The following is a 72,089-nucleotide window of genomic DNA, read 5'->3' as shown; positions in this document are numbered from 1 at the left end:
TGCCACATCTGAATATCACCTATATTACTATTGTTTAACATTTTTCTTTGTATCAACGCATGTAATATTGCACACTCCTTTAGACTTGTCCTGAGAAATAGTATCCAGGTTAGGTATTTTTTTTTTTTTTGCAAATACACATTACAAAAAATATATAATTGTTGACATTTTTTAAACTGCCTGTGTGCTTCTAAAGTCTTTACAGAACTACCAGAGATCACAGCATCATCCTTAGGAAAACAGCCTTTTACTCTTTGAGCTTCTAGAGAGCAGAGATCACATTCATTCCCTTGGCAATTCCTTGTGATGCCCACTCTTCCTCCAGGAGAAAGAAAGTTTTCAACGTAACCTCTGTATTCCAGAGTCAAGATTAACCTCTTGTCCACCTTCTAAACCAGGGCATAGTTCATTGGCAGGTGAGGGCTCTGAACAGTGTGAGCTCCATGTCATGTAGATATATGATTGTCACTATAAAATGCAAATACACTGCAAATTAAAAGTTAATGCAACCTCTCCAGAAGGTATCAGAATTACTATTATTTCTTTACTATTATTACTCTTTATTTCTTTACTTTAAAAGTTCAACCTTTTAGGAAGGGCTTTAGAGTTAACAAAACATATATAATATTCCTAAGTGTATAAATTCAAAATGCTTACTTTTCTTGAAATGGGAAAAAAAGCACAAATGTAACTTTTTACAGGTTTAAGTTCTATTAAACACATGCAAAGGAATATGTTCAGATGAATTTCAAATATGTGTTTATCAATGGCTATGTCTCCTTCTCCAACATTCCTTAATAAAGAGGTTTTAAGGCAGCTGCCTGCATATGCAAGAGTAAATTCATATCCTGATCTTCCAGGAACATAATGCAATCATAGTTTGCAAACGCAAATTTAGGGGAGACACTAGATGCAGTAAATAGAGATTTACGAGGTTGTCTCATTAATATTTCTTGGTAGCAGGTATTACACAAAAGGAGTGAAATGAAATCTTCTATAGCATTTGAGCACCCTACTCATAATGAGATATGTAAATGTTGCAGATCAGGAAGAATATAATAATGTTTTACATACCAATAGGGTAAGTTCAGTCCCGTTTATTATACATTTGGTTATGTTTCTTCATGAGTGCTGCATTCGTGCCAATCACCATTTTTCAGGACTTAAAATGGAAGCATACTTTGATGTTTCCTTTCCTGGCTTAATGTTTTCACAGTGCCAGTTGAGTAAACACCTGCAGGAAAGACACATATGCTTTAGGCAGAGCAGGAATCGTGTATTTTTATCAAAGCTCTAGACCCCTTTTGTTTGCATAGCCAAAAGAAAACAAGTATCTCTATGTACTAAAAACACACTGGGGTGTAAAACCCGGAAGAGTTTGCTTTCTTTTCTTTTAAAGGATCTTATTATGTTTTGCAATATGTATGTGTGTGTGATGAGCCTGGTTTCAAAAAGCAAAACATCCCACCAGGACCAAACTAGACCATTTGCTTAGAGAATAACACAAATGCACATAAGATTCAACTTTCTATACTTTTCTTGGTAGAACAATCATTACGATCCCAAGGACATTGGTGATTTCTTTAAAATGCGCTTACCCTAGGCTTTCAACAATAGCCAAATTGTGGAGAAAGCCTAACTGTCCATCGTCTGATGAATGGTTAAAGAAGATGTGGTTTATATATACAACGGAATGCTACCTGGCTATGAGAAAGAATGAAATCCTGCCATTTGCAGCAATGTGGATGGAACTGGAAGGGATTATGCTGAGTGAAACAAGTCAGTCAGAGAAGGACAGATATCATATGTTTCACTCATATGTGGATCTTGAGAAACTTAACAGAGGACCATGGGGGAAGGAAGGGGGGACAAATAGATACAAACAGAGAAGGAGGGAGGCAAACCACAAGAGGCTCTTAAGTGCTGAGAACAAACTGAAAGTGGATGGGGGGGTGGGGGAGAGGGAAAATGGGTGATGGGCATGGAGGAGGGCACTTGTTGGGATGAGTACTGGGTGTTGTATATAAGCCAATTTGACAATAAATTATATTAAAAATAAAATAAAGTAAAATATGCTTACCCTGGATACTTCAGGGCATGTGTGCCCAAACAAAATGTTCATGTCTAGGGCTTTACTTGTCATTTCTCTCATATCTTTCAGGACAAGTCCTAACTGGTATAAAGATTTCATCAGATCCTAAAAATTAGCTAACTCAACTTGGATGGACAATTCAGAAGGATCAAAATTGAAAGTAAGATCCTTATTTGTATAATTACTTATGTGGTGGAATAACTTGACTGAGAAATTATATACTGGGCCATCATTGCTTAGGAATAGGCTTGAGAAGAAAGTGAATGGCGTTAGGCCCTCCCTTCTAAAGACAGTAAGGACTTCCCTCTCTCCAGGGCAGAGTACAGAGCCTTTGGATTTAGTGTACCATGTATTAAATTCTACATCTCAAAAGATGAGGAACTAGATCACCTGAGGCAGGGAGGGATGAAACGAGCAGGTGAGGAAGGGTAGAGAGGTAGTCAGTCTGGGAGGGTTAGGCATGGATGCCTCTTCCACACAGCCTTTCCAAGATGGTGAGATCTCCAATGAAAAGTCTGTATGGAGCCACATACTGAACACCATACATCCTGGTCTTGTGGTCCTCAATCAAGACACTACAGGCCAAGCTTGAGCGAGCTGGGTCAGACCATGGCTGTCAGGAAATTTTTAGTGACTATTGGAGACTTCCAATGTGAAAGCCTCTGCAAAGTGCGAAAGGTAGGTCCACTGGCTTGGGATATCAAGCTTGAATTCTTATATCTTACTCATACTGGCACTATGGCTCTTGTCATATCATTCCTAACCAATAAGATATCTTAAATACAACTAATATTGCTCATTAAAAATTATTTCTAATATTTCTTTGGATACCATACCAAGTTCAAGATGTTGACTCAGATTAACTTACTCACGCCTCCTCAAACTTTATTTCCAAGTAAAGTAGCATAAATCCAACAGAACACTGTGGCTTCAAGAGAGTGGGTGCCAAGAGCAGCAGCATCTCCTACCTTTAAGTTGACACCACAGGTTTGGACAGCGATCATCAATGGACTGAGGACCAGAGGCCTTTCCCCAGGTTTCCTTGATTTCGTAAATCCCCCAATTTCATTATCCTCTGAATTGTGCAAGCCCTGGGGAAGGGAGACAGACTACTCAGAAATTACATTTATATTCCTTGACCCAAAAGATTATGCGTCCAAGCTAAAATTAATTTGATTTTTTTTTAAAGTGATGTGGCATTTCTCATGCCCAACTGTTAGGACCAAACTTAAATCTATTTGTCATTTCTCTCATATCTTTCATACATTGGTTTAATATCTATCTCCTTCACTAGATTGTAAAGTTCTTAAGGGCTAGGGCCAAATCGGTCTTGTTCACCACTGTATTCCACACCACATTATATACACTCAGATATTTATGGAAAGAAGGGAACAGAGGAGGACATAGGTGAAGGGAAAGGGGCGAAAGAGAGTGGGTGGAAGGAATAGTGTTAGAATAGAAATGCTATAACTAAGCCCTCCCTGCATGTGTGCCTCGCTGTACACTCTGAGGATTTCAACTCCAGAGCTCAATGCAGTCTTTCTTCAATATGTCATAAGCCCAGTGACATCTCCAAGACTAGACAAGGCACCAGAATGGAGTGACTACACAATAGTCCTGTCTTCTCAAGCTAAAATAAATTTCTATGTTTAAAAATACTCAGAAGGACAAATAGCGTGCTGAACCATAAATCAAGAGCTGACAGGCACAGGTGCCAGGCTCATGAAGGAATCCGCGCTCTGTATCAAATGTCCAGACTAGAGGGGCGCCTGGGTGGCGCAGTCGGTTAAGCGTCCGACTTCAGCCAGGTCACGATCTCGCGGTCTGTGAGTTCAAGCCCCGCGTCAGGCTCTGGGCTGATGGCTCGGAGCCTGGAGCCTGTTTCCGATTCTGTGTCTCCCTCTCTCTCTGCCCCTCCCCCGTTCATGCTCTGTCTCTCTCTGTCCCAAAAATAAATAAAAAACGTTGAAAAAAAATAAAAAAAAAAAATGTCCAGACTAGAAAGAGGTTGCAAGATCTCCTAGAGCAACTCTGTCCCTTACAGATGAGAAAAACTGAGGTGCAGGGAGGCTGACAAGAGTCTATAGGCACAGCCAGGATGACAACTGATGATTTTTAATGTATAATCTCATTTCTTTGAACTACTCCATGCTCTGCTCACCATATGAAGTCCTTGGGATGGGTTTCTTCAGAAGAATGGGAGAAAAGAAAAGTTTAGGAGATAGAAGACTTCGACATCTAAGGTAGCACATACAATGGAATATTAAAGCTGACTGAAGGGTGTGTGGCAGAATGGAGGTCCTGAAATCCCTGCTTCATAACATCTAATGCTCAATAAAATATAGCTTAATTATAGATAGATGATGGAGAGATAGATACTTTTAACTGAGTGTCTGAGGCCGCCAAAAGCTGAGAGCATGGTCTGCTGAGGTCTGGAACAAGAGTCTAGGAAGATAAGTGAGCTTGGAAGCCACTGGTCTGTAGTCTGTGGGGCATTTATGGTGGGGGAGGCTCTGTGTGAGTGGTGAGAGGGGTAGATGGAAACTCGGCATACTTCCCACTCAATTTTGCTGTGAACCTAGAATTTACCTAAAAGAATCAAGTCCACTAATTTAAAAAAAATGTTTGTTTATTTATTTACTTATTTTTGAGAGATAGAGAGAGAGCATGGAAAGGGTCAGAGGGAGAGGGAAAGAGAGAATCCCAAGCAGGCTCTGCACCATCAGCGTGGAGCCCGATGTGGGGCTTGTACTCACAAACCGTGAGATCATGACCTGAACCAAAGTCAGACACTTAACCAACTGAGCCACCCAGGCACCCCCCCACACACTAATTTTTTTTTAAAGAGAAATTATGAAAAAAACTCAGTGGATGAATTAAACAGCAGATTAAACATAGATGAAGAGAGAATTAAGCAATCACATACAATGTAACATAAAGAGACCAAAAATACACACACACACACACACACACACACACACACACACACTTCACATGTAGAGATAAAATTCAGATTTACAGATAGGAAAGACCAACATATGTTTACTTGGAGTTCCACAGGAACAGAGCAGATTATAGAAAGAATAAAGGAGGGGCAACATTTGAAGAGAATATTCTGTGCATTCTCAAATCAAGAAGCACTGTGAATTCCAAAAAGGATAAATAAATAAATGTGAAGACACACCTAAACACATCATAGTAAAATACAGGGGGGGGGGGGGGGGTATTTACAGTAAAATACAGTAAATACAGTAAAAAATACAGTAAAATACAGATAGATATCTCTATCTCTAGGATAGAGAGGCTATTTTAAAAGCAAGGAGGAACAAAAAAAAATTATCTCCAAAGGAGAGGCAAGTGGACTCAAAGCTGACTTTTCAACACCAGCGGTGAACTAAATTCTTGAGTGTGCTCAGAAAAAGTAAGTAAAAGTGAACCTAGAAGTTCATACTCCAAAAAACTGCCATTGAAGAAAAAAAGGTGAAATAAAAATACTCTCAGAAGAACAAAACCTCAAATTCTCCATAAATAATTTCTAAAGTATGTACTTTAAGAAGAAAAACTTTAAGAAGGCAGTCTGAGATACAAGAAGAAATGTTGGTAAAAATAAACCCTATGATCATGATATAGGCAACCCTAAACAAACTTTGACAAATTAAAACAATTATCAATAATACTGTGTAATTTTTAGTCTAAAAAAGATGAAGTTAAAATATCAGAATCAAAAAATGCTTGAATTCAGAAAGCAAGGATTATGGTTTTCAAAATCTTAAGGTTCTTGTATTTTTCTGGGAGAGGAAAAGCATGTCCAGTAACACACAGATTATTTTATTAAAATTTCAAGGGTAAATATAAAATTACAGAGGGTCACCAAAGCCAGAGTTGTTCTTTAAAAGCCTTAAGCAGGGGCGCCTGGGTGGCGCAGTCGGTTAAGCGTCCGACTTCAGCCAGGTCACGATCTCGCGGTCCGTGAGTTCGAGCCCTGCGTCAGGCTCTGGGCTGATGGCTCGGAACCTGGAGGCTGTTTCCGATTCTGTGTCTCCCTCTCTCTCTGCCCCTCCCCCGTTCATGCTCTGTCTCTCTCTGTCCCAAAAATTAAAAAAATTAAAAAAAAAAAAGTTGAAAAAAAATTTAAAAGCCTTAAGCAAGAAGTTATCAAAAAATAAAAATAAAAGCAATATTAGGAATGAAGCCAGATATAAATCCAGATAAGGAAAAAATTTAAAAGAAAGAATAGTAACACTTTTGGGTTGCCTGGGTGGCTCAGTCTGTTAAGCGTCCAGCTCTTGATTTCAGCTCAGGTCATGATTTCACAGTTGGTGAATTCAAACCCCCCGATGGGCTCTGCACTGACAACATGAAGCCTGCTTGGGATTCTGTCTCTCCCTCTCTCTCTGCCCCTCCCCCGCCCACACACACTCTTGTATATGCGTGCGATTTCCCACTCTCTCCCAAAATAAATAAATAAATAGATAGATACATAGATACATAGATAGATAAATAAATAAAATTTGAAAACAGTCAAAATGAAAAACTGTCTAGAAAACCTTGATTAAAGAAGTCAAAGCAATAATTAAAATCTTCCCCCAAAGAAAATATTAGACACATAGGATATTTTCAAATATTCTAGAATCAAATCTTTCTAATTTTACGCATAATTTTTCATGGTGTGGTGGGGTGGAGGAATGGAAACAGTTTTCAAGTTTTTCTAAAAAGGTAGTATAGCCTTAGTACAAAATTTAGATAAGCCTGGTTTAAGGAAGGAAAATTATAGGTCAATAGTATTTATAAATATAGATGCACAAATCCTCAACAAAATATTAACAAACCAAATTGGTTTTTCCTAGGAATGCAAAAATATTTTAACACTTGAAAATTTACCATGTTAACAAATAAAAGTAGAAAAACTGTACAAGAATCACAACAGATATAGAAAAGTATTTGACAAAAAATATTCCTTTTATTCTCACAAAAAAACTTTTTAAGCAAATTTGGAATAGAGAATAAATTCTCTAATAAATGATAACTCTAAAAAGTCTACAGCAAACATTGTACTCCACAGTGAACAGTTCCCTTCTAGAGGCATCTTCCTAATGATCAGGAATAAGACAATAAAATATTCCTGAATATTCCTGATTCCTTTGTTATCAAGAATAAGAAAAAATATCTGTTTCACTACTTCTCTTCTATATTGTCCTGATTTATGTAGCAAGACGAGATAAAGAAATATAAAGTATAAGAATTGGATAGGAAAAACAAAACTGCATTATTTGCCAATATTATGGTATCCTACATGGGAAAACTATACCAAATTTTAGAATCAAGAGAGTTTTGCAAGGAAGTTGTATAAAAGATCAACACACAAAAATAATTGCACTTTTATATATTAATAATAAGCACTTACAAAATGGAAATTGTGTAAAGTTGTCCTTGTTCATTTTACTATTCTATTTTTGTATTCATTTTAAACTTTTGAAAGTAAGGGAGAAATAGTGAGAAAATAATCAAAACACAGATGTAATATTGATGGTGGCCACAAAAACAAGAAGATTCCTAGGAATAAATCTAACAAAAGGAGAACATAACCTTAATAAAGGAAATTACAAAACTTTACTTTGAAAGTCATTACAGAATACCAAAATAAAACAGAAAGTCATGTTCATGGATATGGAGACTCAGTATCATAAAGATGTCAGTTATCCTTCAATTGGTCGAATTGGTTACCAACCAGAATAATAACCCAAACCCTGGATACAGGAAAGTAATGAAGACCAGCTCATTGCACAGAAGACAAGGATCACATCTATGACCTCCCTATCCTCTAGGCAAAATTCATCACATCTCTCTGTGTGCAGTCATTGTGCATGCTTCTATTATGGCAGTGGTAACCATTCTTTCTTGCCTAAAGGCCCAGCCACAACTTTTAGTGAAGGATCTCTCAACCCTGGTGCCATTGACATTTTGAGCCAGATAATTATTTGTTGTCAGCGCTGTCCTGTGCATGGTAGGATGTTTAGCAGCATCCCTGGCCTCTACTCACTAGATTTCTAGTAGCATACACACACACATGCCAGTTGTGGCCATGATAAATGTCTCCAGACTTTGCCAAATATCCCCTGCAGGGCAAAATCACCCTCTACAGGTTTAGCATACAGTGTGACAATGGACTACATTTCCTATGGATTTTTCTTCTTTATTCACCTGCATTTCCACTGTACTTTTATCAGTGAGTCACCAAATGAGACATCTCAGATGCAGAGAATTAGGAATTAGCAATGTGGAAAGCCAGAACACAAAAGAGGAATATCTTTTAAAACTATAAGGAGAAATGATCTCCAACTGTGGCTAGATTGCTATTTACTGTTCATAATATTCTTGTTTTCCTTCTTCCTGAACATGCAAGTATACTATATTTCTTAGTCTTTCATTTAGACAGTCCATGTGACTGAGTTTTGACCACTGATATGTGGGTGAAAGTGAAAGCTACTTCCAGGCCAGACTTGTAAAACCTTTCAGAAGATCCTCCACGTTCTTTTCCCTTTTCACCTGGAGGAATGCAGAAGACCTAGGCAAGGACACCAAGCCCCTGTTGGAGTCTCCAGATGGAAGAAACCTGGGTCTCTAAAACCTATAGAAAACTATCTCCTAAATAACTGCATTTCACGATGAATAGAGCAAAATTTTTTGTGTGTTAATCTACTGACATCTGAGGGTTGTTTGGTACAACACTTAGCCTATTCTAACACAGCACCTTGGAATTCTGCACCCATACAAACCATCAATTAAATCAGCAAATAGGAAGACAGGGAAAGCAAGTAAATTTCAAAAATTTTATGTTCTCTGAATCCTTTCCCAGAAAAGCAAGTAGAGGATATACTCCATCAAAACAAAAACGTTGTAGACTCCAGACAGCTAGCGATCTAATATAGGAGTCAAATGAAGAAAATTCACTGGTTGGTGGTGAAAAGCCTGGGTAATACAGTTGGGTGGCAGGCTAAGAGAGCAACCAAAAAAGAGAGCAGGAGGACAGGAGCTTCTGAAAGGACCATCAAAAAATGTAATTAGTAAGTGATCTGGAGTCTTTGTTTTATACTGGTATGTTTTGTACAGTTCTACCACAGAGTCTGGAGCTCTATTAGTGATAAAACACAAAAGCTGAGACAATCAACTCCAAGGAAAACAAAAAGCTGAACAAGAAAGGAAATATAATCGTGATACACTTTGACATTTAGCTATTACAGTGTTTACGTAGTCATAGCGATGTATATACTGAACACTGACTTAACACCCCAGTTATTCCACCTCTATATTGGGAGAGTGGGAGGAGGAGGACTTTTCAGAGGCGCATGAGAGGGTAGTGGAGGGAATTTCATAAGAAAAGTAAGTTCTTGTCTGCCATAGTAGCAAGTCCATGGGTAATGTCTACGATAGAAAAATCAAGAAATAGCAGTATAACCATATTATTTAGAAACATTGAGGCAAATTACTCCCTCCTGCCAAAAAAAAATAACAACTAAAAGGAACAGAAATGGTTGCTTATTGGGAGAGGACTCAAGGGCAGAAAGGTTGGGAAAGGGCTGGTATTCATTGTTATTAGCCACTTAGTATTATTTCATTTTTATTTTATTTTATTTTACTTTATTTTAATGTTTATTTTTGAGAGACAGAGACAGAGCACAAGCAGGGGAGGGGGAGAGGGAGGGGGACACAGAATCTGAAGCAGACTCCTGGCTCTGAGCTGTCAGCACAGAGCCCGATGTGGGGCTTGAACCCATGAACTGTGGGATCATGACCTGAGCCAAAGTTGGACACTTAACTAACTGAGCCACCAAAGTGTTCCAGTATTATTTGACTTATAAATGACATATGTCAAAATTACTTTGTTTAAAAATTAGATTTAGGGACAGCTGAGTGGCTTAGTTGGTTAAGTACCCAACTCTTGATTTCAGTTCAGGTCATGATCTCAGTTATGAGATCAAACCCTGCATCAGGCTCTGCTGGGCATCAGGCCTGCCTAAGATTCTCTCTCTCTCTCTCTCTCTCTCTCTCTCTCTCTCTGCCCCTCTCCCCCCCCCCCGCACTCTCTCTCAAAAAAACAAAAGTAAATAAAAAATGATAATTAGATTTAATATTTAGGAGATGAAAGAAGAAAGAAAGAAAAAGAATGAAAGAGAAAAAGGGAGGGAGGGAGGAAAGCGAGAAAGAAACTGCGATAATTTGTAATAGGAAACAGTCAATAATGACACAAATAATTATTTACTTTCAAAGTAAAATAAAATACAATTTGTTTTCATTAAAACTAGAAAAGGTTAAAAAAGAAATAAAGAAAGTTATTCCAAGTTGGGCATGGGAAAACACCCTCCCTGCCATATGAGCTTGCCTAGCCTCTCAGGCGGCCAATCTGGCTTCATACACCCTCCACTCTGCCAAGCCCATCCCAAACGTGTAATGTAGCTATTGCTTATAATCCATGACTCTCTTTCCAGCTAGGCTTAAACTAGAGCTTCAGAATCTTTTTCAGTACTACCCTCAAGACAGTCATAACCAAGTGATCAGAATTAACACATAAGATCAAATGAAACTATTTGCCATCCTGGGATAAAAATACAAAAATAATACTCTCTTAGCCAAAATTCTCTAATAGAACTCAAAGCTAAAGCTTTTGAGCTAATGCTTTGTTGGAGGTACAGTCTTAGTAAAGCATTAATGAAGGAAAAAGGGAAGTGAGTCAGGGAAGGAGGGACAGCCAATACACTGTAGTGTGTTATCAAGCAATATAGCTGTTTGCTCTAAACAAAACCTCTGGCCAGAGAAGTGACATGTAACACTGCTCCTCAGAACAGTCTGTTGAGTGGAGGAAGGATGGACAACTTTTCTGCTTGTCCCTTCTTATCTTCCTTTCACTGGTCAGAGTCTACCCCACAGGGCATTAGCCCTCACCTCCTTTCTCAATTGTATTACTTGATCTCTCCAGACAGCCCTGGGAGTGCAGTGGCCTCTAGAGGGTCCAGTCCAGCCAGACGCCAGGAACAGCATCCCTCCTTCTAGGTGGCAGAGGCAGTGGTGGCTCTGACACTTGCCAGGGCAGCTCCATCAGGGGAGCAAGGCAACCAGGGCCAAAAAGACTCAGGTGGTGCATAAACCAAGTTTGATACAAGTATGATCCCATTTTTGCAAAAATATTTAAAATCTATATAATAGAGGTATTTACCATGTATATTTGCATAGGAAAGACTGGAGGAATATGCACAAAAACATTTACAGAGGTTACATCTAAGTGATTTTTGCTTATCTATATTTTTTAGATTTGCTAAAATAAACTTTTATTTCCTGTACAAAATAAAGAAGGGGAGATAAATCCTGGTGATTAAAAATCATATTTTAAAGTATAATAGCATCTAATAAATCACAAAAAATTTAAAATATGATACTCATTAACAAAATTTGAAAGTAAAAATGACCTTTAAGGAATTTTTGTAATAAACAACAGAAGGTTTATATGACCAAATATGTATTGAATAATGAATACCAGAAAAATAGGCACATGGAATAAATAGGAAATCCATAAAAGAAAATATGTATATGTATGAAATAATTATTACAATTAGAATCACAAAAGACAAATTTTTAACCCATCAAATTGACAAATATTTAAATGTTAATACCCAGTGTTGGCAAGGGTACAGGAGAAAACTCTTCATGCATTGATGGTAGGTACATAAACTTTGTGTCCTCTGGAGAACAATTTCAGAATCCATAGTGTTATAAATTAAATTGTGTTTCCACCTCTCCCCCCACCACAAAAAAATCCATATGTGAAGTCCTCACCCCCAACTTGACTATATTTAGAGATAGAGCCTTTAAGCAGATAATTAAGATTAAATGAGGACATAAGGGTGGGACCCTAATCCAATGGGATTAGTGTCCTTATAAGAAGAAAAAAGAACTGAACTCACTCTCTGTATGTGAGGAGAGGAAGATCCATGTGAGGACATAACAAGATGGTGGCCATCTGCAAGCTAGGAAGAGACACCTCACCAGAAACCCAACCCCTGCCACCACCTTGATCTTTATCAGTTAAGCTGAGAAGGTCCAGAAATGTGGAATGAGTTTCTCAATGTCACATAGCTAATTGCTGTTATATGCTGTTATAAGACTGAGAGTTACTTATGCATAAAGAAATAAGATCATCATAAACAATGGAGAGTCAAGACATATGTGGCAAGTAAAGGAGACTGAGAAGACAATGACAAGAATAGCTAATGCTAGAGAAGAAGTTGTGAGAAAATAAATTCCCATCATTAATGCCTGTGGTATCAGGTACGACTTTGGACAAGTTGCTAATTGCTTAGTTTCTCAGCTTCTCCATCGATACAAAGGGCATGATACTATCTACCTCACAGGTCTACAATGAAGATTAAGTCAGATAATGAGGTTATTGTAATTGAGGGCTACTCTAAGTCGTAGCCGCAGAGTGGGTACTTAGGATTCAGAGAGCCAAAGGATTTCAGACCAGGTCCAGCCTGCTCAGTTGTGTGACCTGTGTGGTCAGTTGTGCAAGTCATTTTACCTCTTCCATCTTCAGTTCTTCATCTTTTTTAATTTTGTTAACATTTATTTATTTTTGACAGAGAGAGAGAGAGAGAGAGAGAGAGTGTGTGCACAAGCGGGGGAGGGGCAGAGAGAGAGGGTGACACAGAATCCAAAGCAGTCTCCAGGCTCTGAGCTGTCAGCCCAGAGCCCGACTCGGAGCTCAAACTCACAAACCATGAGATCATGACCTGAGTTGAAGTCGGACGCTCAACCAACTGAGCCACCCAGGTGCCCCCAGTTCTTCATCTTTAATGAGAGTTCTGACTAGCTCGAAGGGTCCTTGTGACCAAACCTCATAGGCAGGAAATCTGCATCACATCAATAATGGGAGGTGTTGTGACTTTAAGCAGTATGAAGAGAACATAATAAACTGCATAGTGATGCCCTGATCCTCTGGAGATAAGCAGTCGTTGCCAGCCTTCCGTGTTAGAGGAGATTTTCACATTAAACAATGCCATTGCCCACGTGATAATTTCACAACAACTGATTACAAACATACATCATGACAAAAGCTTCTAAGCATTCGGCATTGCTCTTCAATTAATTTTTATTTTAATTAAACCCAATAGCAACCTCATGTACTTGAAAAATAGTAGCACTTACATGGGAGACACTTCCTTTACCTCACTTGCGGGCCATGGTTGGTGCCCCTAATCCTCTCGCAGACCCCTCTAGACTCCTCAAAGACCCTCGACTTAAGAACCACTCAGAGGGCAATTTGGGAACCACTAACAAAGAGGATGTCTTCTCAAGGCTTTACCAGGGAGAAAGATCTTTTCTTTCAGTGTCTGTCTCCAGTTTGAAACTAAGCCAAAAAGTGCAGTTTACTTGTAGCCTCTGGGAAGACTTCTCCTGGTTGGAGTGTCAGACAGCGTTTAGACACCTGTGTAGCCCCTGGGCATCCGTGGGGACTGCCTTTGACGTGAGTAATTCACCCTAGATCCAAGAGGCATCGCCCTCATAGAGCCAAAAGTATGAAAAGGTGACAGATTGAATGGTTTCCTCCTTGGATAATCTTCACAGTCAAAGAGACATTACCCTTGATTCCATGAAAGGCTCATCCCTTGAGCTGAAATCCTATTGTTCACTGTGATTTTGTTACTGAAAACACTGGAGCCTGTGCTTGAAATGTGTAGTTTCCAGTCACTGTCTCTTAGTCTCTATTTCCTCAGCAAAAAAAATGAGTGAAAATAATGCCAAATTCAATGAGTTGTTAATAAGATAATTATTAACAACTTGGAATTTGATAAATTCCAAAGCACTATGGAAATGTTAATTATTGTTACTAGTAGTATCGTGTAATTTTTCAAGTTAAAAAATACTGTTTGTCTCTCTGTGGAAATCTGGCAACCCAGATAGAAAGTTTTTTAACAGCGTACAAAAATGACCAATTTAATCCCTAGGAAAATCCTTCTCCGATCATCAGCCTGTCAAAGGTGCCTTCTGTGCGTAAGAATGATCTATAGAAGCCCGAAGGTTGATTATAAAATCTCAAGTGTCTGCTTGCCTCGAGCCATTTTAGATGAGCTATTCAAAACGCATCCAAGTAATCAGTTTGCTCTGATAGACAGGAATAACAAGGAGGAGGGCTTGATTTCCCCTGCTGAAGACGAGACACGTCCATTGTTGTCTACCTTTCCATAGATCACATATTCAGCTCTTTGTTCTTACTTTACAATATGGCTTGAGGCTTAAAATCTGTGTTCAAATTTATATGCTAGGGAGGACCATGTTAGTTACTTTACAAAGAATTCCAAAAACTCACAGGCAGAAATGAAACCAACCAACTCCATTGGTATGCAGTGTTCTCTACAAATTAAGGGCATATTTGGAGTTTTGGAAGCGAATTATTATTTTATATGCATATGTGATAGTAAGGTCATGAAAGTAGAATCTTACTAAATGCATCATCAAATATTTACTCTGGTCTTGTCTGTTCTGTCTTAATGAGAGAATACTTTCCATACAAATTATTAATATCCAATTAAAATCCCAAAATCTTGTTAACTGGAACTTGGGTGCACTGCGCATGTCCTAGAAGTCACAAGTCATCACAGTGCACTGACAGAGCACAGAATTCAGACCCGGACTGACTGCATGTTATGTCAACTTGAGGAAGTCTATGTCATTTCTTGAGTCTCCATTTTTTCATCTATAAAATACGAGTAAAAATGCTTCCTAACAGAATGAAATGAGAAAATGGAGGTGAAAATATTGGCATCATTATATAAATGTTAGTGATTGTTGTTGCTATTATTGGCAAGCCATAAGGACAAGAACTGTTGGCCCAATTATTCTTGGTGGCCCAAATGCAGTGATTGATACTGAGATTATTGTCACTGCTCTCACCACCTCAGACGAGTATGAAGAACCTTAGGGAAAAGATGGGTGTATTCTGCAATATTTACAGAGGAAACTATGTAATTCCTGGGATTTGCTTCACAAATGAAAAAGCAAGTTGTAAAACAACACAAGCTATATGCTTCCTCAGAGATAGACATAAACATAAAAACAGACATGAATATAGATACATAGACCACAGAGAAATTGATGCAGAGATGATTGTAGGTATAATGTCTCATAATACACAGGGATTATATGTAGGTATAATAGGAGAGTTCTCTCCTTTGTGACATGCCTATATTTTCCACCTCCTTTGTAATGAATGAACATTTTTATTTCTACAATTTTTAAATAGGTATTTTTTTCATTGTTTAGTTTCTTTTTCAAAAAGATATTAGAAAAAAAAATTTAAGTTACAATATTCATGATAAGAATGCAAAGCACTAACTCCACTCTGTCGTAAAACTAACAAGACCTCCTGGTAATTTTAGCTTTGAACAGGCTAGTCCCTCCACTTGGACCATTCTCCCAGCTTCACAATCAATCCTGTTTTGCCTTCACGTGAATATCTAAATGCATCTCCTCAGAAATCTCCTAGCTGGTCTCTCAAGTGAACCTCGTTGACTTTACTCATAGTGCCTGATATAATTTTATAATTATATATTCTTTTGTTTGTTTCCTTGTTTATTAGTAGTCTCACTTACCTGTGAGACTCAAAGTGCCAAGGCACAGAGACTGTGGTTGTTTTCTTCATCACTGTGTACCCAGTGCCTAGCGTAGAGCCTGGTGCATAAATATGTATTGAATGAATGAATGAATGAATGAGCGAGCCAACCAGGATCCATGCAGGAAGGCAGATGTCTTCACCCAGATAGACCCAGGTGCCTCAGACTCTTAAGGTGACCACAGGGGTTAAGTCAACAGGCATCAAAGTGCTGGCATATCAATAAATATTTGCCTGCTGTACTAGAAATGAAAATTGAAGTGGTCATGAATGACTTCTATTTAAACTCAAAGAACTCCTCAGGGCAAGGCTTACTTGAAAATTCTGGAGCTAAAACAGACCTTTAAAACCAAACTCTCTCCTGCAGACGGAGAAACTGAAACCAGAGAAATCTCATAGCCAGGATCTCTGGTCCTGGTCCCAGGTCCCACCTGCCAGGCCAGCAACCTGTCCCAGCTGCCCCTTGCTGACCCCAGTGTGATGGCAATATAACCCAGGCACTCACAGACTGAGAGCCTAAGAGGTTCTTCTTGGCATCTGCTAGCACAAGGAGTCTGAAAGTAAATGAATAGACTTCCTTTTCCAATGCCCTTTTTTATACGTTGTTTATTACCCAAAATACAGATTCATATCTAGTTTGACACCACCGTTCTTTTTATTGTAGAGCTGCCTCAGATCCCAAACCAATACAAAGCTCACTTTCTCCCCATACTTTTCTACCACACGAACTCGCTAGTGTCTCTCAGAGCCACGTCTGGGTTTAATCATTATTTGGCTTCTCTTGGCATTTAATAATATATTTAAATACATGTAGTAAGTGCTTACTGTATGCCAGGCAGTACTTTAGACCCTTCACGTGTTGTGATCATTCAACACCCACAACCGCCCTATAAGATAGGTGATATTATGTCTATTTGAAATGCGTAAACCGAGACAGAGAGAGCTTTAAATAGCTTGCCTAATCAGCAAACAGTGAGCTGGAATTGGACCCAGGCAATCTGGCTCCAGAAAACACATTCAGAACTACACATGTTTTTTGGAGGCGGGGGTGGGGGGTGGGGGTGTTGTTTTGTTTATTCCCTGTTTAAATAAAACGTGTTGATTTCTGTGTTGTGCATTATAGTACAGGGGTACATGATCCAGGACTGCAGGGAAGAACGTTTTTTCCTCAACAGTGGCTTTTATCTCTAAATGCAAGGCTGTCACTCAACTCATTTCCACTTCCCAATCAGGGAAGGTGGGAGGAGGAAGGGGAAGGCAAACAGCTTCCCTCTCTTCCAGCAACTTCTCATTTTGAAATATTTCGAACCTACAGAACAAAATAGAAAGATTTTTTTTTTTAATGGAGCCAAGAGCCTTTTAGCTAGATAGATTTATTAATTGTGGATATTTTGCCATCGGTTTTTAACTCTATATAAGTAGGATAATGCTGAAAGTTACACAAAGGAGCATGTCTTACCATATAAAAGGAAGATCAACAAGCCAGTTAGAAACATTCCAATGGAAACGGTTGATTTGATAAGAAATGTTGTGGATGATTTTCCTTTTTATTCCCTTTATTATTAGAATGCTTGCCCCACAAACAAAAACACAAATAAGAGAGAAGATTTTTTTAAAGAAGAAAAGCATCAAATCCGCAGCAGAACGCTAGCAGCCTAGCCTCTCCAAGTGAAGAATAAGAAGGTAGGTACCTGGTAGTGTGGAAACAGAAAGGGCTTCGGCTCTGGGTTCCAACCCCAGCTCCATCGCTTGCTGAGCTTTGCAATAAGCAGGCAAGTTATTTAGACTTTCTGAGCCTGTTTCCTCATATATGAACTATGTGAGGATTTAGTACAAATCTGTATTTCCAATGATTCTAGGGTGGAACCCAGCAGTCAGTCTTTTTAACAGATCCAGTGTAGGTGGTCCACAGAACAATATTCTGAGAAACAGTGAGTAGGAAGAGAACTAACTCGGTGTGTTTAATGGAGACCAATTACAAGAAAGAATCCAGAACGGGGGAAGAGGCCCCCCCCAACCCTTCACATGGTCTCCTCAGGTCTCTTCCTCCACCCCCTCTGCCTGCTCCCTTATCCTCTCCCACATTGGAGGCTGCACACAATTTTGCCTCTATGGCTCCAGTTTGGGCTTCTCCAGGTAAAGGCCTCCTATGCCATTTTCACCACCACACCTCATCCACGTTTTCCACTGGTGTCCAACAAAAAGCTTCTGCTGCAGACAGCCCAGTGTGCTGGGCACCATTGGGACCCTCCCACCGGGCCTCACCCTCTATCTCCTATTCAGACCTCAGCTTCAGTTTTCTTCTTCCAAGAAACTCCCTACCACAGCCACTCTGAGTTCTCCCCTCTACCTTGCACTTAATTCTACTTTGCTTTATTCTCCACCTAGACCGTTGTTTCATTCTGGGCATCGCTACATGTGCTCTGAGCTCCATCAGAACAGAAGCAGTGATTCTCCTTCCTCTTCTTTCTTTGTGACGCTTAGCACAGTAGTACAGTACACATAGTAGGCACGCAACTCAGCCTCTATTGACTGCCTGATTATTTAGATGACGTACGGAGGAAAATGAGATGGGATAAAGGATGAGCACAAATGTGGAGCCTCTTGTAGTCTGATGAACCCACACAGGGGCCCTTGAGTATGGCTGAACCAGTCTTCAAGGGTGTTTTAAATAATGAGCTATATGTGGCTGAATAAAAGTAGAGTTCAAGATAAAATCAGAAATAAATGAAAAGCAATTGGTAAACAGCTGCTGTCACATGCTCTGTTGTGTCTTTGATGAGTTTCAATTAAAAATAGCCCTAATACATCAAAAAAAAAAAACATGGTGAATTCCCTTTATTGTCCCTTTAATGTGTTACTAAGGAGTTATTGGTATCATTTCATGGCTCCAGCACAAATGCCTCTAGGATTTATTGCTGGGTTCACATCTCTGCTCTTTTATGGATTTCTTCCAAGAGGGGCTTGAATACGGGGCTCCCATTATATGTCCCTTGTGGTAGGTTGGCTAGAGCAAGCTGCATCAGCAAATGGCAATAAAGCTCACCAAGGCAACAACTGTTCCTCACCAGTGTAGTCTGATTTAGAGCAGAATGTTTCCAGATGGATTCTGATGTAACCCTTTTACTTCCATCTTTCGACAACACTGAAACTGAAAAATCAATTACAGCACCCAGGTTCTATAGAAGTTGCTGAATTTTGCTGAGGGTGGGAGGGGGGTGGTAAAAAAATATATACATACACATATATACACATAGATATATACATATACATTTCTCTGTAGACAAAAGCACATTTTGTAAATAACTAAAAAACAATGGGAGAACGTCCAGGAAGATGATCGGTGTGTTTAATGGAGACCAATTACAAATAAGTACTATTAGAAAAGACCTTATTTATTTAAGAGCTTAAAAACAACTTTAATCACAAACTCTTAGTTTGTTATGTCAACAGGCTGTCAATAAAAATCTGGTTCCTGGGCTCAGTAGAGTCACTAGTGCATTCATCAGTCCTGCTTCTTTAACCAGAGGCAGAGGCCAAATCTCATTAGCTTGCTCTGTCTCCGGGAGGAGGGAGATCATCTATCAGTTACGTTACTGCGTGACAAACCATACAAAAAAGAGCTTTAAATCTGCTGGCGCTCTAAACCCAGGAAGGAGAGGATAAATGTCCTTGGATATCAGCTCTAACAGAAAGAATCTGCAGAAGGCGACCGGATGATTGCCTGTGTGTGGGTTGGGCTGTATGGCTGTTTTGTTTTAAATTAGCCAATGATTGTGAACTTCATACAGCAGACCTGACTTGCCCTTTCTGGATATTTTCTAATCTCAATCTCCATAGAGGGCTGCAAAACAAATGTTGTGAAATTAGCATGAGTTTAGTGACCCTGTAATTAGATAACTTTCTCCCATGGAAATCCAACTCCTGAATAACTAAACAGATGTGATGGGCTGTTCACTGTGCATCTGGCTATAAAAGAAGGCAACAGATACAATACGTTTCTAATTATGTAAGTGACAGTGCAAGGAAGGACCATGATCAGACTGCCTTCTTCATTTCAATACCCCCAGGTGACTTCCTTTAATAGAAATCAACATGCCATTTGACCAATATTTTATTCCCACCTTATCCAACCTGTATTGATCTAAACGACTACCAGTCAAAATTGACTACCCCACCTCCCAGATGCTTAGCAAAATCTCAGTTCATTTGATTGTCCATTTCATAGAGTGATGTTTCTCGAATGCATTTACAAATCACGTGGGTATCTGGGTAAAATGTAGATTGTGACTCAGGAGGTCTGGGGTGGAATGTTGAGAGTCTGCATGTTCTCAGGTGATGCTGATGCTGCCAGTCTGAGAGTCACACACTGGACATAAATCATGTTAATAATATTCTCTAAAATTTCCAACAAGAAATATAAACACAGTTACATAATTTCATGTAATTTGTTTCCTGAAAGATAAGGATATGTTTACAGAGAAGTCAAAATACGCCTGGGTGTCTCAGTCGGTTAAGTGTCCAACTTCTGCTCAGGTCATGATCTCGCGGTTTGTGGGTTTGGGCCTCGCGTCAGGCTCTGTGCTGACAGCTCAGAACCTGGAGCCTGCTTCAGATTCTGTGTCTCCCTTTCTCTCTCTGCCCCTCCCATGCTCATGCTCTGTCTCTATCTCTCAATAATAAATAAACGTTAAAAAAATTTTTTTTTAAGAGAAGTCGATATTGGGCATGAATTTTAAAACACAGTTGTAGTCGCCCTAAATGTTATTACCATGGGTAAATATCTTTTGAGGCCTCAAAGAGGTCCTTTAATGTCGATGAATATTGACTTCAGGAAGTGATCCAAAACAGAACACAAACTGATTCATTTAAAGCAAAGCTTGAGGGGCGCCTGGGTGGCGCAGTCGGTTGAGCGGCCGACTTCAGCCAGGTCACGATCTCGCGTCTGTGAGTTCGAGCCCCGCGTCGGGCTCTGTGCTGACAGCTCGGAGCCTGGAGCCTGTTTCCAATTCTGTGTCTCCCTCTCTCTCTGCCCCTCCCCTGTTCATGCTCTGTGTCTCTCTGTCCCAAAAATAAATAAAAAACATTGAAAAAAAAAATAAATAAATAAATAAAGCAAAGCTTGAATTCAATACTTTTCCCCAGCTGCTCTATTGATGACTGCTTGGCTTTTTCTTTGCAGTAAATATACATAAACAAATCGAAATATGCTCTCCTTATTTTTAAAACCTCTTCCTGAGAATAGGATTCAAGTTCATTTGCTTACCTACAGCGTCTGTTGTGCAACATGTGTTTAAATATGACATACTTAAATAAGATTTCTGTTATATAAACTAATTTCCTTTGAAATTGATTAACCTAATACAGATTCAGCTGTGGAGATAAATGTAAGACACCAGAATATTCTAGTTCACCTTTAATCATATTAGGGCCCTGTACTTAATAACTACTTTCTTCTGAGGCACTCATAACACCTCATATTCATCCTCCCACTAACCTTTTCTGAGCTTGGTAAAAAAAAAAAAAAAGTTTTCTTTTTATAGATTTGGATTTGCAAGGCTAATACCTAAAGTCTATTTAATTTTTGTGTAATTTGAGAAAGTAGAACATAGTAACACCTTGGAGGTGATTCTCTTATTGAGCATAACTCAGTTTTCCAAAAGCATGGTTAATGGATTCTTGGCCCTAGGACAATTTCCTATGCACAAAAAGAACACTGTAATAAAACAGCTAAATATACACACTCCACAGATATTTATTTAACATCTATACTACTACTATTACTACTACTAATAATAATTAATGCTTACAATAAACTAGGGGCAATTCTAAGCACTTCACACATAAATCGTATTCTTTACAACCTACATGGTAAATACTAATATTATCCCCATTTCACAGATAAAGAGAGTGAAGTACCTTGAGACTAAAAATTTACCCAAGGTTACAAAGCTGGTAAGTTGCTGTTATGGTCTCAATGTTTGTATCTTCCCAAAATCTGTATGTTACAATCCTCACCCCCCAAAATTATGGTATTAGGAGGTGGGGCCCCTGGAAGGTGCTTAGGTCATGAGGATAGACTTCATGAATGGGATTAATGTTTTATAAAAGCGACCCCAAGTTTCTGAGAGACACCAGGAAGAGGGATCTCACTAGAACTTGACCATGCTGGCTCCTTGATCTTGGACTTCCAGCCTCCAGAACTGTGAGAAATATATTTCTGTTGTTTAAAACCCACTCAGGCTGTGGTATTTTGTTATAGCAGCCCAAACACATTAATCTGACTAATTCTGCTCAATCCAGAATTAAAACCTAAACAGCCTAGCTTCTGTGTCCAAGCTCTGTCACCATGCTAGATAATGATCACAACATAAGTGCTTATGGGGATAACAAACATGTGGTATCCACAATACCTTCATCCCACTTCTAACCACCAGTAGTCATTGCATTCTATAAATTTAGGTCGCTATTTCCCACAATATAAATTCATTGAGGTTTTAAAATTTTGTGTTATTTCAAAAAATCATACTGAGAAAATATGAGATTTTAGTTTTACAGTCATGGGGAGAGGACACCTTTCTCAAGTGTGACAAGAGTCTATAAAATACAAAAACAGATTTCATTGTTTAATATTGCAAAACTTCTGTACACAAGGATACTATAAGCATAATTAAAAGATAAACGACATTTCCGAATAGTGCAGGTAATGGTGGCCACCTAAATCTGAATCTCTCTACACATACTCCAAAAAACTATACAGGTCAACAAAAAGAAAAAAAAAAGCACATGCACAAATCCTGCACTTTCATTGTAACTAGAAAGCCAAAAATACTACAAACTTCAAATGCTCTTTAATGCAGAAAAAACACAAGTTACAGCAGCACTACACCTGGATCTCCCACCACCAGCCTTTGGAGAGACCTCAGAGTGCATCTCCAGAAACTCTGCATGGAAGAGAAAAGAGGGAAGGAAGCTGTGATAGTTCCCGGAAGGAGAAAGGCCACCGTAAGCGTGAAAATAGTAAAAGAGTTCCGGTAGTTAAGAGCATTGACTACAGGAAAGAAACTGCAGAGTGACCTGAGATTCAAAAAAGCAGTTCTGGAAAGACTGGGGAAGGAAAGAATGGAAAAGTAGAAGGAATCTTCATATACTTCATAGAGAAGGCAAAAAGAAACATCAGAGAAAGATTCAAAGACTCAAGATCCTCCAAGACAAAAGAAAACAAACAAAAGGACACACAGACACTATTTGGGCCAAATAAATTTTTTTTCTTATTGAAGTATAGTGGGATTTGTTCTGTGCATTGAACAATGTTTGGCAATACCCTTGGCCTCCAGGCGTCATTAGTAGACCAACCCCCCTCCTGCCCCCTGCCCCCCACCCCCTGCCAATTATGACAACCAAAAATGTCTCCAGTCTTTGGCAAATGTCCTCTGGAAGCAAAACCACTGACATAGAGCAATGATTTATTGCATTGCTGATTGGTTTGTTTGTTGTTTGAAGACTCATCTTTTTTTTTTTAAGATTTATTTATTTATTTAAAAAGAGAGAGAGAGAGAGAGAGAGAGAGAGAGTATGCTTGCATAAGCAGGGGAGAGGCAGATAGAGAGGAAGAGAGAGAATCCTAAGCAGTCTCCACACTGTCAATGTGGAGCCCGATGCAGGCAGTCCATAAGATCATGACCTGAGTCAAAATAAAGAGTCAGACATTTAACCAACTGAGCCACCCAGGCACCTCTGAAGACTCATCTTTATTATTATTTTTTTTACTCTTATTATTTATTTTTTAAATTTACATCCAAGTTAGTGAGTATATAGTGCAGTAATGATTTCAGTAGAATCCAGTGATTCATCCTATTATTTTTTAAGTTTATTTATTTACTTTGAGACAGAGTGAGTGAGCAGGGGAGGGGCAAGAGAGAGGGAGAGAGAAGATCCCAAGAAGGCTCTACACTGGCAGCGCAGAGCCCGATGCAGGGCTCTGACTCACAAACCGTGAGATCTTGACCTGAGACAAATTCAAGAGTCAGACGTTTAACCGAATGAGCCACCCAGGTGCCCCTTGAAGACTCATCTTTAAATGTTTGCCTTTTTGTGGTAAGTCGTTGAGAGAAAAAAAATAAAATCAGAGGAAGGGAAAGAAGTTCTAGTCTCTCATTCATTTACTCATTCAACACATACCTATGGAATGCCTACTAAGTAATGTGCATTGTGTAAAAGATGAATAAGACATAGTCACAATCCAAATTTTATGCTTTCTATATTATTTCATTTAATAATATCATGGCTTGATTAACTTCTGTATGGCTTTGTTCCTTCTATCGTATCTTCTTCCTTCTATAGGCAGACTAGACTATGAATATTCTTCTCATGACAATGGCAAGGGCTCAAGAAAGTGGAATCACATGAGCCCTGGGCTCAGAAATGAAACACCATCACTTCTATGCTGTTTGCTTCGGTCAAACACAATATCACAGGGCAGAGAAAATGTACTTCACGAAGGGGGTTAAGGAGAACTACAAATTCACACAGCAAAGGACATGGACACGGAGTTGAAGAATTAGGGCCTATGCTGCAATTTGCCACAGTGGAGAAAAAAACCTTAAATCTAGTTTTATTATCTCAAAGTTAAGATTTTTTTGTTTCTAAGTTCTTATTTATTCATTTATTTGTTTACTTATTTATTGACAGTACATGCATGAGCAGGGGAGGGGCAGAGGGAAAGGGACAGAGAACCTAAAGCAGGCTCCACGCCCTGTGCAGAGCCTGACGTGGGGCTCAATCTCATGACCATGAGATCATGACCGGGGCTGAAATCAAGACGCTTAACCTTGATTAAGGTTAGCATGGCTGAGCCACCCAGGCGCCCTTTAAGTTTTTATTTTAAGTCCAGTTAGTTAACATGCAGTGGTATGTTAGTTTCAGGTGCACTATATGGTGATTCAGCAATTCCATACATCATCCAGTGTGCATCACAAGTGCACTCCTTAATCTCCATAATCTATTTCATCCATCCTCCCACCCACCTCCCCTGGTAACCTTCAGTTTGTTCTTTATAATAAGGGTCTGGTCTGTTTCTTGGTTTCTCTCTCTCTCTCTCTTTCCCTTTGCTTGTTTGTTTTGTTTCTTAAATTCCACATATGAGTGAAATCATAGGGCGCTTATCTTTCTCTGACTTACGTCACTTAGCGTAATACTCTCTAGCTCCATCTGTGTCATTGCAAATGGCAAGATTTCATTCTTTTTTATGGCTGAATAATATTCCATTATATATATATATATATATATATATATATATGCCATATATTCCATATATATATTCCATATATATATATACACACCATATATTCCATATATATACACACACCATACATTCCATATATATATTTTGTATATATATATGGAATATATATTCTATATATATATTTTTTCTCTATATATATTCTCTATATATTCTAATATGTTCTATATATATTCTATCTATATAGATATTCTATATATAATCTATACTCTATATATTCTATATATAGTATATATATATTCTATATATTCTATGTATATATTCTCTGTATATATGCTATCTATATATTCTATATATATGCCACATCTTCTTTATCCATTCATCTATTGATGGACCCTTGAGCTGCTTCTGTATCTTGGCTATTGTAAATAATGCTGCTATAAACATAGAGCTGCATGTATCCTTTTGAATTAGTGTTTTTGTATTCTTTATGTAAGTACCATGTAGTGTGATGGCTGAGTCATAGGGTAATTCTATTTTTAACTTTTTGAGGAAACTCCACACTGGTTTCCAGAGTGGCTGCACCAGTTTGCATTCCCACCAACAGTATAAGAGGGTTTCTTTTTCTCCACATCCTTGCCCACACCTGTTCTTTCTTGTGTTGTTGATTTTAGCCATTCTGACAGGCATGAGATGATATCTCATTGTAGTTGTGATTTACATTTCCCTAATGATAAATGATGATGATCATCTTTGTATGTGTCTGTTGGCCATCTGTATGTCTTTGGAGAAATATTTGTTCATGTCTTTTACCCACTTTTAATTGGATTATTTGGTTTTGGGGCATTGTTTTGTAAATCCTTTATATATTTTGGATACTAATCCTTTATTGAATATGTCACTTGCAAATACCTTCTCCCATTCAGTAGGTTGCCTTTTAGTTTTGTTGATTGTTTCTTTCACTCTGCAGCAGCTTTCTATTTTGATGTAGTCCCAGTAGTTTATTTTTCCTTAGGTTTCCCTTGCCTCAGGAGACATATCTAGAAAAAAGTTGCTATGGCCAATGTCAGAGAGGCCAGCACCTGTTATCTCTTCCATGATTTTTATGGTTTCAGGTCTCACATTTAGGTCTTTAATCCATTTTGGATTTATTTTTGTGTATGCTTTAATAAAATGGTACAGTTTCTTTCTTTTGCATATTGCTGTCCAATTTTCCTGACACTGTTTTTTTGAAAAAACTGTCCTTTTCCCATAGAATATTCTTTCCTGCTTTGTTGAAGGTTAATTGACCATATAGTTGTGGATTTGTTTCTGGATTTTCTATTCTGTTCTATCTATCCATCTATTTATGAAAGTGATCATACAAATGGGAGGAAGAGAGAGAGAGAGAGAGAGAGAGAGAGAATCTTAAGCAGTCTCCCCACCCAGCATGGAGCCCAGTGCAGGGCTTGATTTCACCAGGGTGGGATCATGACCTGAACAGAAATCAAGAGTTGGATGCTTAACTGACTGAGCCACCCAGGTGCCCCTCTGTTCTATTGATCTATGTGTCTATTTTTGCACCAGTACCACACTGTTTTGATTACCAGAGCTTATAATATAACTTGAAGTCCAGAATTGTGATGCCTCCAGATTTGCTTTTCTTTTTCAATATTGCTTTGGCTATTCATGGTCTTTTGTTGTTCCATACAAATTTTAGGATTGTTTGTTTTAGTGCTGTGAAAAATAGTCTTGGTATTTTGATAAGGATTGCATAAGTGTGTAGATTCCTTTGGATAATATAAACATTTGAAAAATATTTATTCTTCCAACTCACGAGCATGGAATGTCTCTCCATTTCTTTGTATCATTCTCATTGTCTTTTATCAGTGTTCTATAGTGTTCAGAGTACAGGTCTTTCACCTCTTTGGTTAAGTTTATTCGTAGGTATTTTACTATTTGTTTTGCGATTTTAAATGGGAATATTTTCTTTTTTTTCTAAAGTTCACCCATTTAATGAGGTGCCTGAGTGGCTCAGTCAGTTAAGTCTCCGACTCTTGATTTCAGCTCAGGTCATGATCTCACAGTCATGGAATTGAGACCCACATGGGGCTCTGTGCTGACAGTGTGGAGCCTGCTTGGGTTTCTCTGTCTCCTTTTCTCTCTACTCCTACCCTGCTTGTGCTCCTGTGTTCTCTCTCTCTCTCTCAAAATAAATAAATAAACACTAAAAAAATAAAACATTGCTCAAGTTCACCCATTTATTTGGGGGTGGGGTAAAGGAGAGAGGGAGAGAATCCTAAGTAGGCTCTGTGCTGTCAGCACAGAGCCTGATATGGGGCTCAATTCCACGACTGTGAGATCATGACTCAAGTCAAATCAAGAGTTGGATGCTCAACTGACCGAAAAACCCAGGTGCCCCTGGGATTATTTCGTTAATTTCTCTTTCTGCTGCTTCATTTTTGGTGTATAGAAATGCAACAGATTTCTCTACCTTGATTTTGTGTCCTGTGACTTTACTAAATCCGTTTATCAGTTCTAGTAGAGTTTTGGTGGAGGCTTTGAAATGTTCATTACAGTATCATATCATCTGCAAATAGTGAACGTTTTACTTCTTAATTGTGGATTTGGATGCCTTTTACTTCTTTTTGTTGTCTGATTGCTATGTCTAGGACTTCCAATACTATGTTGAATAAAAGTGATGAGAGTGGACATCCTTGTCTTGTTCCTGCCTTAGGGTAAAAGCTGTTTTTCCCTACTTAGGATGATGTTAGCTGTGGGTTTTTGATACACAGCCTTTATTATGTTGAGGTATTTTCCCTCTAAATCTATTTTGTTGAGGGGTTTTATCATGAATGTATGTTGTACTTTACCAAATGCTTTTTCTGCATCTGTTGAAATGATCATATAGTTCTTACCCTTTCTCTTATTGATGTGATGTATCACACTGATTGATTTGTGAATATTGAACCACCCTTACAACTCAGGAATAAATCCCACTTGATCGTGATGAATGATATTTTAATGTATTGTTGAATGCAATTTGCTAGTATTTTATTGAGGATTTTTGCATATATGTTCATCGGGGATATTGGCCTGTGGTTCTCTTTTTTAGTGGGGTCTTTACCTGGTTTTGATATCAGGGAGCTACTGGGCCATAGAATGAATTTGGAAATTTTCCTTCCTTTTCTATTTTTTAGAATAGTTTGAGAAGAATAGGTATTAGCTCTTCTTTAAATGTTTGATAGAATTCACCTGTGAAGCCATCTTGTCCTGGACTTCTGTTTCTTGGGAGTTTTTGATTTCTGATTCAATTTCTTTGCTGAGTATTGGTCTATTCAAATTTTCTATTTCTTCCTGTCTCAGTTCTGGTAGTTTATATGTTTCTAGAAATTTATCCATTTCTTCTAGGTTGTCTAATTTGTTGGCATGTAGTTTTTCTCTTATAATTGTATTTCTGTGGTGTTGGTTGTTATTTCTCTTCTCTCATTTGTGATTTTATTTATTTGAATCCTTTCTCTTTTTCTCTTGATAAGTCTAGCTAGAGGTTTATCAATTTTATTGATTTTTTCAAAGAACCAGCTTCTGATTTCATTGATCTGTTCTATTGTTTTTTCAGTTTGTATATCATTTATTTCTGCTTTAATATTTATTATTTTTTTCCTTCTGCTGGTTTTAGCTTTTGTTTATTGCTCTTTTTTCTGTCTCCTTTAGGTGTAAGGTTAGGTTGTTTATTTGAGATTTTTATTGCCTCTTGGTATAGGCCTGTACTGCTATAAACTTTCTTCTTAGAACCACTTTTGCTGTATCTCACAGGTTTTGGACCATTGTGTTTTCATGTTCATTTTTTTCCATGTACTTTTTTATTTCTGCTCTTAATTCCTGGTTGTGCCACTCATTGTTTAGTAGCATGTTATTTAACCTTCATGCATTTGTGGTCTTTCTATTTTTTCTTGTGGTTAACATCTACTTTCATAGCATTATGGTCAGAAAAGATGCATGGTATGACTTCAATCTTGAATTTGTTGAAAATTTTTGTATGGGCTAATATGTGACCTATTCTGCAGACTGTTCTATGTGCACTTGAAAAGAATGTGTATTCTGCTGTTTTAGAATGCAACATCTGAATATATCTGTTAAATCCATCTCTTCCAGCATGTCATTCAAAGCCATTGTTTCATTCTTGGTTTTCTGTTTAGATGATCTGTCCATTGATGTAAGTGAGGTGTAAAGTACCCTACTATTATTATATATTATCAAGTAGTTGATCTAACAGTTATTATTAACTGTTTTATGTATTTGGGTGCTTCTACGTTGAGTACATAAATATTTACAATCATTATATCTTCTTGTTGGCTCGACTCCTTCATTATTATATAGTGTCCTTCTTTGTCTCTTGTTACATTCTTTCTCTTAAAGTCTATTTTTTCTGATGTAAATATTGCTACTCCAGCTTTCTTTTGACTTCTATTTGCGTGGCACGTGTTTCTCCATCCCCTCACTTTCAATCTCTAGGTGTCTTTAGGTCTAAAATGAATCTCTTGTAGGCATCATATAGATGGGTCCTGTTTTTTTTTTTTTTTTTAATCCATTCTGTCATCCCATGTCTTTTGACTGGAGCATTTAGTCCATTTACATTCAAAGTAATCATTTATATATGTATTTATTGCCGTTTATTACTTGTTTTGGGTTGTTTCTGAAGATTTTCTCTGATCCTTTCTTGTCTTTCTCTCTTTCATGTTTTGCTGATTTTCTTTAGCAATATATTTGGATTTGTTTCTCTTTATTCTTTGCATATTTATTAATGGTTTTTGATATGTAGTACCATTAGGTTTGTATATAACCTCTTCTGCAAATAGTAGTCTATATTAAATTGATGGTAGTTTAAGTTTGAACCCATTCTTTTCTCTCCCACCCACATTTTAGGCATATGTTATTATATTTTATATCCTTTGTGTATGTGTGTGTTCCTTGATTGATTTTTTAGGAAATATTTATACTGCTTTTGTGTTTCCTTACCTTTATATTGTCACTTTTGGTCTCTCCTTCCCATTCAAAGAATCCCCTTTAATATTTCTCGTAGGGTTGGTTTAGTGGTCATGAACTCCTTTAGTTTTTGTGTGTCTGGGAAACTTTTTATCTCTCCTCTGTTCCAAATGATAAGCTTGCTGGATAGAATATGCTTGGCTGAAGATTTTTCCCATTTAGCACTTTGAATAGATCATTCTACTCTTTTCTGGCTTGCAAAGTTTCTGTTGAAAAATCTCCTGCTAGCCTTATGGGTTTTCCCTTGCAAGTAACTCACTTCTTTTGTCTTTCTGCTTTCAAAATGTTTTCTTTACCACTATATTTTACAAATTTAATTACAATGTGTCTTTGTGCAGGTCAACTTTTGTTGATTTTGATGGGAGTTGTCTGTGCCCCATTTCTCTCTCTCTTCTTCTTCTGAGACTCCTATAATATGAAAGTTATTACATTTGATTGAGTCACTGAGTTCCCTAAGTCTATTCTTATTTTGCATAATTCTTTATTCTCTCTTTTGTTCAGTTTGATTACTTTCCCTTACTCTATCTTCTAGATCATTAATTCATTCCTCTGTTTCTTCCATCCTGCTGTTCATTTCATCAAGCATGTTTCTCATTTCATTTATTAGGCCCTTTATCTCTGCTATGCTATTCCTTATCTCTGTGTTAAAGATCTCATTAATGTCTTCCATTATTTTCTCAAGTCCAGTGTGCATCCTTATGATCATTGCTTTAAATTTTCTATCAGGCATGTTACTTACATCTGTTTTGCTTAGATCTCTGGCCATGGCTCTGTCCTGTTCTTTCATTTGGAGTAAATTTCTCTGTCTCCTCATTTTGTCTACCTCTCTGTGTCTGTTTCTGTGTGTTAAGAAAGTCACTTACATCTTCTGTTTTTGAAAGTAGTGACTTTATGCAGAAAGGGTCCTAGAGTTCCCTGCAGTGCAGTGTCCCTGTTCACCAGAGCCTGGCACTTCAGAAGAGTATTCTACATGTGTTGCTTACACCCTGCTGCTGTGTCTGAGTCACTTTGCATATTACTGCACTGACTCTCCGCCTGTTGTGGACTATGCTGGCTCTCTGTGTTGTTAGTGGGACCCAGGCAGACCAGTCCTGAAGGGGCACGCCCATTGGGGAAGTTGGAAGCAGGGCAGTGGTGTTAAGAAAATTCGTGCTGGGCCACTAGTCCTATGCCATATTCCCCAAAGCTCTACAGTGGCTATGGACTGCAGGCTGGGGTAGCTAGAGGTGTAAGGCTGTGTCCAGTGCACATGGCACCAAAATTTGCCCTGAGCTTGGGGCCAAGGCTAGCAAGCTTGAAGTGGGCAAGTCCTCAAGAGAACTCATGGGAGTGGCACACTGCTGGCTGGTTAGGTACCAAGTGTCTGTGCTGCACTGCCTCCCACAGGTGGCTCTGTGTTTATGCTGCTGGGCAGGGGAGGAAAATGATGCCTGCCAGCTCCCTCATGGAGAAGTCCCCCAACAAGGTCCTAAATCAGTATGAATAGATCTGTCTCCGTTTCCCCACCCCCACCCCCGGTGTTGTATAAACTGTCATTTTTACATTGCCTCTCTGCATAGGCTGCTGTCTCTTAGCGAGTGGTGACCCAGCTATCATTCACCATCCTGGCTCACCCAGTGCTGAGTCAGCTGACTTTTAAAGCTCCTGGTGCCAAGTCCCACTGGTTTTACAAACTCACAGAATTCAGTCCCTCTGGTTAAAGCCAAATGTTATAGGGATTAGTCTTTCTCATGTCAGCTCCCTGATGCAAGGGCCTATTTCCCTGCCCTCTCCATGGACGCAGCTCCCTCCCTGCCTCCTGCCAGTGGCTTACCTCCACCTTTCTGACTTTCCTAATCTTTCAGATGCAGCTTCTGCTGTATATTTAGTTTGGAGTTTGCTCTGCCAGTCCTCAGATTGCTCTCAGGTTTATTGACTTGGATGTGGATGATACCTAGTTGTAAATGTGGGACAGAGAGAGCTCAGGGTCCTCCTACTCCCCCATCTTCCCACCAAATTAAGATTTCTCAACACATATCCTCAAGTTAAATGAATGACTACAATAACAAAATCATAATTTTCAATGATGCAAAAAAAAAAGATTAAATAAGCCATCAACTTCAGAGGATTTATTTTTTCAGTGTATTTTTATTAGAAGAGCAGCAATACACAATTTACCTATATTAAAGCAATTCATTTCTTTTTTTTTTTTTTTAATTTTTTTTTCAACGTTTTTAATTTATTTTTGGGACAGAGAGAGACAGAGCATGAACGGGGGAGGGGCAGAGAGAGAGGGAGACACAGAATCGGAAACAGGCTCCAGGCTCCGAGCCATCAGCCCAGAGCCTGACGCGGGGCTCGAACTCACGGACCGCGAGATCGTGACCTGGCTGAAGTCGGACGCTTAACCGACTGCGCCACCCAGGCGCCCCTAAAGCAATTCATTTCTAAAGACCAATGTTTCAATGACAAATGCCAGTAAATGACTTTTACTATCATATATGTTACACCTTTTATAGCTGTTTTAGCAAGAAACTTTTCAGATGTCTTCATTTATCTTCTCTATTTGTTCTTAAAAGGAATTTTTCTGAAACATAATACTTCTTAAAATCAAGTCCTAATCCAATAGATTTAAATTTCTACATTCTGTATACTCCAGGGGAAAAATAATTGGATTATGCTTTCTCATTCATGACTATTTAAGTATTCTGTTTCTGAGGTTACATTTTAGTATGTTTTTATGTTTTATTCAAGACACAATGTTCCAGCAAATATCACAAACCCAAGTCAATGGCTTATACTGACATTAAATATGCTATTAACATGCTTGCTCCCAGAAAAGTTCAATGAGAAGCTGTCAACAAACCTGTAGAGAAAGCCTTACTGCATTCAAAATAAATGATAAAAGAGGAGCCAGAAATAACTTAAAACTTTTAGGATAATGAAGAGAAGAAAAAGTAGTATGAAAATATCTAGCTCTCTGCTTGGCAAACAAAAATTACTCCAATTTTCATATGCCTTGAGCCGACAACAAAACAAAGTTCATGTCATTTTCCACAGTAATCATGAGGCTGTTCCTTTCACCTCTGTGACCTGGGTGCTTACAGTGTAATGACTAACACCAGAGCCCTGGTCTTTAATGTCCCCATCACCATGAGCAGCAATGAGATCCCACACAGCAGCTCTCTAAAAAATAGCATCAGAAGCTCATTAACTTGAATATAGCAACAAAAAAGAAGATAGCATATCTCAGATTATAGAATTATTTAATTGTTTTTTTATTCATTCACTTACGAAACAGAGAATGTGTGCTGGCCAAGTCTTTGAAAGGCAATACATGGCCCACCAGCTGAGATTCACCTTTAATTATTTATTTTTTTAATGTTTTATTTATTTTTGAGACAGAGAGAGACAGAGCATGAGCAGGAGAGGGGCAGAGAGAGAGGGAGACACAGAATCCGAAGCAGGTTCCAGGCTCTGAGCTGTCAGCACAGAGCCCAACATGGGGCTCGAACTCACGGACCGTGAGATCATGCCCTAAGCCAAAATCAGGCGCTTACCTGACTGAGCCACCCAGGCGCCCTGAGATTTACCTTTAAAATTAAGGAGAAGGAAGCCTGGGGATAACCCAAGGAAGCTGAGTGAGCGAGAGCTTCTCAGTACTGGGGAGTGAAGAATGAGATCTTCTGCTGAGATGGCTTCTGAGCTCTTTTCTGTAGAAGACTTTGGCAACACACCTGAGGCCAATAGTGCATTCAATAACGTTTCAGTTCAGAAGAGGATGCACTGTTGACAGGAGGTCATGGAATATATACATATGGAATTATATATAATATATATATTATATGTTTATATATATATAAATATATATATATGCAAGTTTATTTTATATTTATTTTTGAGAGAGACAGAGACAGCACAATTTGGGGAGGGGCAGAGAGAGGGGAAGAGAGAGAATCCCAAGCACTGTGCACTGTCAGCACAGAGCCAGATGAAGGGCTCTAATTCATGAAACTGTGAGATCATGACCTGAGCCAAAACCAAGAGTTGTACACTTAACCGACTGAGCCACCCAGACACCCCTGTTTGAGTTCATTTTTGAGGCTGTCTAATAATAATTCGCATTCATAATGATGACCCCAGAGTCAATCAGAAGGTATTAATCATATTCATTTAACTCTTTTAAGAAATGCAAGATAAAGGAAATTCTTTTTTGAAAGGTTTTCATTAAAAAAATTGTTGCATATTTTTAACATCTTCATTGAGGTATAATTTATATACATATTTAAAGTATACACTTGGGAGTTTCGACGTAAGTATTTATCTGTGAAACCGTCACAACTAAGATAATGAAAATACTCATTAATTCTGAACAATTACGCATGCCCCCTTAGAATGCCCCTTTCTTGTATCTCTGTCCCCATGACCAATCCCAAAACAACTATAGATCTATCTTCTATTTCTGTAGATTAGTTTGCATTTTCTACAATTTTATATCAATGAAATCATACCTTACATACCCTTTTTTGTTTGTCATCTTTCACTCAGCATGATTATTTTGAAATTCATATATACTGTGTATATCATTAGTTCAGTCTTTTAAAATTGCTGAATTAAATAAAAAATATAAATAATAAATAAAAATAAAATAAAATAAAATTGCCAAATAGAATTCCATTATATGAATATATCACAGTTTCTTTGTCTTTTCACCTATCGTTGGATATTTAAGTTGTTTCCAGTTAGAGTTATTAAAAATAAAGCTCTAAGAACAATTTGGGTATAAGTCTTTGTATGAACATAAGATTTTACTTCTCTTGTGTTAATAGCTAAGATTGGGATGACTGGATCATACAGTAGGTGTTGTTTAAGTAACCACCAAACTTTCTGGGGGTTTTCTGGGGTTTTTTTTAGTGGGTGTACCATTTTACATTTCTACCAGCTGTGCATGAGAGTTCTGGTTGTTCCACATTCACACCAACACATGGTAGAATCAGTCATTTTATATTTACACATTCTAATAAACAATGTAATGGTATCTCAATGTAATTTTAATTTGTATTTTCCTAAGACTAACGGTGTTGAGCACATTGTCATGTGCTTATTTGTCATCCATATATCTTTTTTGGTGAAACGAGTGTCCAAGTCTTTTACTCATTTTTTAACCCGGTTGTTTGTTTTCTTATTATTAAGTTTTTCTTATTATTAAGAGAGTTCTTTATATAGATCTTCCTCAACTTATAATGCGGTTATGTTCTGATAAACCCATCCTAAGTTGAAAATACTGTTAAATTGAAAATGCATTTAAAACGGATTTTGCTAAGCTTTCTTAGCCCAGCTGCCTTAAACATTCTCAGAACACTTATATTGGCCTTCAGTTGAGAAAATCATTAAACACAAAGACTATTTTAAAATAAAGTATTGAATTTCATGTAATTTATTAAATACTGTACTGAAAGTGAAAAATAGGATGGTTGTCTGGGTACAGACTGGTTGTAAGTTTATCAGTTGTTGACCCTGGTGATCATGTGGTTGACAGAGCTGTAGCTCACTGCACTTCCCAGCATCATGAGGGAGTATCATCACTAGCAAGCAAAAAATCAAAACTCAAAGTTCAAAGTATAGTTTCAGCTGAATACATATCTCTTCATACCATCATAAAGTGGAAACACTGAAAGTCAAACCATCCTAAGTCTGGGACCATCTGTACATTCTTGATACATACAAATCCTTTGTCAGATATATAATTTGCAATTATTTCCTCCCAATGATTGGTTTGTCTTTTCATTCTCTTAACATTGTCTTTTGAAGAGCAGAAGTTCTTAATTCTAATCCAGTACATTTTCATTTGCTATCTTATGAATCATGTTTTTGATGTTGTCTCTAAGAAGTCTTTGCCTATTTTAAGGCCAGAGAGATTTTTGTCCCATGTTTTCTTCTAGAAGTTTTTTTTAGTTTTAGGTTTTACATTAATGTCTGTTGTCCATTTTGATCCAATTAATTGAATAAATTTTTATATAGGATGTCACGGCTTTCTTTTTCATATTCTATTGTGACAAAAATCATTTGTTAAAAGGAGTACCTTTCTGGGGGTGCATGGGTGGCTCAGTAGGCTGAGCGTCAGACCTTGGCTCAGGTCATGATCTCATGGTTCATGGGTTCGAGTCCCACATCGGGCTCTGTGCTGACAGCTCAGATCCTGGAGGCTGCTTCTGATTCTGTGTCTCCCTCTCTCTCTGCCCTTCCCTGGCTCACACTGTCTCTTTCTGTCTCCCAGAAATAAATAAACATAAAATTTTTTTTTTTAAAAAGGAGTTCCTTTCTCCATTGAAATGTCTTTGCTACCTTCTCAAAAGTCAGTTGACTCTATATCTATGGGTCAATTTCTGGACTCTCTATTATGTTCCATTGATTTATTTGTCAATTTTTATGCCAATACCACTATTGACCTGATTACCGTAGCTGTATAGTAAGTCTTAAAATCAGGTAGCATTAGCCTCCAACTTAATTCTTTTGGAAGTTGTTTGGCTATTCTAGTCCCTTTGCATTTTCATATGAATTTTAGAACCATCTTATCAATTTATATTTAAAACCTATGGGAATCTAGATTTGGGTTGCTTTGAATCTATGAGTCAATTTGGGAAGAATTGAAATCTTTAAAATTGTGAGTCTTCCAATCCATGAAGACAGTGTATCTCTCCATGGTTTTGGTCATCTTTAATCCTTCTCATCAATATTTTGTAGTTTTCAATGCAGGGTCTCACCCATACTTTTGATGCTGTTGTAAATGGTATTTTTAAAATTCAATTTCACATTGCTTGCTGCTGGTATATAGAAATACAGTTCTATTTATATATTGATCTTGTAACCTACAACCTTACAAGCTCACTTACTAGTTTTAACAGCTTTTTTGTACAGTCCATAGGATCTTCCATAAGACGTGGAAATGTGAATAAATGTACAATCCAAAGGATTTTCCATGAGACATGATCTGTGAATAAAGGCAATTTTACTTCTTCTTTTTTAATCTAGATGCTTTTTATTTCTTATTCTTGCCTTATTGCACTGACTGGAACATCCAGTTGTAGAGAAGTGTGATCCAGTTGTGTAGAAGTAAGATAACAACTTTGTTGCTTATCTTAGAAAGAATTTTGCATTTTTGTATTTAAGTATGATATTAGTTCTATATTGTTCATAAATGTCCTTAATTGGTTGAGGAAGTTCCTCTTCTATACCTGCTTTGCTAACAGGCTATTTTTATTGTTGTTGTTATTGTTACTGTTTTTAATCAGGAATGGACATTGAACTTTGTCAAAGCTTTTTCTGCATCTTTTGAAATGATTGTATGGTTATTTTTTTAATTTTTTAAAAATGTTTATTTTTGAAATAGAGAAAGAGTGGGGTAGGGGCAGAAACGGAGTCAAACGCTCACCTGGTTACTGCAGGGGCGCCTGGATGGCTCAGTCAGGTGAGCGTTTGACTTCGACTCAGGTCATGATCTGGCAGTCTGTGGCTTCTAGCCCCGCATCGGGCTCTGTGCTGACAGTTCAGAGCCTGGAGCCTGCTTTGGATTCTGGATTCTGTGTCTCCCTCTATCAAAAGATGCAGAAAAAGCTTGGACAAAATTCAATGTCCATTCCTGAATAAAAGCAACAACAACAAAAATAACTAGTTTGCATCTGGGAGTAGTTTGCATCTGGGTGCCCCTTATATGGTTAATTTCAAGGTTGTTATTATAGTAAAATATATTGATTATATTAGTGTTCAAATGTTAAACTTGCTTTGCATTCCTGATATGATGTATAATCATTTTTTATATTGCAGGGTTTGATTTGCTAAAATTCTGTTAAGAATCTGCATCTATGTTCATGAAGGATATTAGTTTTAAGAGCTGAACTGAGCTGGAGGGAGCTTAGCTGCCAGGTGTCAACTAAGAAAAGCCAGAATGAAAGTCATAGTCAAGCCTGTAAATCAATTACTGTTAGCAAACGGCTAAACAGGAGAAAATGCCAGCTTCTTCAGTGTTCCACTTTTTTCCCCAGGAACATGGCCAGTGAGGGTCAGATTTATCAGCACAAACTGAGAGAATGGTCTCACTGCTGAGGGAGCCCCATACAAAAGACTGCTGCCATTTTATGGACCCAGAGAGTGGGGTTGAGGGAGGAGGGAAGGGCCAGGAGTGGAAAAGTACAGAGTACTAAGTCAGAGTGGAGAAAAAAGTCCTTAAGTCTTCCCCTTCCTCTTTCCATCCCAGTAAAAAGAGTGATGTTGGCAGAGATACCTGAAGAAGGCCTTGGCCAAAGGACCCCAATAAAGAGGCCCTAAGTGGAGGCACCTGGGTTAGGAACGCATCTATGATTAAGAGTTTGGTCAGCGAGGGGAGTCTGAGTCCTTGATTGCAACTTCCTTCAGGGACTGCGGTGTCCTGTGGAGGTGGCAGCTTGTTTCCATAATGCCTGTGAGGTAAAGCCTTTGTAATTACCTATGGTCAGAGCTGGAAGATCTGGAATTCTGGTCAGGAGCCAAACCTTAGGTTTGTGATTTTTTTTTTCTTGTAATATTTTTGCTAGATTTTGATGTCAGAGCAATGCTGGTCCCATGAAATGAGTGGAAATATTCTCTCCTTTTCAATGTTCTGGAAGAGTTTGTATAGGTTTGGACTGTTTTTGTCTTAAATGTTTGGTAGAATTTACCAGTGAGGTTATCTAGGCCTGGAGTTTTCTTTCTGAGATTTATATACTACAGACCTGATTTTAGTGGCTTATAGGGATATTAGGCTATCTATTGTTTTCTTGAGGGAACTTTGATAATTTGTGTCTTTTAAGAAATTTGTCCATGTAATCTATTGTTGACTTTACTGTCAAAAACCTATTCATGCTTTTCCCTTATCCTTTTACTGTTTCTACAATCTGTAGTGATGTTGCCTCTCTCAATCCTGATCACTCTGGCTGTACGGTTATCAATTTTATTGATGCTAATCAGGTTTTTGCTTCATTCATTTTTCTCTATTATTTTTCTCTTTTTTTTCTTGTCATTTCGTTTACTCTTGTTTTACAAGATTCTTAAGGTGGACATTAAGGTCATTGATATGAGACCTTTCTTCTGTTCTAACATAGTTAATTAGTGCTATATATTTCCTTTTGAATCCTGCTTAAACTGCATCCCACAGATTTCGATATGTCATATTTTCATTTTCTTCAGTTCAAAATGCTTTGTAGTTTCTTTTTTAATTTCTTCTTGTTGTTATGGCTTCAAATTCACTACTTCTGTAGTAGCTAATCTGCCAATAATATGATCTAGTATATTTTTCATATTATTGGTTTTTTCACCTCTAGAATTTCAATTTGGGTCTTTTTAAATATATTTCATGTTTCTACTTAATATGTTCAATCTTTCATTTAGCCTTTTGAATATATAGCATATAGCTATTGCTATTTTAATGTCCTTTTCTACCAATTCCATTATTTGTGCCATTTTTGGTCCATTTCTTTTGATAAATTTTTATGGGTATTTTATTTTATTTTTTTTTTTAATATATGAAATTTATTGTCAAATTGGTTTCCATACAACACCCAGTGCTCATCCCAAAAGGTGCCCTCCTCAGTACCCATCACCCACCCACCCCTCCCTCCCACCCCCCTTGATAAATTTTTTAACCTTATGAGTTGTATTTCCCTCCTTCTTTGATGCTCTTGTTACCAGATGCCAAGTATTAACCATGTTGTTTAGCTTTGCTCTGGAATGTAGTCCAGTTATTTGTACACTTCAGGTCTTACTTTAAGGTTTTATTAGGCAGGACCAAACCAACATTTAGAACAGAACTAATTTTGTTCTGCTACTGAGAGAAAACGTCTCTGAGTACTTCATCTGATGCCCCAGGAATTACGTTTTCTACCCCTACTGGTGAAAACAGGCACGATTCCCTATGCTGGGTGAGCCAGAGAGATTGCTGCCTCTACCTGTTTTGAGTCGTTCTTCCCTCCATTACAAATGGTTTGTACATCTGCATGGGTGGGCCAGTACTCCACTAATCCTCAAGGAGACCCTGAGCAGACCTCAGGAGACTGAGGTCTATTAAGAGACTGAGACTCTCAAGACTGAGACTGAGACTGAGACTATTAAGCAGACTTAATAGGAGATAATCTGATACATAAATAACAAGAATGGTCATAATAATGGATGTAATTGGGCTTCAAGTTTAAGGGTCTAAAAGGTATACTAATTGTAAGAGATCTGCCTACTTGGCTATGTGTGACTGTCCCACAGGGCCCTATTTTCATGAAACGCAAAAGTGTGTGCTAAGCATGGGAGATTTGGAGGACATGATCTGTGTAAAGACGAGAAGCAGCTGTTCAAAGAGAAGAACAATTTTGACCAGAGCAAAGGGCATGCTAGTCAGAGCCCTTTGCCTCTCTGGGTCCATGCCCAAGTTCTTGAGAAGAGAGATAAAGAGCTTTATTGCTGAAATCTCTGTAAGAAACCAGAGCATGAAGCCATGCTGCATGAGGAATAGTTCACACTGGACCCCCTTCACTGGAGTGGCTGCTGGAGAAATGGGGACAGGGATGAGGCAGCCAGAACCACCATGGACAGAGACCCATACCAGCCAGGGCCAAGAGTCAGAGCAGCCCCATGGGGCCACTATCTGGGAGAGGAAATGCTTTTGTAGCCAGTAGGGCTGTGCTTCTGAGGATCAGAGGACATTCCTGGGGACTCCTTAAATTAGTCCCTGAATTTTTCCTGATGCAAATATGTGACTTTGGGATTATAAAATCTTTGGTTATAATCTTACAACAGCCACTTCTCATTTATTAGCTGTGTTATCTTGGACAAATTACTAACCATCTCCAGACTGCATTTTTTCATTTGTTAAGTATGGATAATAGTATCTGTTAGGTGTTAGGATTGCTATGAGGTTTAAAAAGCATGTGGTTGGGGTGCCTGGCTGGCTACGTCAGTAGGGCACACGATTCTTGATCGCATTGAAAATTCAAGCTCAGTGTTAGGTGTAGAGATTACTTAAAAATAATAAAAAATTCTTAAAAATAAAATAAAAAGCATGTGGTAAGTGTTAAAATAATGTTGGCTGTGCTTTTATTATAATTGCTATTATGAGTAGTAGTATTAGTATTACCAAATTTTAGGAAATCTGGAATCCCCAAAAGTTGGTGAGTAAAGATTAAATTAATACTACTTAAAGACTACTATTAGGATCCAGTTCTCCCCTCAGGCTCTTGTGCCCTGGGAAGCATGGGATAACATTACAAGTAAGTACATGGCTTGGGCAATTTATTTAAGCCCCTTGAGCTCACTTTCTATGTAACAGAGTATTAGTAATATCTGCCCTTTGTCCCTCCTGGGGTTGTTGTGAGGTCCCCTTCCAACAATGGGCACGGAAAGCATTTTGTAAAGAGCTGTTCAAATATCACTGATGTCCAGCTGTCGTCTCTCTCACCAGCTCTGCCTTATGTAGCTCTTGGGACAGAGAAAACTCATTTTCAGGCTATTTTCAGGTCTGCAAGCTGCAGCTGCTCAAAGTCAATCACTATATGGCTAGAAGGTTCTATAAGCCACCTGTTAAGGCTGCTGCATGCAGAAGCCTTGGGACAATCTTCCCTTAGCTCCTGACTCGTGTTGCTCAAGGGACCAAAGGTAAATATCTTTTTCCTACTGTTTTGTTGTATTTACTTCTTGTTGCCTGACTACTTGCCTCTAGCATCAGAAATAGCCTCTAGGCCCTCGAGTATATTTCTTTTCCATCCTCTCCTTCCTTGCTAGCAGCAGCATTAAGGTGCCCCTAAAGATCCACATTCTGGAAATTATAGCCCAGAAAAGCACTCAAAATACTAGAGTGATAATTTTCTCCCTTGGGTTCTCATACACTGAATAGTGTGACTCCAGCCCTCAGGACCCAGAAAAACCGACTTGATATCACTGGGCTCACTTTTCTTGCTCAGATGCATACATGCAAAAGGGACAATACTGATTCCCTGAGAAGAAAATTAAATCCAAGTCAAAGGAAAAAAAAAAACACTTGAACTTTAAATAACATTTAAATTTTGAATTTGTAGAAGAAGGAACATGTGAAGAAGTAAAAAATGCAAGAAGGGAGGTTGTAAGAACTTACAAATTTGAAATATGAGTTAGGGAACAGTAAACCAAAAAAGATGTGTGTTTATATAATTAGAAGGAAACACTGAAGATGATGCATAGCTATTCGAGGGCTTAAAAAAATTACAAGAAGGAAGAACCAGAATGATAGAAATCGTGGTCAGAGGTGCTGAGAATAGCTGAGAATTTGGAATGGAATACAGATTTGGGGACAGGGAGGGCAGACTTAGAAGTTCCTTCAAATCTTTCATGAAACTGAAAGAAACAGCAGACAGCTGGTGTCCACGCAAGGAGGGGCTTAACTTTCAATAGGAGGGATTTAGGATAGACGTTAGAAAATATCTGGGTATAAGAATTGTGAGAAAAATGTGAAAACTCCATCTCTGAGGGTGTTAAGAATTAATAAGGGTAGCCACTGTCTTTTAGTATTGGCTTAAGGGCAAACCTGGATACCTGAGCTTTCACCGATACCTCCATCCATATGCAACCATGATTCTGTGTTAGGTTTTCTGCACTCCAGTTCCTTCTTTATCATAGTATAATATAAGGAGAGTCTCTTAGAAGTCTTTGCTATTTTCTGAGTTTATCTGTCCTGAATCAGCTTTTAAGTCTAGTCTGCTTCGCTGACCATCATCTCAAGTTCTCCTTAAAAATGTTTCCCATAGATCTTCAAGGGCAAGAGTCTGTATTTCACTCTGTATCCCTGGTCCACACTGTGCCTGGCACACAGATAGTACTTGATAAAGAGCCCCCAAACAACTTTCGACTCTGAGAAGTAAAGAAAATCACTACAATAAAATAAAATAAGGGTCATGGAAACAACAGCAACAGCAAAGAGAAATGGATTGATTCCTGCCTCCTCCACAGAAAGTTGGCTGAAAAGAGCCCTTGACTTTCACCCATAAAAAGGCTGCAGGGCAGAGATCCCAGTAATTCTGCCTAAGTCTTTATGACTGCCCATCCTGAAGGGGAGAACTGACACATCAGGGGCCCGGTTTTCTGATTCAGACAACTTTATTGCATTCTTGAACACTCCAATCTGGAATAACTGAAGTTGCAAGAAGACTGCTAAAGTCCCAGAAAGTGAGTGAGCACTGATCCAACAATAATTGGCACAGACCAGCACATACCTCTGGCCTTACCTCTAGACCTCAGGCCCGGCAGGGACCCCGTCTCCCCAGTGCCAACTGCTCACATATCATCTTCAAGATTTTGTCTTTTCTTGGGGTGCCTGGGTAACTCAGTTGGTTGAGTGTCCGACTCTTGATTTTGACTCAGCTCATGATCCCAGGATTGTGGGATTGACCCCATGTCAGGTTCCACGCTGAGTATGGAGCCTGCTTGAGATTCTCTCTGTCTCTCTGTCTCTCTCTCTCTCTGCCTCTCCTCCTGCTCACATGCTTTCTCTAAATAAATAAATAAGATTTTGCCTTATCTTCATAATACCTGTTCCTGTTCCTTACTCAATATTCATATTCATTACTTAACATTTGTCTTTACATTGTCTTTAAGTCAATCACCTCTGGGTTTTGGCTTCTACTGATCCTATGTAATAAGAAATTGTGGCTTTATATACTGATCACAGTTTTTTTTTTAATGTACCTTAAACACATAATTTTAAAAATAAAAATATATATGAATGCACTACCCAGTATTTTCCCCAGTGGTAGGAAATTCAAACAGGGCTAAATTTTACACTATAGCCTAGCCCTTCTCAATTCTTTTTTCCCACCAAGATATCCGTAGGTGCTATTCACAAGCCCACCATACTCCCACATGAGTGCCTGAACTTCTGGGTAACTTCTAACAGAAAATCTGGAGCACCACTCTATTTTTCTCTCATTCAAGGAAGTGTATTAGAATGCAAGTGAATAAAACACAATTATACAGATAACCATGAAATCACAAGTATCTTCCTCACAGAGCTGTTGAGAGGCTAGAATAGAACAATGAGCATTTAGCATTGTGCTTAGCACATAGTAGATACTCAATAATTTGTTCCTATTTGTTTACATGAATTATTCATCAATTTTGATGATTTTTATTCAATTAAAAAAAAATTGAGATGACCTCATTGTTCATGGTCACCGTGTCTGAACCCTGGCCACCACTCACACCAACAGGAGTTGCTCCAAAACGAGTGGTCACAACCCCTGCAAAGAGCACTTTCTGCTAGTCTCCAGGAAATTATTTTTCTATTAATTCATGAGCACCATGAATCCAGATTTATTTTCTGCTTACATTTGAGTTGAGAAAATTGAGATCCTTATAGTATCTTTTCCTTCTAGAACTTTATCTTATGTCTCCATGTAGAATTATTCTGGCTATGACATGCTAGTGGTTTCTTTTTCTTTTTTAAAAAATGTTTGTTTATTCTGAGGGCTCGAACCCCACAAACCATGAGACCATGATGTGAGCAGAAGTCAAGAGTTGGACGATCAACCGGCTGAGCCACCCAGGTGCCCCAGACATTGCTAGTGGTTTCTAAAGAAATCAACAATCACATCATTAAGAAAAATAGGCGCTTATGTTGGAGATTTACAAGGGATAAAATAGTTACCTCAGCTGCTATTACCACTTGTAATATATGGAATAGGGAAAGATAAACCCCAAAATTGTTATTGTAAATGAAGCTGCTCTGAGACACAAGCAAACTGTGACCAAGTCTAAAATAGTCATTGTATTCCAAAAGAATATCCATTTATTCTTTTACTAGTTCATTTGTTGAATATGTCATTTTTGGACCAATATGTATTGAAGGCACTGTGATAAAAGCAATAGGGAATACAGAAACATTCTTTTTTATCAAATCATTTACAATTAGCAGGGAGGACAATACGTGTGTAATATGAAGCAACATTAGATAAATGTCTTAACATCTGGCTTCTAACATCCCATCATGAAGATACCCTCAGAGCTTTGGGTTTCTGTGTTTGTGCAACCCCTAGGAATTTTTACTGACTGCTCTAAAGTACCCATGGTTAAGTACTAGTGAGCCAATTAAATTTTGTCTTGGCACAAGGCATTTTCAGACATAAAGCCAACATATCTCACCTGAGTTTTTTTTACAATTTTAAATATGTTGAAGAAAAACAAAGTTAAAGAAAGTAACATAACAGGCACCCATATTGCCATGTTTGCATTAGACTTGTCTTTTCAAAAATAATTAAATAAAACATTACCGATACAGCTAAAGCCTCCCTCTGAACCTTCTCCATCCCTTTCTCTCTCCCCACAGGAGGTAACTACTACAGGGCAGCTGGAATCATTCCCATGTATTTTTCATATTTGTGCCGCATATGCCTAAATCTATAAACAATCTGTGCTATTGTTTTAAGCTTCAATTTCTACATGAGGGATATTGTACCTTGCATATCATTTTGCACCTTAATTTTTTTCTCAACAATATTTAAGTTTTATGCAGGTAGACCCCAGTTCATTTGTTATAATTACTTCAGATTATTCCACCATATGAAAAACCGTAGTTTATTCAGCCATTTCCCTACCAAGGGACAGCTTGTTTCCACTTTTGTTCTGTACAAGCATTGCTCCCTGAATGTCCATGTGCTTGTCTCCTGACACACGTGTGCATGTGTTTCTCTAGAGTAGCTACACCACAGTGGGTGCTGTATTACAGGACATAAACATCTTCAAATATACCTAGTATTGCCAAAGTTGCCGCCCAAGGTGACCCTAGCAATTTATACTCCCACTTACAATATAAATAGTAACAATAATAACTCTTTCCTTACATTCTTGCTAACATTAGTGCTATCAGGGTAATTCATTTCTGTGAGTCAATGGGTGTGAAATAAATTTTGTAATTTTACTTTGCATTGCCCTATTGCAGAGATGGGCATCATCTTTTTATATGCTCATTACCTTTTGGGAATTTCTTCTATGAATCGCCTGATCATACCATTTGCCCATCTATCCAACAGGCTATTGTTTTAAAACCTGATTTACAGGAAGCCTTTTTTTTTTTTTTTTACATATTCTGAATACTTATTTTTATATTAGTTACAGACTTAACAAATATCTTCTCCAAGTCTGTGGCTTGTCATTTAATCTTGTTTACGGTCTCATTTATCATAGACTTAGTCCTTAAGTCTAATATAGGCAGAAAGGTCAACCTTCTCCTTTATGATTTGTGCTTTTCCTCCTGATTGTAACCCCTTCCCTAATCCCAAGTTCCTTAAAAATATTCTTTTACTTGTACCAAAAGCAGCTGAGTTTTTAAACCCTGCTTGTTAATGGTTACCATTCTTGGATTGCAGTAGTCCATCATATGAAGGGCTTGGTCTAGAAAGGGGGGAAAGAATAATTCCATATTTCTTGACACGAGCCTCCGCCAGAACCTGGAAATGTAGGGGGTGCTGCACAGCCCACCCTAGCCCATAGGATTCCCCCTGCCCATGTCTCTTTGAGTTGTGTTCCTAGACTCACGATCATTACAGAGAATGTGCAGCAGAAAACAGAGCCAGGCTCATGTGAGCAGTATTTAGTAGGGGGGGGGGGGAGGTACTTCACAGATTCTTACAAAAAACAAGGACCTGCTCAACTCGAGGAAGAGACTGTCCAAGGAACCCTGCTAAATCCACTAAGGCTGCAGCATGGGCATGTGCTTTGTTACAGTAGCATAATCAGTGGAAATTTCTAGACTCAGCTTTACCAGACTCCTAGGTATCTGCCTTTGTAGCAAGGGGCATAATGTCTCCAAATGAAATTTCATCTGTTAAGCAGTTGGGCTACCCTGCCTACATCAACGGTTGTTGGGGAAATGGAAGGAGACGGCGTTTAAAACTTCTTTGCATTTGGTGGCCTCAACTTCCTCAAGATGATTAGATTCTCAACAGTGAAGATAAAATGCCATGAAGGCAAGATGTTTCCTGAATTTGCAGGTCTGTTGGAAGCACCACTCAGGGAAGGACATTATTATTTCAGGTTCCTCAGTTATATCACAACCTTCCTCATCTGCACAGCTGAGAAACAGTAGTACTGCTAAGGTGTGTTCCATTGACCAGAGACACGTGGTACCAATATTCTCTGGTTCCGAGACAAGCCCACATGAGCAAGATGTCCTCTCAACCCGCCTTGTGGAAAAACCATCCATTCTCCTACGAGAGAGAAGAGGTACCTCATCAGGGAAACTGAGCAGGCCCACTAAAGAATATTATTCTTTGAATTCCTAAATTCCTGATACTTTGGAAAGTATAAAGTGCTCTGCAGGTGTGAGTCACATATTAGGATTTCAGGACACAACGGAATGGAGAGATCATGTCCTCAGAGGACAGCTTCCAGCATACTCCAGAGCAGGCTGGCCTCACTAACGCCATCATTCCTCCATCATTCCTCACTAATGCCATCATTCCTCCTCCATTCTGTAGTGACACAGCCTTGCCTAAAGAGATTAAGGACAGACTGTACTACACCCAAGGCTGGTCCTAAAATAAAACTCAGTGACAAAAGCATTGGAAACCAGTGCTGGTGTGAATGTCTTCAGTCTGAGTTGTTGAAAGACTTGTATTCTTTCACTGGGCTCGGGAGAGACAGTGGACTGGAGTATTGGGATTTGATTAATTTTAAGAACACTGGGGATTTTTTTCTCTGAGTATAACCAAGCAAGACTTTATTGCATCATTTAGGATGGGAAACAATTTTATGTACTTAAACAAAGAAACGTTGCAGGTCCTGCTTTCTTCTTCAGCTGTTTTGCAGTGAACATAATTTTCTTGCTGTGCTTATCAGCCTCTAATTTTGTGCTGCTTGAGATGTGTCTTTCTGGCTTCTTTGTCTGGGAACCAGCTTGCAAGGGCATCACAGGACAAGTGAAGAAGAGATGTTTTAAAACCTTATTAGGATTCTCTGAGTATAGTTTCCCTTCCTAAAATCCCTTTTTCCCAATTTAGAATCAATCATTGTTTCCCTCTAGGAGAAGGTGTTTTTTCATTCTGACCTGTCTAGAATGTAAAGCTTTATGATGGCTGTCAGAATCCTCCCCCTTGTTGAGGAAAGGAATGATTCCTTCTTTATGTACACCACAGCCTCAGGGCCTCTAATGAATGTAAGGTGAGAAAAGCAACTTCCTGAGAGTACTTAATATCACATTTTTCATCCTAAATTCTAAAGTTACATCTTCTCCATTGCTCCAAATGTACTATTTTGGTTAATGAACTTTACTTTTTTTTTTTTTTTTCCTGATAGTAATCTAGAGATGAGGCTTTGGCCAGAGCCCTGGAAGTGGAGTCAGAACATCTGGGTTCCAGCCTTGGTTCTTCCACTTATCTGTTGGCAACAGCCCAATTTACAGCGGTGAGGCAGGAGGTGCTGGTGTCCTGCCTGCTTGCCCGACTCTCCTGCAGGTGGAAAGTAGATGCAGTGGTCAAAAGCACGCAGCATGTAGAGCACCGAGAGACGCAGGATGCTTGAGAGTGAGAAGCACGGGGCCTACAGCCAGGTGCTTGGGTTTGAATCCCATCCCGGCTACTCACCAGCTGTGTGATAGGACGCAACTTACATCCCTGCTCTGTGTCTTTGTTTCCTCGCCTGTGCCAAGGAGATGCCGATGATGACGGGATCCATACCATAGGGTTGTTGTGAGAACTCACTGAGTTAGTATCTGGGAAGTACTTTGAACTGTGCCTAGATACATAGTCATTGCTCAGTAAAGGTCAGCATGATAGCAGAGGCTTCCTTCTCCTTTCTTCCGAGTAGTAAATCAATCATCAAATCTTACCAACTCTCTCAAAAATAGCTTTCTTCCCATTCCCACTACCCCCGGTTCAGACCTCTATTGTCCGACTCTTGGGCCATTGCAATGACAATGCTGGGCTCTCTCCTCTCCCTTGTTCTAATCTCTCCTGCACCTGGCACCAGATCACCTCTCCCCAAATGTCACTTTGAATCAATTATGCCATGTTTCAAATTCTCAGTGACTCTCAAATACTTACAGAATAATTTTAACACTTTAGACTGTAATTTAAGACATCGTACAAATGAAGCCCACCTTTCTGTCTCTTTCAGCACTCTTAGACATAACCCTCCACCTGAGCAAACCAGTTTTCTCTCATTCTTGGATAGAGCTCTGGATCCATGCCTCCATGGTGTTGCTTATCCCTTTTCTCTTGCATGAAACAGCCTCCCTCCTTGGCCAACTAATGAGAGGCCATGTGCTTGGTGGTTAAGAGCCCCAGCCTGGATGTCTGTCAGACCTCTCCTGGCTCCCCAAGTTCCTGGCCAGGTGACCTTGAGCAACTTTTATTCCTATTCTGAGTGTTTGGCAAGAGCACTCTTACTACCGTTAGAGGAAAATCCATTTTACGATAATCTATTGATTCAGGAGGTGTTTCATTACTTTTTACTTAATTGATGTTTTACTGTAATGTGCGAACCAGAACTCAAAACAGAATTAAAGTTTTTCTTATCTCTGTTGTCCCAATACATTTTCTGTTTTGTGCTAAAGAACATCAGACTCATCAGGAACTTCATCAGGAATTGACAACCTTCTTCTACTTACTTTCAAGGCTAATTCCTTTATGCTCTTACTCTGCACAAAGCTAATCTAATTACTCTTCCTCAGGTCACCTGAGAACAATGACCCAGCTTTCAGATTAGCCAAAGCAGGACACAGGTGACTCCGCTATGGGAGGGCGAGGGCTCTGCACCAGTGAGGTTAGGAGTGTCAGCCTCAGGAAACCAGCAAAAGCAAAAGTAGAATAAAAGCAAAGAGAAATGACCTAGGCCAGAGAATTGTCAACAAATCAGTCAAGGGGAACATGGAAAGTTTGCTTTACTCCCCTTCGAATGGAAATGTAACACGGGTAAGACACCACAACAAAGTGGGCCTCAGCCTCGTTCCCCTGCTCTGTTCTCCCTGATAAGTTCCTTATGAGCACTGAAAGAGCTTTTTGGCAAAGTTAGCCTCAGTTTAAATGCACTGAAACATGTTTGCCTCAAAGTCTGCCTGTCTTCATGGCTCTGAACCTAGAGTCCCATGACAAGAGAACATGGGTCACCCTCAGAGACACTCTCCATCACCCATCGGTTCCTCCATTCACCTCTCTACTCACCTGTATTCTCTACTCTCTTCCTCCAAACTGGTCCCCCCTTTTTTATGGTTACTACACGATGTTGTATTAGTTTCAGGTATATACAACATAGTGATTTGACAATTCTACGCATTACGAAATGTTCACCACAATAAGTATAGTCACCATCTGTGTCCATACAATGGTATTACAGTAGTATTGACTATATTCCCTATGACGTACTACTCATCTCTGTAGATGGAATGGGAACTTTGTACTTTTGAATCCTCTTCATCTGTTTTACCCACCCCCCCCCACCCAACCACCCACCTACCTCCCTTCTGGCAACCACCAGTTCTCTGTATTTAAGAGCCTGTTTCTGTTTTGTTTTGGTTTTTTATTTGTTGGTTGGTTTTGTTTTTTAGATTCCACATATATGTCAAATCATATATTTGTCTTTCTCTGACTGATTTCACTTATAATACACTCCAGTCCAACCGTGTTGTTGCACATGACAAGATCTCTTTCTTTTCGTGGCTAAGTAGTATTCCATTGTATATGCATACCACCTTGTCTTTATCCGTTCCTCTATCAAAGGACATTTAGGTGGCTTCCATATCTTGGCTCTTATAAGCCTTGTTGCAATAAAAATCAGGATGCATATATATTTTTGAATTAGTGTTCTTGTTTTCCTCACGTAAATACTTAGAAGTGGAATTGCTGGATCATATGGTACTTTTATTTTAGTTTTTTGAGGAGCCTCTGTACTGTTTTCCAGAGTGACTGTACCAGTTTACATTCCCATCAACAGGGCACAAGGGTTGACTTGTCTCCACATCCTCACCAACACTTGTTGTTTCTTGTCTTTTTGATACTAGCCATTCTGACTGGTGTGAGGTGGTACCTCATTTTGGTTTTGATTAGCATTTCCCTGATAGTCAGTGATAATGAGCACCTTTTTATGTGTCTGCTAGCCCTCTGTATGTCTTCTTTGGGAAAATGTCTTTCTAGGTTCTCTGCCCTTTTTTTATTGGGATGATTTGTGTTTTGGGGTATTGAGTTGTATGAGTTCTTTATGTATTTTGGATATGAATGTATTATCAGATTGAGTTGTATGAGTTCTTTATGTATTTTGGATATGAATGTATTATCAGATTGAGTTGTATGAGTTCTTTATGTATTTTGGATATGATGTACTATCAGATACATCACTTGCAAATATCTTCTCCCATTCGGTAAGTTTCCTTTTCATTTTATTGACAACTTCCTTTCACTGTGCAAAAGCTTTTTAGTTTGATGTAGTCCTAATTGTTTTGTGTTGCTTTTGTTTCCCTTGCCTAGGGTCACTTATCCAGAAAAATATTGCTAAGGTTGATTTCTGAGAGACTACTGTCTATTTTCGTTTAGGAGTTTTATTCTGTCAGATCTTACATTTAGATCTTTAATCTATTTTGATTTTATTTTTGTGCATGGTATAAAATAGTGGTCCAATGTCTTTCTTTTGCATGTAGCTGGCCAGTGTTCATGGGTTGAAAGAATTAATATGGTTAAAATGTCCACACTCCCAAAGCAATCTACAGATTCAATGCAATCCCTATCAAAATACTGATAGTATCTTTCACAGAACTAGAGCAAAAAAAATCAAAAAATCTGTATGGAACCACAAAGACCTTGAACAGCCAGATCTTGAGAAAGAAGAACAAAGCTGGATGTATCACAATCCCAGATTCTAAAATATACTCCAAAGCTGTAGTAATCAAAACAGTATGTTACTGGCACACAGAAGAGTACATCAATCAATGAAATGGAATTGGAAGCCCCAAAATGAACGATTATGGCTGATTAACCTACGAGAAAGGAGACGAAAATATACAATGGGGAAAAGATAGTCTCTTCAATAAACGGTATTGGGAAAACCGAGCTCCCCTTCTTTTTTCTCCCCTCCCTCTTAACCCTTGCCGTTATAACTCCCATTCCAGTGTCTACAAAACACTTCCCAACACCTTCAAATATTTTGCTCTATCTTAGCTCGACCAATGACTTTCAATCCTGGCTGCACATTAAAAGAACTTAAAAGAAAAAATGCCTGAACTTCACCCACTGCAGAGGCTGATTCAGTCAGTCTGGGGTCTAGCCCTGGAACAATTGGCATGTTTGTCATAATCTCCCTAGGTGACTTCAGTGTGCATCCAAGCTTGAGAATAAACAGCCTTAACTGAAACCTGGATCTTCCTCTGCACCCCTTTATCCCCACCCTTATCTGCCTGAATAACTTCCATTATCCATCAAGATTCAACTAAAACCACCACCTCCAAGAAGGCTGCCCTGGGAGGCTTAGTGATCTAGGTACCACCCTATCTTTCTACTATGCCCTGTGTATGCTCTGTCATAGCCTTTATGTCCCTGTTCATAGTAACTTCTTACTTTCATGTCTGTCTACCTCAATAAGCTCTGAATTCCTTACGAGTAGGAACTATATCTTCTTCATCTCTGTGTCCCCACAGTGTAACTTATGCAGTGCTTAGCACATGGTTGTCATCCAGAGATCCTTGTGAGAGAGCAGGCAGGAGGGAAGAGATTGAGAAGGGAATTTGAGAATGACGGTGGAAAGAAAAATCTCTCTCCCTGTACTGTCAGCCTCCGGCTTCCAAGGATAAAATTGATTTTATTTAGCATGCTTTGGGGACTATAAGGTAGAGGCAAAGCACACAAAGTAAAAATAGAAGACAACTTTCCATTTTTAGAAAAAAAGTAAATTACATGAAAGCTAGCCCATATATGGAAAGTATTTTTAAAATATATTTTTGGTGATCTACTAAGGACATTATCATTCATCCCCAATTTCTGTGCAGTTGGTGACCCAAATCTTCTTTGACATTCTCATTCTGTTTATGGTGGCTATATGGTGGGCATAATAATGCCTTAATAATGCCTCTCAAACCTGTGCGTATCCCCAAACCCCAACCTTTGAATATGTTACCTTACCTAGCAGAATGGAATGTGCAGATGAAATTAAGGATCTTGAGATGTGGAGAATATCCTGGATTATCCAGGTGGACCCAATGTAATCACAAGGGTCCTTATGAGTGAAAGAGGGAGTCAGGAGTCTCAGTTATCTGTGTCACTGATACAGCATGAGAATAACTTGACCATCTGTTACTGGCTTTGAAGTTAGAGGAAAAGCCAAGAAACACGTCTGCAGAAGCTGGAAAGGGCAAGAAAACAGATTTTTCCCTTAGAGCTTTTAGAAGGAACACAACCCTGTTGATACCTTGACTGTAGCCCAGTGAGGCCTGTTCAGACTGATACCACCGCCAGAATAGTAAGATAATTTGTGTTGTTATTTTAAGCTGCTAAATTTGTGGTGGTTTGTTACAGCAGCAATAGGAAACTAATACAGTGGATGTAAAATGTTTCCAGAATACACTCACACCTGTCTTGCATGTTTTCTGTTTTGAATTAATGTCACCTCTGCCACAGCTGTTGTGAAATAATCACTGCAAGTCTTGATGATGACCTTGAGTCATTACTAGACCATCAATCATAAGTGAAAGAATAAGCAGTTGTAACCCCAGAAGTCCACATGGCTCGTTCATGGAAGACATACAGCCCATGCCCCAAACAGACACTGTGATCTAGCACAAAACAGGAGCCTGGAAAAATTCACAAAACGGTTCCTAACTTTGGATTCCAGCTGCACATGAGCAGCTCAGAGACCACAGACCCCAGACCTCCAGTACGTTGGTCATCACCCCTTTCACTCTCCCAGGTCTCCTGCCAAAAGGACATCAGGCTTTGTTCTAAGTGCAGACCTTGAGGGTGAGGGCAGAGGAGAAGGCGACAGAATGAGGATTTTCCAGTGCTCGTTCCCAGAGATAGATGCAAGATAATCAGATTTGCTCCATTGTCCAAAGTGATCATCCAACAGGCATCTCCTGAAGGTCATTATGCTAAAAAGGTGTCTGTGCCTTGTTCCAGACTGTCTGGAGGAGGAGGAAGGGAGAAGGAAAAGAAAAACTCGCCTATCGGTGGTGAGCTCATACATATTTTAGAATGATTCATTAAATTTTAAAAGGGAATTTGGGTTAACCCTAAAGTAGCCAGAAATTTTATAGAGTCAGTATTCCCATTTTCTGAACTTTCTGATGGACCAGTATGTTAGCAGACAGCTTCCTGTTTTGGTTTGAAAGACTTTTTCTTTTAGCTTCTGTAATACACCCTTCCTTCTCTTCATGCAGGCGCAGAACTGATTGAGGGTACTAGGGATTAAAATGTCACCTTTATTACTGATGAACTTTTCTGGAGGATAGCCTTTCTGAATGGGGCAACAGTAAGCTTTCTTTTATAGCACCTCTGAATTCAGCAAAATGACCTCCTCAGCTACAGCCAGCTAGTACGAATGATCCAGCCCCAGGAGCAGCGCTGCCCGCAGTCACAACCAGCAAGAGTCCAAAAGGGGCAGAGATAGGCTTGCCTGCCATCTCCCCCACTCAATGATTCCAAGGAGGGTTGTCCCAGGGAGGAGGAAGTGAGGGGCAGAGGGGCCAGGAGCGCTATGCTAGTAAGAGCTCTTCAGCACGGATTCGTGAAGAATAGGGAGTGAACACGCTCCACCTGATAGCTTCTTCTAAATGTTAGCAAGTAAGTTATGCTGTCATTAAGCTAACTAAGTAATTATATCTAGGGAAATCCCGAAAGCAAAATGAGCAAGAGCTGACGAGAGATCCATCACCGCAAAGCATGCGTGGAAGCAGCAGCCTTCCACTCAGTGTGGCACATAGCGTGAGGTGTGTTGCTGGTAATAAATTAAGTACGGACATGACACTGTCTTTAGAAATTAGAACCTGTTCAAAATGTTCCCTCTAAATGCCTGGGTGGCTCAGTAGGTCAAGCGTCCGACTTGAGCTCAGGTCATGATCTGGCACTCCATGAGTTCGAGCCCCGCGTGGGGCTCTGTGCTCACAGCTCAGAGCCTGGAGCCTGCTTCTGATTCTGTGTCTCCCTCTCTCTCTGCCCCTCTCCAGCTCGTGCTCTGTCTCTGTCTCTCAAAAATAAATAAACATTAAATTCTTTTTTTAATTTTGCCTATAATAACGTTATTCCCACTCACCTCATTTCAGATCTACTTTCTTGAATGACAGAAAAAGGTGAGGAGTTACAGATAGCATTCCAGAAATTACACATAGCCTAGTCTATCTTATCTGTGAGGAAGCTTACAGTGAAGGATTTTTTATAGTAGCATTAATAGTTGTGCAGTTGTGAACTATTGAAATACCTGTGAGTTGCAATTTTTATAGTTACTTCTGTTTATTTTTTGTTTTATCCAGGAATGAATTTGATTAAGAAGGTGAGATTTTTTTTTTTAAGCACAAATATCAGCAGAACACATGAACAAGAGTGACCCTACACTTTTGGTTAACAATGACAGAAGAACTACAGTATCAGGTAAAGACCACAGCATGTACTTAAATGTGTGAAATTTTCAAGAATGTTATTAACATCATTATAAAAATTGAATGCACATTTTCACATATAATAATTTAAATCATAAAATAGGGAAGTTTTTGTTTAATTTTTTTGTACTTAGTTGCTCATAAGGAGTTGGGAGTCAGATACATTTTAGTTAGGATTCATTTTTAAATTAATTTCTAAAAGCAGATTAGCTATACATATTTTTATTATACAATCATCACTTCAAGGTTTTTAATGGCTTATTGTTCATTTGCTTATAAAATGACTTAATGAAAACTTTTACAGAGATTCTCCCATAAAAGGCTCACGGTTCTTTTTCCTTTATTTCCCTGCTACCAACTCCCTGGTTTGATGAGATTTGTCCAATTCTGAAAATATTGTGTTATACTTGTAAACTGCCAAGAAAAAACGTAGGAAAAATGAGCACTCTTTTCTGCCCTGGAGCCAACCTCAATCCTTCTCCAACACTCTGTCCTCTTAGGAAAGCTTTAGGTTGGCCAAGAACAAGATTTTTCCCTTAACAACAAATCAGGCTGTTGCTAGGTGATTGTGACATAGGAAGAGTAACCTCCAATCAAAAAGCAGCCCCAAAAGTGTGATTGTGGCATATCAATATAAATATGAGAGCTCTCCCCAGCTCTTAGGCCCTTCTCCTCTCCACTCGTAACTGATAAGGAGACCAACATCTGCAATGGCCAGATCCACCAGCAAAAAGAACAAGTGCTCCAGAGGACATCAAAGCCCAATCTCCAGAAAGAAATTACATTCCAGCACCGACTTTGGCCATAGAAATTATTCACTCTACGTAAACAGGGTCCTAAAGGAAGTGATTCCCCAGAGGAGCATATCATCTCACACCTTGGACGTCATGAACACCCTGATCAACGACATCTTTGAGCGCATTTCTATGGAAGCCTGCAGTGTGATGTGTTTCCGAAATCGCTGTACCCTCACCCTTGAAGATATCCAAAAGGCAGTGTACTTGCTGTTACCTGAGAAACTAGCTAAGTATGCGGTGACTTTTGGAAGTGAAGCTGTCCAAAGATATGTCCAGTCCTAAACTTTACATGCCTGCTTAATTAAATCTTGGGGAAAGTAAATCAAACTTACTACCCAAACGATCACTTCACTATAGAATTCGCTCTTCTTTTTTATAGCATGGCAATATTTCCTGGTTATTTCCCCCATCCCTCTTATCTCTAGAGAAGAATTACTCTCTCACTATTTTATCTTTGAACAATTTGATTATTTAGGATTTCCCAAAACCTGCTCCCTGCCCAAGTCCCACCCAGAACTCTTATTTTTCCTGTGACTGCGTAAATCTCATTATATAAATTCAACATTTATTGTATTGTTAAGGTATCGTTAACTATGTATGGGATGATTTAAACTAGTTCTTCTGACCACCCCCTCAGCTCACATGGACTAAATTTATGAAAACAAACATTTTACTCAGAAGTATACTGGCATTGATAAATTTTCATCAAAAAAGTATTTTCTAGAGCCAACTACAACGAATTCAGTTCCTTAATGAAGTCTCTATACAGCATGTTAACGATTTCCTTTGCTTTAATTCTTATTTCTTGACTTTCAACAAGTTCGGTTCACATCCGTGTAAATTTTATCTTTATGTGTAATTGACCTTCACATTCAGATTTGGTTCTCTAGGATTTACTGTTCTACATTTGTGCTGTAATAAGAACAATACCCAGGAAACTATACTCAATTTATAAACTTTAAGAACTTTACAAATGTCACTGGAGGTATTTCCCATCTCCCTGTCCACTATCCTGAGTTTTGTTTCCTTCCTGTTCCCTTGCTTTTCTGTGTGCTTTTTGTAAACATCTCTACATTATAAGCTTAACTTTGCTTGTTTCATAACATGGGGGTATACTATCTATGTTCTTCTGTGCCTGCCTCTTTCTTTTAAACTTGTTTCTAAGGTATATACCTGTTGATATATGTATAGCTCCAACCCATTCTTTTCACTGATAGGTTGTATAATATTCAGTAATATGAATATACCACGGTGTACTTTGCTATGTCCCCAGCATTTTATGTAAGTCAACTTACTGAATCCCTACAACCTTGTGATCATTAATAATTATCCTGTTCTACAGATGAGGAAAATGGGGCACAGAGACAGAGAAACCAGCAACTTGTCTGTGGTCACACTGCTGTGTAAGTGCAGAGCTGACCAGGTTAACAAGAGTCCACTGTGAGCACGTATTATCTGCTGTGAGCATTCTTTTTTTTTGTTAATTTTTTTTAATGTTTATTTATTTTTGAGACAGAGAGAGACAGAGCATGAACGGGGGAGGGGCAGAGAGAGAGGGAGACACAGAATCGGAAGCAGGCTCCAGGCTCTGAGCCATCAGCCCAGAGCCCCACGCGGGGCTCAAACTCACGGATCGCGAGATCGTGACCTGAGCTGAAGTCTGACGCTTAACCGACTGAGCCACCCAGGCGCCCCTGCTGTGAGCATTCTTATGTACATATCTTCTGTTACAAACGTAGGAGAATTTCTCTAGGTAAAATACCCAACCATGGAATTGCTGGGTCATTGATTTGCTTATATTCAACATTATTAGATATTACCAGACCGTCTTCCAAAGTGTTTGTACCAATTTACATTTGCAGTAAATGAGAGTAACTCAGGTTCTTCTGGTTACAAGGATCACTTAAATTTCGTCAAGGAAAGGGGATTTCTTGTATGTAAAGCTAGGATGGGAATAGTGAGACTATTCTCGGTGTCTCACTGTTAACACCCACTCTGTTTCTCCTAGGTTGCTCATTTCTAAATGCTTCCTTCTCAGAGTTCCCGCCAGGTCCGTTGGATTCCACTTACATGAAATACCACAGTAAGATTTTACCACAATAAAAAAATGGTTTAAAAAAAATTTAAGTGGGTATTTTATACACATGCATTTATATCATCAGACTTGAAACTACCCAGTTTGAGTTAGGCCCAGAAGGAGGTTGCTGACCTCGCTAAAGATTAGCTGACCATGATTATATAGCTGCCCACATCTGCCACTCTGCTCTGGGTTAGACCCAGAAGGACCTCAAAGGTCTACCACAGGTCAGCAAATTACAGCCATTGGGCCAAGTCTGGAAGCAGCTCTTTTTGGTATGTCCTCACAAGCTAAGAAGGTTTTTAAAAATGTATAGGGATATTTTAAAAGAAAAAAAAACCACAAGATTATTCAACAAGCCTAATGTGCCCCACAAAGCCTAAAATATTTATTGTCTGGCTCTTTGTAGAAAAAGTCTCCACCTGTGGTCTGTACAGTGCTGCTTCTCTTGCAGGTTGTGATAAGGCAGGTTTTCTATGCCTTTGCTTGGGATGCGCTTGTCTGTATAAAAAAACTCACAAATATGAAAAGTTCATCGTTGGCTTTTCAAGTCATTCCAGTAAGGATAGTACCTACAAATGGTACTCAACAACTGGGGCAAGGGAATAACCATTCACAGAAACAGTCTTCTAAATTGAGGTGTTTTAAAGATGGGTTAAGGGAACAAAAGTGTTCTTTATGTGTTATTCTCTTTGCCTCTGTATGTTTTTGAAATATTTTAAAATGATTTCAAAAGAAGGTCAAGATGCTTGGCAAAAACTCTCTGACACTGGTTTTAAGTCGCATTACATAAAGGCATGTACGTAAAAATACCCATATTTTCAAAAAACTTTAACCATCTTTATTGTGGCAAAAAAATATATATAACATAAAATTGCCATTTTAATCACTTTTAAGTGTACAGCCACACTAAGTCCATCCACGTTGTTATGTGGCCATCACCACCATCCATCTCTAGTACTTTTTCATCTTCCCAAACTGAAACTTTATAAACATTAAATAATAATTCCACATTTCCCCCTCCCCAACCCTTTCTTTTTTTTTTTTTTTAATTTTTTTAGCGTTTATTTATTTTTGAGACAGAGAGAGACAGAGCATGAACGGGGGAGGGTCAGAGACAGAGGGAGACACAGAATCCGAAACAGGCTCCAGGCTCTGAGCTGTCAGCACAGAGCCCGACGCGGGGCTCGAACTCACGGACCGTGAGATCGTAACTCACGGACCGTGAGATCGTGACCTGAGCCGAAGTCGGACGCTTAACCGACTGAGCCACTCAGGCGCCCCTCCCCAACCCTTTCTAAGTGTGATTCTGCTTTCTGTCTCTTCTGTCTTAGAATGTGACTATTCTAAGCACTTCGTTTCAGTTGAGTTCAACAGTATTGGTCCTTTTGTGACTGGCTTATTTCACTTAGCATAAAGCCTTCAAGATTTGTCCATATCGTAACACGTGTCAGAATTTCCTTTCTTTTTAAGGCTGAATAATATTCAGTATATGAATTTATCACATTTCGTTTATTCATTCATCCATTGGTGGTCACTGGGGTTGCTTCTACCTTTCAGCTATTGAAAATAATGCCACTATGAACATGGGTATACAAATATCTCTTCAAGTCCATGCTTTCAATTCTTTCAGGCATATATCCAGATGTGGAATTGCTGGATCATATGGTAATTCTAATTTTTTGAGAAACCACCATATCATTTTCCACAGTGACTGTTCCATTTTACTGCCTCACCAGCAATGCACAAAAGTTCCAATGTCTCCACATCCTCATCAACCTTTGTTATTTTCTGTTTTATGTTATACATGTATATATATATATATATATATGTGAGATATATATCATATGTTATATACATATATGATATATATGTATGATATATAATAGCCATCCTAATAGATATAATGTGGTTTTGATTTGTGTTTCCTCAATGATTAGAGATGTTGAGCATCTTTTCATGTGTTCACTGACTGTTTGTACTTTTTCCTTAGATGAATGTCTTTTGTCTATTTTTAAATTGTTTTTTGTTGTTGTTGAGTTGAAGGAGTTATTTACATATTCTGGATTTTTTTTTTTTTAATTTTTTTTTTCAACGTTTTTTATTTATTTTTGGGACAGAGAGAGACAGAGCATGAACGGGGGAGGGGCAGAGAGAGAGGGAGACACAGAATCGGAAACAGGCTCCAGCCTCCGAGCCATCAGCCCAGAGCCTGACGCGGGGCTCGAACTCACAGACCGCGAGATCGTGACCTGGCTGAAGTCGGATGCTTAACCGACTGCGCCACCCAGGCGCCCCTACATATTCTGGATATTAATCCCTTCCTCCAGATATATGATTTGTAAATATTTTTCTCCCATTCCATGGGTTGTCTCCTCGATGTGTTGATAGTGTCCTTTGACACACAGAAGTTACTAATTTTGATAAATCCAATTTGTCTACGTGTTCATTTTGTGTCATATGCTACTTAATATTTTTATTGTTCCTTTATGAGAAAGTTATTTGCAACAACATTATACATATATGTATATATACATATACATGTATGTATTATATGTATATATGTAATGTTTATTTGTTTATTTTGAAAGAGAGAAAGTCAGCCAGGGAGGGGCAGAGTGAGAGGGAAAGAGAGAGAGAATCCCAGCAGGCTCTGTGCTGTCAGTGGAGAGCCTGAAATCAAGAGTCAAATGCTTAACCGACTGAGCCACCCAGGCACCCCTCTATATAGTCTTAATTTTGGAGTCAATTCATAGTGTCAACATGGCTTCTAAAATTTGAAAATAGTCTCAAACTAGCTAACACATTAAAAAGGGTTAAAAATATCTCAAGGCATAATTTTGCCATCAATAGGACCATTTTACCAGTTTTTCAGTCTTGCGCCCTAGTTACCTGAGACAGTTAAATGACAGTAAGACAAAAAGTAGTACACACTGCTGGTAGTCCTCAATATATATTTACCCCTTCTTCTCCGAAATAGGGCCCCAATTTTTAGCTGAGCTCATAGCCACCCTGTACAAAGGCTACATTTCCAACCCTTCCTTTGGCGAATGTGTCCATGTGACCAAGTGCTGATGAATGGGAGTGTATACACAACCTCTGAAAAGTTACCTTAAGTATCATCAAAGTGCTCTTTTCCCTTTTCCTCTCTCCTGCTGACTGGACTGAGGATGGGGAAGCCGGGGCTGGAGCAGCCACCTCAAACTAGGAGCTGAAACCTGTATATTAAGGATAATAGAGCAGAAAAGTGAAAGAACTTTGGTCTCTGATGATTGAACTCCTGGGCAGCCTAGCACTGCCTGTGTTTATGTGAGAGCGAAATCAATTTCTAATTTGTTTCAGCCAGTATTATTTTGGTTTTCTATCATTCATAGTCAAATCTAATTCTAATGTAGACATCCAGAAGATAACTGGCTGCTACACAATGTGGTTAGTCTCAAAATGATTGTACACTTATTAAATAAAAACATAATAAACTATAAATGGAGGATGACGAATGCCTTGTGTATTTACCAGAAGGTGTTTCTGTGCAATGAAATCTCATGCGATGTAGCGGCCCTTTCTTAGAAATGTGTAATGCAGATGGCAAAAGCTTGCCTGTTGTTAGTCTGTTGGACACATGATGTGATTTTGAAACACTACTTAAAATACAAAAACAGTAAGATATTCAAAGAAGATAGGAAAAGCATTTCCCACTAAGCCAACAACATGACCAACCTACCAATTCTGTGGTAATTTCCAGATAGTGATATACAGTATCATAAAAGATGTCTCCCACCCCCAAGAAAGAGTAGTGCTGATTTTGTAATACAAATTACCCAAATGATAAATTTCTAGCAAACTTAGATTATTCTTCTCTGAGTTTAGAAACCTTGTTTTGGAATTGAATAGTGTAATCTCATACAAACATATATTGTCCCTATAATTATTTAAAGTCTTGCTGTGCACACCACTAGCTTGTTCCCATAGGAACTAAATGTGTTGGAAATTACCAGAGGATAGAAAAATACCATTAAGTGTAATACCTTGCATGTGGCACTTATTGTTCATTTATATGTTCACAGAAATCCCTTCTTTGCAATAGATGCTGAGAAAACAAAGGCGAGGTCCATCCCATTAAAAACTTAAAATCTTATGGAATAATCCAAAACTAAAACTATTGGGAACAGCTGACAACAATAAGTCTAAGCTGTGAACTAGGCATTACTCTAAATACACCATCTATGTCAACTCAATACAAAAAGCCAAGACAACATGAGAGAGGCACTGTTACCATTTTAGTCAGAGAAACTGAGGCATTAAATAGGCTAAAAAACTTGCCAGAGGTCACATACCTAGTAAGAAAAGAAGTGTGATGAGTATGGTACTGGCACAAGAACAGACACTCAGACCAATGGAACAGAATAGAGAACCCAGAAATGGACCCACAAATGTGTGGCCAACTAATCTTTGACAAAGCAGGAAAGAATATCCAATGGAATAAAGACAGTCTCTTCAGCAAGTGGTGCTGGGAAAACTGGACAGCAACATGCAGAAGAATGAACCTGGACCACTTTTTTACACCATACACAAAAATAAGCTCAAAATGGATGAAAGACCTAAATGTAAGACTGAAGCCATCAAAATCCTTGAGGAGAAAGCAGGAAAAAAACCTCTTTGGCCTTGGCCACAGCAACTTCTTACTCAACATGTCTCTGGAGGCAAGGGAAACAAAAGCAAAATTGAACTATTGGGACTTCATCAAAATAAAAAGCTTCTGCACAGCGAAGGAAACAATCAGCAAAACTAAAAGGCAACCGACAGAATGGGAGAAGATATTTGCAAGTGACATATCAGATAAAGGCTTAGTATCCAAAATCTGTAAAGAACTTATCAAACTCAACACCCAAAAAACAAATAATCCAGTGAAGAAATGGGCAAAAGACATGAATAGACGCTTCTCCAAAGAAGACATCCAGATGGCCAACCGACACATGAGAAAATGCTCCACATCACTCATCATCAGGGAAATACAAATCAAAACCACAATGAGATGCCACCTCACACCTGTCAGAATGGCCAACATGAACAACTCAGGCGACAACAGATGTTGGCGAGGCTGCGGAGAAAGAGGATCTCTTTTGCAAGGTTGGTGGGAATGCAAGCTGGTGCAGCCACTCTGGAAAACAGTACGGAGGTTCCTCAAAAAACTAAAAATAGAACTACCCTACGACCCAGCAATTGCACTACTAGGAGACATGCCTGTATCCCTAGGCATTACAAGGGATACAGGTGTGCTGTTTTTTTTTTTTTTTTTTAATTTTTTTTTTTCAACGTTTTTTATTTATTTTTGGGACAGAGAGAGACAGAGCATGAACAGGGGAGGGGCAGAGAGAGAGGGAGGCACAGAAGCGGAAACAGGCTCCAGGCTCTGAGCCATCAGCCCAGAGCCTGACGCGGGGCTCGAACTCACGGACTGCGAGATCGTGACCTGGCTGAAGTCGGACGCTTAACCGACTGCGCCACCCAGGCGCCCCCAGGTGTGCTGTTTTGAAGGGACACATGCACCCCCATGTTTACAGCAGCACTATCAACAATAGCCAAAGTATGGAAAGAGCCCAAATGTCCATCGATGGATGAATGGATAAAGAAGATGTGGTGTATATATATATGGAGTATTATTCAGCGATCAAAAAGAATGAAATCTTGCCATTTGCAATTAAGTGGATGGAACTGGAGGGTATTATGCTAAGTGAAATTAGAGAAAGACAAATATATGACTTCACACATAAGAGGACTTTAAAACACAGAACAGATTAAAATAAGGGAAGAGAAGCAAAAATAATATAAAAACAGGGAGGGGGACAAAACATAAGAGACTCTTAAATATAGAGAACAGAGGGCTACTGGAGGGGTTGTGGGAGGGGGGATGGGCTAAATGGGTAAGAGGCATTAAGGAATCTACCTACTCCTGAAATCACTATTGCAGCATATACTAATTTGGATGTAAATTTGAAAAAAAAAAAAAGAATTGAAAAATAAAAAGGAAACAAATGTGATGAAACCCACTTATTCTGGCTCCAGAGTCTATAACTTAAAGCACAATGCATACTGCATCTCACATGGAGAAAAACATGTGGAATATCATGTGGAACATGGGAGGGGCATCTAATCCAGAACAGAAAGGGGTCTTACAGCAGATAAAACCTGCCTGGGTCTTGAAGTATGAATAGGAAATGCACATAACATAGAAGGAATGATACTTGCAAAAGCACAGGGCATCAAACAGTATACATTTAAGATAATTGCAAGTTGAATGATGGCCAACAGCACAGGAGGAGGGATGGTGGAAATGAGGTCAGAGAGAATGGCAAAAATCTGTGGGCTGACTTATAACCTGAATGTGATGCTAGAACCTGTGAGGAGACCCATGGAGAAACTTTTATTTTATTTTATTTTATTTTATTTTATTTTATTTTATTTTATTTTATTTTTAGAGAGAGATAGCCTGAGTGGGGGAGAGGGGCAGAGGGAGGGAGAGAGAGCGAGAGAGAAAGAGAAGGAGGGAGAATCCCAAGCAGGCTCCATGCTTAGCTCAGAGCCCGACACAGGGCTCAATCCCACAACCCTGGGATCACGACCTAAGCCGAAGTCAAGAGTTGGACACTCAATCAATTGAGCCACCCAGGCACCCCGGAAAGATACGTACCCAGGAGAAAGATACGCTAGCATTTGTATTTAGAAAGATTATCCTACCAGCAGAGATGAGGAGAATGAATTAAAACAGGGAAAGACACGTTTACCTATTGATTGGAGTGATCCATGAAAGACATGTTGAGGAGTTGAACAGAGTCCGTGGCAGTGGAGAAAAGGAAGAAGCGATGGATGCAGAAAGTACTTAGGAGACAGAATTCTCAGAAGATATGTGGGATTTCCAGGGCCCTGGCCCAGGAGACTTGATATAGCCAAGACATGAAGCTCAGTTAATTTAGTACTGACACATAAAACATCTAGATAATACGTTAAGTGCTTGCTGTAAATGGTGCCATATGTGGGGCATCACAAGAATGCTCAAAGTGCAGAGGATCTAGCAAAAGTCAAAACAACCTTGGGAAGGATGTTTAGCACTTGTTTAAAGCTTAGCTAGAAGAGGACAGCTTAAATTTTAATACTTGAGATCAGTTTTTATCACAACCTTGCGCTATGCCACACATCATGTGTTGACAGATTTGCTTAGCTCTGACAGCTGATTTTTTGGAAGACATTTGGCAATACGGGGAGAACCCAGCAGACTATGTAAATCATGGGGAGACAGTAGCAGCCTGTAAATACAAGGTGAAAGGTTAATTATATTCAAGATGAAGAGAGCAGAAGAATAAAACTGCTGCTTGTCCTTGTGTGCGCTTGGAGGAGAATTACTCTGAGGCAAAGAGGACCTGTTTTCATGAAAGACTCTGTGATGGTCAGGGTACAGGCTGTGGGGCCACAGGGCCCTGGCAATGCATTGGGACATAACAGGTAGAGAAAGGGCCGTTCCTCCCCCCCACGCCGCCACCCCCTGCCCTGGGACCAGAATCCCAAAGTGGAAGCTGCAGATAGAGCCTGCAAGAAGCTTGTGGGGAATAAGGAGAATAAAGCAGGGTCCTGTGAAGCTTATTCCCAATAGGCTGGTTTGTGGGCACGTGTGAAGCCAGGCCTCCTTGTAAGAATCACAGACATTTCTGTGGGGAACTTTGCCAAAGGGTGAGTCACAGGAACTTTGAGTTACTAAGGTGTTAACTGAAGAGAACTTAGGGTTTTACCTAACATAACTCCTTCCAAGGGCCATCTCTTTTTTTTTTTTTTTGGTCATCTTGTGGTGGTTGCAGCAGAGAAGGCAGAAAAGTCACTTGACATCAAATGAATCTTTGCAGAGTTGCATGCTGATTCCCAATGAAGTCACCCTTTTAGAATATTATTATTAAAGCGAGTATACCTTGTCCCAGTCTGATATATTTTCATTTGGGCTACTCCACAGTTAAAAGACTTTCAAGAAAAATAACCAGCACTACTTAATGTGTCAGTCAGTCTCCAAGATGGCTCCTTACTGATTCTCTTCTGATGCGCATGCTCTGTACAGTCCCCTCCCACAGTCTATTAGAGTTGGTCTGTGTCACCAATAGAATGTATTCTATTGTAAGTGACAGTGTGTGACTTTCAGTGCTGCTTCATTAAAAAAAAAAAAAAAAAGGAAAACAGTGACGCTTCAATGTTTTCTCTTGGATTACTCACTCTGGGGAAACCAGCTACCCTGTCATGACAACATCAAAGCAACCCCATGGAAAAATGCAAGTGGTAAGGAACTCAGGTCTCCCACCAACAGCCAGCATTGACTTGCCAGCCATCTGAGCATGCTACCTTTAAAGTAAATCTTCCCGCCCCAGTCAAACCTTCTGAGGATGACAGCTCTGGCCAATCTCTTCAATGAAAACTCCCAAGAGATTCTGAGGCAGAAACACTCAACTTAGCTGCTCCAAAATTCCTGAGCCTCAAAAATGTTAGGAAGTAAAAATTGGTATTATTGCTTCAAGTTTGGGATAATTTGTTAAGCAGCAATATTTAACCCACAGACTTAATTTATGCCCACGTGAACAAGACACCTCACCAAGGTAATCCCACTAAAACAAAGAGATTGCCCCAACAACAGGATTTACCTTCTACCTTTAGGCAACTAAAGCAAATTTCTGGTATTTTTCAAATACAGTCATGTTTTTGTTCCACTTAGAGACAATAATGTTCAGAAATATTAAAGCTTAAGTCCAAACCACCCATTATAGCACCATGTGGATAGCTAGCTAGGCTGCAGAGTCTGCTAAATCAGTTTCAAAAAAGCCGGCAAAAAATTAGTCTAGACAGTATCTATGGATAAACAACATCATTGCATTCAATTATCTGACTGGAGAGAGAAGGAAAAAAAAAATTCTGACAGTAATTTGATTTTAGGAAAAGGGAACTATGATAAAATGCTATTATTAAAGAAAAACTGAATGGTGCATTTTCCAAAGCAAAGTCCCTACAGCAACATGAACACATTCAAAATCTGTGATTGAAACCCCAAGGAAAATGCTGGCCTCTACATAAGGTGAGGAGGAACTCTGATCTCAGAGGCCTACTTGTAATGTTGTAAGCAAATTCAAGCAAAAATTCAAGCAAAACAAATCCAGACATTTCAATTAGCACAAAAAATAATACTAATAACCATAACTGGAGACAACTACCCAAGTTTGGGAAGATCTCAAAGATGAGATTGTATGTTGTTGTGCACAGCTTTGTACTGTGGTTCATGCTTTCTGTATCAGTCTCTTGACCTGAACTGTAAGTTCCTAGAAGGTATGGGCTCAGTAACTCTCTCAAGTCACTGCCTAGAGTTAGCGCATTAGTCTGAGTTCCCTAGGAAAAAAAATTGATTCTGAAGCAAGGCTTCCTTGGCAAGTTCAATCACTGAGAAGCGAGAGTGAAAGAAAAGACAAGTGAGTCAGAGGAGTATGGGAAGGAAAAGCAAGGTAATGCACTGACCACGCTGGCTACTGTTCCATAACAAGCAATTGCCTGACTGGTGTTGCAGTGTGACCATGCAGGACATGTCTGGACAGATTAAATGGAAAAACCATGACTCAGAACAGTCTCTGGTCATGGGGAAAAAATGGAGAAGGAATTTATCCCCTGGCTTCACTTTTTACTAATCAAAGTTTGTTCCATGAGGAGTTTATGCCTCTAAACACCAAGGTTGTGGCCCCTTCAGCAACCAGTAGGGAAACTACATCCTATGACCTCTGGCATAGGACTTCGTACAAATCTGGAAAGGTAAGAGGGACCGGAGATCCTGGGCATTCGTCTTGGGTAACAGAAAGGCAAGACCCCACAGAAAGTCCTTCATCACAGTGGCTGTGGTGAAGACATACAACCCTGAGGTGTCAGGGGTCAGGTGAGCTGGAAACATGTATTCGATATAGCCAGTGTTGGTCGATACTCGTGGATAGAAACTTCTTGTAGTCTGAAGGACAAATGGGAGAGTAACAAGTATCCATTAGAGCTATAAAATCAGCGTCACCCAATTTCGTATGTAAATTTAGCTTATCTCTTCAGCCCTAGCCTTTTTCCTCCAACACCAGCAAAGCACTGTTGTCTCAGAGACAGGGCTAGGCAATGAAGGGTTCTTACTGTCAGTGCTCCTTCTAGGCTGATCTCTGCAGGAAGAATTATTAGGTTTGGGCCAAACTGCTCTTCTTAAGCCTTCCTCATGATCCAAGCTGGCCTCAGAATCCCCAAACTGCAGTCCTCTTTTGGGTAGCAGCCCGGGTTAATTCATTTGCTTCTATTTTATACAAATTTCAAGTACGTGACTTTGAAAAATAAATAAGGGAAAACTTTGTGCATAAAATCTGAAATAGTTCAAATGTACTGATTGTTGATAATTGCCTACTTTTGAAGCTGGTGAACTATGCTTATACTATCATCACTTATTGGAACTACTTTAGGGTCATAAACAAGCAAGCGCATGATCATTTTTCAGAATGAGTCATGGACTATGTGAGATCTTTCAGGAAAAAATACTCACAAAAGGCATCTGCCTGGTCCTTTTACCAGTGTTATTATTATTTTGCAGATGAGGAAACTGAGTCATTACATGATTGAATTTGGGGACTCAAAGCCAAGTCCTCAGTCTTTAATCCCCATATCCTTTCCATTGTTCTAGCCCTCCCAACTTTGTGTTACCATCAAATGTAATAAGAAAACTTTACTTTCATGCATGGTGTCAGTAAAAATATTGGCTGAGCCCACTATACTGTACCTAACATGTTCCTTTAGGTTGACATAAAGCTTTTAATGGATATTCTTTTTACAGTGTGGTTCGATCACCCATCCACTTAGCTACTTTAAATGCAACAAGCCACAATTGACCATTTATCCCCAAGAAAGTAGTAATAGCAGTAACAACCACAAGAATACTAATATTTACCATTTTCTAGCACCAGGTACTGTCTGAGAGTCTTCACATATGTTATTTCACATCATTCTCACAGTAGCCCTGTCAGGCACTACTGTCATTTTTCTTATTATACAAATAAGGAAACTAGGCTCCTAACAATAGGAGAAAATGGTATTTAACTCCTGTTAGTTAGATGTTAACTAATTTGGCCAAAGTTACACAGCTAGCAAGTGCACACTTAGTTCTGAGCCCAGATTGTTTTCCACTGACCCGAAATCCTTTACATTGGCAAAGTACACTATAAAGCTGACAGAGACATGTTCTTTTTACGTGTGCATTAGCACTTTTTGTCTTGATCACTACTTACTTTATAGATAAGGAATTGAGGCTCAAGAAGTTGAGATATTTTTCCAAGTTCACATAGCTATTAACTGTCAGAGCTGGGAGTCAAAGCTTAGTTGGAGTTTTTTCTATTCTCTGCTTCTCACGGGAGACTATCAAATGCTTGATTAAATTGACAACTGCCTGCATTCAATTGGTGTTTGCTAATTTATCATCATAGACACACTAAAAATTAGTTTCCACAAATCCTATTAAATAAAAAAAAATCACTTAGAACAATTGTTTTCGTGAGTTCCTACCCTCTGAATTAATGAGAAACTTCTATGTTCATTGATGGAAGTGTAATTTGATGCTGGGGCCTCATGAGGACTTCAGAGAAGAGACAGAGGAGAACTAAGGAAATTGTAATACCCATACAAAGATACTGAAAATAGGAGTATAGCGAAACAAAAGAAAATAAAACAAAACAAAAAAAGAGCCTCAAAGCAGCTCTCATCTTAACAGGGAACCTAAAAGATTATCGAAGGAGGGAAGATAGGACCAAAAAGCCGGAGATGAACAGCAACAAAACGCCACACAATGGAAGTACCTTAATACATGGATAGATAGAGTTTTCTTGAAAAGTTTCTGTTACTTTCTTAGAATACTTCTTAGAATTGGGCTTGGCTGCGTATAACGAAGATGCAAACTGACAGCAGAAATAAGGAAAAAGTTTTCATCTCTTTCATGTAATGACCAGAAATTGGCCATTCAAGACTACTATGAAAAAAAAAAAAAAAAAATGAAAAAAAAAAAAAAAAAAAAAAAAGACTACTATGGAGGCTGTACATTGTTAGGGACCCAGTCTCTTTTTTTGTAGCTGCTTTGCCATTCATGGCTTCCATTTGCAAAGCCACCTCACAGCCCAAACCAGCCGCTGGAGCTCCAGCGTTTGTATTTGCATTCCAGGCTACAGGAAGAAGGAAGAGGGGGCAAATGGGGTCTCCTTCCTCCCTCTTAATGAGATTTTCCAGAAATAACTCACGACACCTCCACTTCTATATCATTGAGCAGAATTTCATCACATAATCACACTGACACCTAGTTGCAAGGAAGGCTCTTTTAGCTGGGTATATTGTTTCCATCTAAATGCAGAGTTCTGTTACTGAGGAGGAGACAGAATAGATATTGGGGTGTGCCATGAGCAGATTCTGCCACAAATGGATAAATGATTAATATAATTATAACAACAACAATAAAAGTAATAAACTCTTTCACTCTACCTACCTCCTCAAAGACACCCACAACAGGATATTCCAAATGCCTTAGGTAAGTTGGCACCATTGGACAGTTTTCTATTTAGAAAATTTTTAAAGCGAAATCAATTTAGATACTTTTATAGCAAGAACAATGGGAATGGATTGACTATAAAGCCAAAAGTGAGAAAGCTTGAGTTTTGTATTATACTAAAATCATAATATTCCTCTAATCTGGCGGTTGGCTTTTGTCCTTAGGCTGTGATGGCTGGAAGCCTATGATAAGAAACCCTTTTACATTCAATGTCATCTATATTCTCACGTTGTTACACTGCAGATTGCTTACATTGAATTTGCAGCAGCCCTGTATCCTGCTTAACTATATTCATATTTCAAGCAAACACCACTCACATTTCAAAGGAAAATTCTATCGAAAATGGTATTTAACTCCTATACATTCAAAATACTCTGGGGGTGCCTGGATGGCTCAGTCTGTTGAGTGTCCCACTTTGGCTACAGTCATGATCTCATGGCTTGTGAGTTAGAGCCCTGCGTCCAGCTCTGTACCGACAGCTCAAAGTCTGGAGCCTGCTTCAGATTTTGTGTGTCCCTCTCTGCCCCTCCCCCACTTGTGCTCTGCCTCTCTGTCTCTCTGTCTCTCTGTCTCTCTCTCAAAAATAAAACATTAAAAAAAATACCACAGAGAAACTAAATGCTCACCTCTTTCTAAAATTGTATAGAAATAAGCAATCAAAGTAAAGGACATTATGAAAAAAATAAGATGTCTGATGCATTCCTGTGCAAAAATAAGTGTTCTCTTAAATGTATTTTTATTTCCAGTAATGATAATAATAGCTAACATTTACTGAGTAATTATTATGTGTCACAAGCAGAGGTGAGTATATTATTTTATTCATTCATACACTGTAAGAAAAGCGTCAGTGTATTTTCTTAAACTTTGGCTCCTTAGGCACTATCATTCATTCATCCTTCCATTAACATTTGCCAAACATTTGTTATGTATCTAGCACTATGCTAAAAGATAGGGAGACAGAGATTTAAAAAATACAGATACTATCCTAAGGAAATTCACATTTTTAAA

At 38.9% G+C, this 72,089-nt stretch overlaps 1 protein-coding gene across 1 annotated transcript; it reads left to right on the top strand.

Moving 5' to 3' along the window:
- The first annotated feature begins 56,200 nt into the window (after positions 1-56,200).
- Positions 56,201-56,736, top strand: LOC131511863 (histone H2B subacrosomal variant-like). The gene has a single exon (XM_058729946.1). It carries the CDS (start codon positions 56,299-56,301, stop codon positions 56,665-56,667), a length of 369 nt encoding a protein of 122 aa, XP_058585929.1. The 5' UTR covers positions 56,201-56,298; the 3' UTR covers positions 56,668-56,736.
- Positions 56,737-72,089: the final 15,353 nt, after the last annotated feature.

This window comes from Neofelis nebulosa, chromosome 1 (assembly GCF_028018385.1).
Source record: "Neofelis nebulosa isolate mNeoNeb1 chromosome 1, mNeoNeb1.pri, whole genome shotgun sequence".
NCBI classification, from domain to species: Eukaryota; Metazoa; Chordata; class Mammalia; order Carnivora; family Felidae; genus Neofelis; species Neofelis nebulosa.
This window is presented reverse-complemented; position numbering and strand designations above follow the sequence as displayed.

Coding starts and splice junctions, on each gene's coding strand:
- LOC131511863 (XM_058729946.1), top strand. CDS start 56,299: ATGGCCAGATCCACCAGCAAAAAGAACAAGTGCTCCAGAGGACATCAA.